General features: G+C 37.6%; 5 protein-coding genes across 5 annotated transcripts; 3 read left to right on the forward strand and 2 right to left on the reverse strand.

Moving 5' to 3' along the window:
* Nucleotides 1-25,217: 25,217 nt before the first annotated feature.
* On the reverse strand, nt 25,218-29,864 carry LOC104238379 (cytochrome P450 71A3-like). Its single transcript, XM_070168630.1, has 2 exons — nt 28,903-29,864; nt 25,218-25,922 (listed from the first exon to the last, which is right to left on the reverse strand). Exon 1 carries the CDS (start codon nt 29,797-29,799, stop codon nt 29,170-29,172), a length of 630 nt encoding a protein of 209 aa, XP_070024731.1. The 5' UTR covers nt 29,800-29,864; the 3' UTR covers nt 25,218-25,922; nt 28,903-29,169.
* LOC138888354 (cytochrome P450 71A2-like) lies at nt 25,311-27,287 on the reverse strand. The gene is made up of 3 exons (XM_070170205.1): nt 27,216-27,287; nt 26,431-26,505; nt 25,311-25,922 (listed from the first exon to the last, which is right to left on the reverse strand). Exons 1-3 carry the CDS (start codon nt 27,285-27,287, stop codon nt 25,311-25,313), a joined length of 759 nt encoding a protein of 252 aa, XP_070026306.1.
* Nucleotides 29,865-37,017: 7,153 nt separating the features above from the next.
* On the forward strand, nt 37,018-37,566 carry LOC138888355 (uncharacterized). Its single transcript, XM_070170206.1, has one exon. It carries the CDS (start codon nt 37,018-37,020, stop codon nt 37,564-37,566), a length of 549 nt encoding a protein of 182 aa, XP_070026307.1.
* A 2,234-nt stretch (nt 37,567-39,800) lies between these two features.
* Nucleotides 39,801-40,190, forward strand: LOC138888356 (uncharacterized). The gene has a single exon (XM_070170207.1). The coding sequence runs from the start codon at nt 39,801-39,803 to the stop codon at nt 40,188-40,190; it is 390 nt and encodes a 129-aa protein (XP_070026308.1).
* A 73-nt stretch (nt 40,191-40,263) lies between these two features.
* Nucleotides 40,264-40,569, forward strand: LOC138888357 (uncharacterized). The gene has a single exon (XM_070170208.1). It carries the CDS (start codon nt 40,264-40,266, stop codon nt 40,567-40,569), a length of 306 nt encoding a protein of 101 aa, XP_070026309.1.
* Nucleotides 40,570-72,089: the final 31,520 nt, after the last annotated feature.

Genomic DNA, 72,089 nt, shown 5'->3' on the forward strand with positions numbered 1-72,089 from the left:
GTATGGATTCTTGTGTTAGTTATTGTCATTGGTTATTATTGATGATTGTGGTCCTACGTAGCGTTGAATTATTGAGTTTCTACAGGAATAGTTGATAGTAATATTGTTACAAAGACGACACTGCCAAGGTTATATAGATCCCAGAGAATTAAACATTCGAGGACGGATGTTTCTATAGGGGAGGGATGCTACATCTCGCGTTTTTGTACGTCAAAAGTTTCGTCTTCAGTTAATCGACATAGACTTGGGGATAATATTATCTTAGGGTTAACATATTTATGCTATTTATAACAAACGATAATTAAGTGTCATGAAGTATAAAGGGTACACAAATTAGAGAAAATGAGTTTCGTTGAAGGTTGCCGATTTGGAATAAAATATAGGTCGAGCAATACAACATGATATTTATGGAATAGTACCATACAAGGTACCATATGGCCATGATAGTATGATGTATAAAGTATGTTAAAAAAATGAGTAGTATTTTTAGGTAATTTGAGATAATTCTTAATTATACGGGTAATTGGTTAATTATCGGGTAACGCGACATTATCTAGTTAATTAATAAATCTAGTGGATAAGATTAATCCCTCCCCCTAAAACGTGGCAGAAAGCCACACACTAAGAGAATGACTCTTAGTCATTTTATAACTAGGTGGCTATCTAAGGTTAATTAGAATTTAACAAGTAAGACATATTACAAGTCTTGTTCCATTTTCATTTGGACAAAGAACCAAAACGTCCTTAATCCTAAACTAAGAACCATATATTATTTTTCTAGTTCAAAATACGTCAAGAACAGAAGCTAAATTCAATCCACAAAGGCTTCCAACAAATTTTTTGCGACAACACAATTCCAACAAGAATTGTTAGAATCGTAACAACGTAAAATTTTGCGGTTCTAAAGGAGTATGGTCCTATCTTATCCAAGAATATTATATTGAGTTTTCCCTACTCCAGGTATGTTAAGGCTATCCGTTCTTTCTTTTTGGCATGATCTAAATTATACAAAAGAAAAGAGCAAACACACAGTTTTCACAAACGACTCTATTCATAGAAATACTAGGGGTCTTTGTATTCTTAATTTCCCATGTGACATATTATTATATCTTCTATTCATGGGTATCAGAATAATACACAGTTGAAAAAGTTTATCCGAAAGAAATATTGAGATTATTACATATTTTTCATGCATTTCATTCATTTATACATGTGCATTGACCCATGACCAGATGACGTATTATATATATATATATATATATATATATATATATATATATATATATGGGATATGGGAAAAAGGTTACGGCATTATATATGCACCACCACCTGATCAGTTGGTATATGTTGATGATGTTGCCCACAATGCCCGAGATGATATGATGGGATGCCCTCATAGATTTGATGATATTATGTACACCTATACCTATGCATGACATTTATATGCACGTGCATGATATTATAAATATTTCAGAATTTCCAAAGTTATTCAGATTGATTGATGTATTTCTTTATTCCATGTTTCATCTATGTCTTTTTTTTTCTTTTTCGATAACTGTCATTTTATTCATTAGAAAAATTTGAACCATCACAAAATAGGATTCTACTGACCAGATCCTTGTCTCTCCTTGACACTACTCTCATCTCCACACCTTCAAGGTATATCAACTAATCATCTATATATACCTTAGCCTATACACTTTGCTAATCTATAAAACAGAAAACAGAAAGAAAAATGAGTTACTAGCTAAGGATAACTATTCAAAGCCCCCCAAGTGCTTCTGCTAGCTGCTGTGAAAGTTGCCTTTTAAGTGTATATACCCTGCAATCCCTCTACATATCTTCTATGATGAAGTTCTCCCATTTTGAAATCTGATCATATTCCTATCTCTCCATAAGAGATATATTAGCATGCCAAAAACAGCTACAATGATGTTCCCAATTCCTTGTTTCCTCCTAGCATAGGTTGACACCTAGTGAAGTTCCTCCTTCCAAGTTTTAATCTTCCTTTGAACCCCCAATAAGTTCAGTAGTCTTTGCCATATAGTCTTCTTTTATGAGCATTAGAATAATAGGTGTTCAAATAGTTCATCTTCCTGATCACAGAAAACACACAGTTGAGGTGCTTGTATGCCCATCTTCTGCAATCTGTCAACTGTAGGTAATCTCCCTTGTATTGCTAGCCATAAGTTGAACTTATGTCGAGGATGTATATAAGGATGCAGAATCAAACATTTTCAATATACCTTCTGACCTTGAGGAATTTGCAATTTATATAACTTCTTGATGCTGAAACTACCATATGTGTTTTGTAGTGCTATCATTCTTGCATGTAAGTCACCTTGAAAGGTAGGTAATTCCAGTATTAATTTCCTAAGCTCAATAGTTTTTCTTACTACCCAATCCGCAGTCCAAGATATATGCATAGTATTAATGTTTCTGTTCTTTATAATAGGAATGGATCCATCTTTTATGTACTGATTTTCATGCCTTACATACTCAATATATATCTTTCGTAATGACTTCATGGGACCTGCGTTTCATGCCCACAGGTGCAGGTAGGCAAGCTGACGATCCCCCTTCTTAGGATCCTCGATCAGCGAGAGTTGGTGTGCTCCACTTGATCTGGAGCTGCTTTTGATTTTGGAACGATATGCTTGCATATATATATATGGGTATGACGTAGCTCAGTCCCGTATTTGTACAGTTGTATTTCTATTAGAGGTCCATAAACAGTTATGTACAGTTGAATAGTATGTGGCCTTGTTGGCTTTCAGTTTTGGGTATATAGTTGTCTGTCGCGGCCTTGTCGGCTCGCCCACTGTAATCCACACGTATATGTATATATGTATTTTGGACAGGGATTTCTCGTACATGTTACTCTTGTAATTTAGCAGATATTATTCATGTTTATATCTTAGTCGTATGCTTTAGGGTGTTCGACAGGTAGGACTTGAGCACTCGTCGCAACCCATCGGTTTGGGTCGTGACAGAACCAACCAATGAACATGACCAAAATCCATTCCAAGTTGAATTAGTTTCATGAATGAAGGTGCCATAATTTGCATATCATATAGACGTATGAATAAATAGCATACAAATGCTTGAAAATGGCAGAATGATTGCGAAATGTGTTATATATTAAAAGGTTGCGGCCACAACTGATGCCAATCATTCCAGTTGTTGTTATAATATACTATTACTACATTAAGTGTAGTTAGTAATCTGATATGCAATCGAAAGTCGAGACATATTAGTCTACGACATAAGAAAGTTAGCACTGTAATTTCATGACAATGAAACGAGTTTTGAAGTATTTGAAATATACTCCAAATTATGCTTTGCACTACAATAAGTATCTTGAGATACTAGAGGGGTATATTGATGCAAATTAGATCTTCGATTCAACCGATTCTAAATAGTCGATGGAGGAGCGATGTCTTGGAAATCATCCAAACAAATATGCATTGACCGCTCTACAGTGGAGGCTGAGTTTATAGACTTAGACAAGGCCGGTGAAGAAGTTGAATGGCTCCTAAATTTTCTTGAAGAAATTCCATCTTAGCCCAAAATATTAGCACCTATATGCATACATTGCGATGGTCAAATGACAATAGGAAGGGCTGGGAGCACTATGAATAATGAAAAATCTTATTAAAAATGACGAAGATATAAAACCGTTAGGCAACTACTCTCTAGAAAAATTATCATAATTGACTATGTGAAGTCAAGCGATAATGTGTCATATCCATTTATAAAAGGCCTAACTAGAGAGGTAGTTGAAAGATCATAGAGGGGAATGAGACTATGGCCAAGGAAAAGTCATTGTGGCGGTAGCTCTACCTAGAAGACTGGAGATCCCAAGATCTAGGTTCAAGGAGCTCAAACAAAGTCAATAATGACGGTTCAACATTGTGAAATAAATTTTCTTTTTGGACCATTCTCGTGATGAGACAATGTTCAGTACCAAGGATTAAACATTAAAGCTTTTTAATGGTTTCTAAGTTTGATATGGGTATATCAAATAGTGTATCTATGGGATAACACATTTAGGAATAACCTATGTAAGTGTGAAGTGTTTCCCACTTCAAGGAGATTTCTGTAAGGCCTATTATCTATGCACTTATGAAACGAGGCGATGTTCATTGCTAAAACGAATGCAAAAATAAAAACCAAACATGGTTAAGGATTGATTGTGTGACTTATGGTTGTCTAGGTATACACCAAAGTTCGACAGTTCAAAGATATCAAATCTATCGATTGACCGAGTATATCCGACATAAGTTCACTACGGGTAGTTCAAAGGGAAACCTACTTATCTAGATGCGATTAATCCTTACTTGTGAATTACACAGTATTTCCATGTATATTTTTTCACATATGTCCATTCCCCATTCATGTGGGGGATTGTTGCGTTTTTTCTTTAAAGGGTGTGAACGAAAAAAAGGAAGAGACACTTTTTGGATTGCACCTCTCTATATCACCCTTCCTTTGTCTATAAATTTAGAGGCTTGGCCTCATTTTTCAGATATGGAAAATCTGAAAACTTCTCCTCTCTTTTCTGCATTGTTGCATTATTTTCCAAATAAATATAAGTGTCAAGTATGATTTTCTCCATTTGTTGTGTTTGCTGATGTTCTGTGATTTGTAGCGCCGCTATCACAAAATAGTTATTCCATTCTATCCTTGGAGGAATTAATTAAAACCTTGGGCAACAGTGAGGGGATTAAATTCCTTAAGAACACACCGTGAATTCAGTGAGCTCGGAATTATTTTTCGATTTGTTTATTGAACTAAGATTTGTTTGCTTCTCCGATTTTCTGATTTTGAACACAGTAATACTAACACCAATGTCCTTGGATCCATAAAATAGTAGATCAGTGATGCTGGATTAAGGTCTGCTTGACCAGACGAGGTCGTGGCGTCTCATGATATCACGAGCAACATCAACAGAGGAAGCAACAACCACTGGCTTACTGCCAAAGTAAAGTAGCATCACTGGACCATATTTTTATTATATTTTACAGAGAGAACGGTGAGGATTCCACCCAAGTTCATGCAAATTTCCAATGATTTGTAGCCCTTCTAGAGATGATGGTAACATATTTTGTGTGTTTGAAGTAGTAAAGAACCACTAATGTTTCACGACCCCAATTTTTCTTTGTAGGATATCGTGATGGCACCTAGTCTCTACGACTAGGTAAGCTTAATAAATAATAATGACTTAGCAGCAACAATCTATCAAAATACTAAAACAAAATTGAATACTGATATACCCTCTCGATTCAAAACATACTCTTAGCAGTATGCTCCCCAAAACAGGTGAAACTAAGTCATAAGCTCTACAGAGTAAATCTAGTATGACTACTACATCACTGTCTGAATGAACTAAAACAGTAACTGAATAAAAGGGAAGGTGACTTTGAGGCCAGCGGATGTGGAGCAGGGATACCTTGAAGTCTCCCAAGCAGGAACTACAAATAATTTATAACGACCGGCATGAACAGGCGTACCTGGATCTGCACAAAAATGTGCAGAAGCGTATTATAAGTACACCACAAGGTACCTATTAAGTATCGAGCCTAACCTTAGTAGAGTAGTAATGGAAAGTAAATAGACAACTGATATAAAATAATGGAAATAGCATAATAGAAGCAACTAAAGGGGCTACAATAATCATGTACGGACAACAACTGCAAGAACAGTAAAGAATGAAACAACAATAAATATTCCCACTAGAACACTATGCAACGTGAAATAAACAACAAGAGTCACAACGATGTACCTTCTCGTGTATAATGAAACCAAAACTGAGGTATAGCCTCGTATAATCAAGAATCACAACCGATGCAACGCCTCGTATTTACATTTCTCATCACAATATTTCGTTATACCGTCGCATGAGCCTTACATTTGAAATAGGTTTGGAAAATAGACTTTCGGAAATAGATACATGCATTTAGCCCACCTTATGATGCCATGTGGCTTCACGTAGTTCCCCTACAAGCAACACACATATAAGTCCAACCTTATATCGCTAGATGCACATTAACCACAAGCCTTATACTACCGCATGCGCGCCAATATCATATCACAATAACAATTCGTACCACAAGTGTCCATATATCACAACTTGCCAAAAACAACAACAATACCAATGTTTCCACAACAATAGCCCATGGATCCACCACATCGTATACAAGAATATAAACAACAACAATGAATGTAAAATGCTCAATAAGATAGATGTCTCAACAATAAGTAACTTCACCTTATAGTGTTAACGATTTTCATAACTTCAATACCAATTAATCCAACAATGAGATAAATAATGTATAACCAAGATATTTAGATAAGACTAACTCATAATAAAAGAGATATCATTTAGCAATGAGTTTCAATAATGAAAATCAACAAGGAAAGGGATAACATGAATAATTACTTCAAATAATGACAATTAGCAATGAAGAGATAGCATGTAACGATAAAAGAGGAAACAAGTTAAACTAAAGCATGAGAGCAAATGATCAATTACGAGGTAGAATAAGTATTAACGAAATTATTTAAGGCATATACGGATAGACTAACACAAGTAAGAATAGACTGACTAAAATAATTAGAACATGATATGTCATTCAATTAAAGCATGGGAATAGTCTATGAGCCTAAACTGGTCAAATACCATGTACAACCCGTGTAGCCACTCATCACCTTGCGCACATGGATTTCACTTAGCACAATTGAATCAAACAATACCAATCCGAAGGGGTAGTTCCTCTACACAAAGTTAGGTAAGACACTTACCTTAACTATGCCAATTCAACACTCAAAAATAGCTTTTCCCTTAAAATCCACCTCCACACGGCTCAAATATAACAAAATCGACTCAATATCATCAAACAATGCTAGGGAATTCAATGGCAATAGATAAAGTTAAGATCTTTACATTTTTCTCAAAAAGTCAACCCGAGGTCCACCCGGGTCCAATGGTAGATTCCATCTACCCATGAACCCACGGGTTCATATCTGTGATTAGTTTCAAAATCCGAGTCCAAATCGACTCTCAAAACTCAATTTCTTATTTTTTAAAAACTTGACAAAGTTTCGCAAATTTTCACTTTGTTTCACATGATTTTGATGTTAAAATCTATGATATGTTGATGGAATATAATTAAAAATGGATTAGAATCACTTACTCAAGGTTGGTAGATGAAAATCCCCTCTCCAAATCGCCTCCTACAGAGTCTAAGGTTCAAAAATGGGAGAATAAGTTCAAAAATCCCGTCTCACAACCTTTTAACCAGCACCAGATGTTGCGTTTGTGAACCCTCACAATTGCCAACCAGGGCTCGTATTTGCGAACCTTGACAACCTAAGTTAACATCGCAATTGTGATGAAAGCTTCGCAATTGCAAACCGGAGGACCCTCGCAAAAGCGAACAATTGTTCGCAAATGTGAACTGTGCTGGAATCCTGTGGACTTTGCAAATGCAAAAGGGAGGTTGCATATGTGACGACTACCCCTCCTTTGTCACCTTCACAAATGCGAACCTAGTGTTTGCATTTGCGACACTAGGGCACCAGACACCAAATGTTTGCCAACTTCAGTCTGAAACACTTCGGAACATGTGCGAAACTCATCCGAGCCCTCGGGGCTCCAAACCAAACATCCACACTAGTCTAAAAATATCATACAAACTTGCTCGCACAATCAAAACACTAAAATAATATCTAAAACCACGAATTGTACTCTAAAATGCATGAAATTCAAGAAAATTTTCAAGAACTTTTAAAATTACAACTAAGCGTCTGAATCCTATCAAATCAACTTCAAATGACACCAAAATTTTCAAACAAGTCCTAAATATTGTAACGAACCTATCCAATACCCAAAATTAAATTCCGAGCTGGATTGCTAAATGTTAACCTACGGCCAAACCTTTCAACTTCAAATTGCCGAATTTTGGCAAATAAACATAAATCAATCTAAGAACTTCCAAAACCAATTCCAGGCATACGCCCAATTCCGAAATCACGATACAAAGCTATCGGAACCACAAAAATATAGTTCCGGAGTCATTTTCACAAAAGTCAAAGTTTGGTCAATATTTTCTAAGTTAAACTTCTAAGTCAAGAATCAAGGGCCCAAATCAATCCGAAAGCTTCCTGGAATGAAACTAACCCACCCCGCAAGTCATAAAATCATAAACACATGTGTGTGAAGCAGTAAAAGGGGTAAGGAGGCACAATTACACAAAATGACCAATTAGGTCGTATATTCTCCCTCTCTTAAAACAAACGTTCATCCTCGAAGTGCATAATGACGTACCTGAAGTGGTGAATAGATGAGGATAACGACTCCGCATGTCATGCTCAGTCTCCCAAGTCACCTCGTCAATCAGATGAAATTTCCACTGAACCTTCACTGAAGGAATATCCTTTGATCTCAACTTCGGGACCTGTCGGTCCAAATAGCCACATGCTCCTAAATATAAGTCAAATCCTCGTTCAATTGGACTGTGTTGAAGTCTAGAACATGAGACAAATCACCATAATACTTTCAAAGCATAGAGGCATGGAATATCAGATGAACCTCAGATAAACTAGGCGTCAAGGCAAGCTTATAGGCCACCTCTCCAATCCGTTCAAGGGTCAGAAAAGGTTCGATATACCTAGGGCTCAAATTTCCCTTTTTCCCGAACCCTATCACACCCTTCATGGTGAAACCCAAAGCAAGACTCGCTCTCCAACCATGAATGCAACATCTCGGATTCCAACCCGCATAACTCTTCTGTCTAAATTGGGTTGTACGAAGCTGATATTGGATCATTTTGACCTTCTCCAAAGCATCTTGAACCAAATCTGTGCCTAATAACTTAGCCTTTCCCGGCTCAAACCACCAAACTAGAGAACGCCACCATCTTTCATATAGAGCCTCATACGGAGCCATCTGGATACTCGACTGGTAGTTGTTATTGTGGGAAAACTCCGTTAGTGAGAAGAACTGATCCCAAGCACCCCCGTAATCCATAACACAGGTGCAAAACGTTTCATCCAATATCTGAATAGTTCGCTCAGACTATCCGTCAGTCTAAGGTTGAAATGTTGTACTTAACTCAATCCATGTGCCTAGTTCATACTGTACTACTTTCCAAAAAAGCGATGTGAACTGCGTACCCTGGTCAGAGATGATAGATATTGGTATGCCATGAAGTCGAACAATCTTGCGGATATATATCCGAGTCAGCTGCTCTGAAGAATAGGTAGTCACTACTGGAATGAAATGAGACGAGTTGGTCAACCTATCCATAATCACCCATACCGCATCAAACTTCTTCTGAGTCTGTAGGAGCCCAACAATGAAGTCCATGGTGAAATGTTCCCATTTCTACTTGGGAATATCAAGCCACTGAAGCAAACCACCCAGCCGCTGATGCTCATACTTCACCTACTGACAATTTAGACACCGAGCTACATACTCCACTATGTCTTTCTTCATCCTCCTCCACCAATAGTGCTTCCTCAAATCCTGATACATCTTTGCATCACTCGGATGAATGGAGTACCGTGAACTGTAGGCCTCCGGAAGAATCAACTCATACAAACCATCCATATTGGGCAAACTTACCAGACACTACATTCGTAACATACCATCATCCCCAATAGTAACCTCTTTGGCATCGACGTGTTGAACCGTGTCATTGAGGAAAAGTAAATGGGGGTCATCATACTGACGCTCTCTGATTTGGTCATGTAGAGAAAACTAAGAAACCACACACGCAAGAACTTGACTAGGCTCCGAAACATCCAATCTAACAAACTGGTTTGCTAATTCCTAAACATCCAATTCTAATGGCCTCTCTGTTGTCGGTACATATGACCCAAACTCTCCGCCTTTTGACTCAAGGCATCGGCCACCACATTGGCCTTCCCACGATGATATAGAATGGTGATATTGTAGTCCTTCAGTAAATCTAACCACCTACACTGATGCAAGTTAAGATCTTTAAGTTTGAACAAATGTTGTAGACTCCAGTGGTCGGTAAAGACCTTGTAAGGAACACCATAGAAATAATGCCGCTAGATTTTCAATGCATGGACAATGGCTGCCAACTCTAAGTCGTGGATTGGATATTCTTCTCATGGGTCTTTAGCTGTCGAGACGCATAGACAATAACCCTACTGTCTTGTATCAAAATTGTGCCAAGACCAATATGTGATGCATCACGGTACACAATATAAGACCCTGAGTCTGTAGGGAACACCAACACTGGGGTTGTAGTCAAAGCAGTCTTGAGCTTTTAAAAGCTCACCTCACACTCCTTGGTCCATCTGAAAGGAATATCCTTCTGAGTCAATCTAGTCATAGGAACAACAATAGATGAGAAACACTCTACGAAACGACGATAACACCCGGCCAAACCAAGGAAACTCCAGATCTCAATGGTTAAAAACGGTCTGGTCCAACTCTGCACTACTTTAATATTCTTCGGATCTACCTTGATCCTCTCTCTCGTCACCACCTGACCCAAAAACACCATCGAATCAAGCCAGAATTCACACTTTGAGAATTTTGCATACAACTTCTTCTCTCTCAAGGTCTGGAGCACGATCCTCAAGTGCCGCTCCTGCTCTTCCCGATTATGGGAGTATACCAAGATTTCGTCAATAAACAAAATGACAAATGAAGTAAGATAAGGCTGGAGTACATTGTTCATTAGGTGCATAAATGTTGTTGGAGCATTGATCAGCCCAAATGACATCACAAGAAACTTGTAATGATTGTACCGGGTCCTAAAGACAGTCTTCGAAATATCCAAATCTCGAATCTTCAGCTGATGATAACCCGACCGTATATCAATCTTTGAGAACACTCTGGCACTCTGTATCTGATCAAATAAGTCATCAATGTGTGTAAATAGCTATGTATTCTTCATTGTAACCTTGTTCAACTGACGATAGTCAATACACATGCGCACAGAACCATCATTCTTCTATACAAACAAGACTGGATCACCTTGCAGCGATACACTAGGCCGAATAAAACCCTTATCAACCAAATCTTGCAAATGCTCCTTTAACACCTTCAGCTCCGCTGGGGCCATACAATATGGTGAAATAGAAATGGGCTGAGTGCCGGTAATAAGTTAATACCAAAATCAATATCCCTATCGGGCAGCATGCCCAAAAGATCCACTGGAAATACATATAGGAAGTCTCTCACTACCGAAACTGACTCAATGGCAGGAGTATCAACACTGGTGTCCCTCACGAAGGCTAGACAAATATCACACCCCTTCTCAACCATCCGCTAAGACTTTAGAAATGACATAACCCTGCTAGGATAATAATCTAATGCACCCCTCCACTCTAACCATGGTAAACCTGGAATAGCCAGTGTCACAGTCTTGGCGTGACAATCTATAATAGCATGATAGGGCAATAATCAGTCTATGCCCAAGATAACATCAAATTCTACCATACTAAGTAACGATAGATCAACTCTGGTCTCAAAACCACCAATAACAACTAAACATGACCGATACACATGGTCCACGATAATATAATTCCTACAGGTATGGACACATAAATAGGAGAACTCAAAAAATCACGAGATATATCAGAATATGGAGCAAAGTACGATGATACATATGAATAAGTGGATCCCATATCAAATAATACTGATGCATCTCTACGGCAAACTAGAACTATACTTGTAATGAATGAGTCTGAAGCAACTGTCTGTCCTACCTGAAAAATCATAAAATCCGGCCTGGTCTCCCCCTCTAGAACACCTTCTACCCGCAAATTACCTACCCCTAGATGGTTGTGCAGGTGGAGTAACAACTGGGGCAGCAATCATGGCCTGAAAAGTCTGTGGACCTGACTAAATCCGTGGAGCCTGAGTAGCCTGTGGAGGTGCACTCGTCCTGAGTCTAGGGAAGTATCTAACCATGTGGCGGGTATCAGCACACTCAAAGCAAACTCTCGGTGGGAGTGGCGGCTGGAACTGGCTTGGGCCTGATCGGCTGGACTGATCGCTGAAGGTATCTCGTGCTAGAGGTGCACTAGAAACTGGCTGAGCAAAGTGTGCAATCAGAGACCTTGGAACAACTGGAGGACCACTAGAAGCTGGAAATGCTAAATGGGTTGGACGACTTACATAGCCCCTACCATAACGGGTTGTAGCTGCAGTGTGACCATCACTAAATCCTTATGTATCATGAGGCCTCTTGGCCTCCTTATCATCTCTCTCACGACCCCGAATAACTTCCAACCTCCGTGAAATCTCAACTACCTATTGATATGGAGTATATATCTCCAACTTTCTAGCCATGCTGAATCTAATACCAAAGTTTAGCCCCTCGATAAATCAACGAACTCGCTCTCTGACTGTAGAAACCAAGGCAGGTGCATGCTTGGACAAATCACTGAATCAGATAACATACTCCAACATAGTCATATTACCTTGGCGCAGCTATTTAAACTCCACGCGCCAAGCATCCCGAAGGGTCTGAGGAACAAACTCTCTCAAGAAAAACTCTTTAAACCAATCCCATGTAAGTAAAGTTGCCTCATCTGGGCTACCTACCTCGTACGCTCGCCACCAATGATATACCGCTCTCTTTAGCTGGAACACAGTAAATGCAACCCCACTCATCTCTACAATAACCATAGTGCAGATACTACGGTGACACTCCTCAAGAAAATAATGTGCATCCTTTGAAGCCAAACCACTGAAAGTAGGAGCGTGGTACTTCTTGAATCTTTCGAGCCTAAGCTCCTCATCCTCAGATGTTTCTTCCCCAACCATGAGCTGAATCGGAGCAACAGAATGTATCGGTATAAAATTTGGGTCCTGATCAACTTGGACCTACTGCTCTGGGGTACAGAGCGTGGGTGTCTGTGCTCCTCCCCCAGTTTGAGATGTGGCAGGCGTAAGTGGGATCAACCTGGCATAAGCTAAGGTACCGAACATGCTCAGGAACTGTGCGAGGGACTCCTGAAGTGCTAGGGTGGAAATAGGCACCTCAGGCATCTGTCCCTTGACTAGAGCTACTGGTGGATCCTCTACCGTAGCTCGCGCATGTGCTATGTCTGCACCACATGCCCCAACCTCTCGTGTCTCTAGTAGGGGGCGTATGTGTCTGATTGTTAGATCCAGCGATGCGTGTCCTCACCATCTGTAAGACAATAGAAAGTCAAAGATTTAGTTTTCGAAATCAGCCAATTCGCACGATAAGGAATGAAAGAAGTGAAGTTTTTCTAACAGTTTTGTGGCCTCTCGAAGATAAGTACAAATGTCTCCGTACTAATTCGCAAGACTCTATGAAACCTGCTTATGACTCGTAATAACTATGAACCTAGAGCTCTGATACCAACTTGTCACGAGCCCAATTTTCCTCTATAAGATGTCGTGATAGCACTTAGTCTCCACGACTAGGTATACCTAATAAATAATAATAACTTGGCAGAAACAATCTATCAAAATACTAAAACAAAATTGAATACTGATATAACATTTCGATACAAAACATAATCTGAACAGTTTCTCCCTAAAACCAGTGGAATTGAGTCATAAGCTCTATAGAGTTAATGTAGTATAACTACTACATCAATGTCTGAAAGAACTACAACAGTAACAGAATAAATGGGAAGAAGACTTCGAGGCATGCAGACATGGAGTAGGTATACCTTGAAGTCTCCTAAAAAGTAACTACAAATAATCTCTAATGACTGGTACGAGCAAACGTACCTGGATCTGCACAGAAATATGCAGAAACATAATATAAGTACACCACAAAGCACCTAGTAAGTATCGAGCCTAGCCTTAGTATAGTAGTGATGGGGCCAGGTCAAGACACCTACTAGGATATAAATAAATAGTATGAAAATGTAATATGGATATGTATTGGAAAGTGAAGAAACAACTGATACGAAATAAGATGATAGCATGAACTAGTACCGGAAATAAACAAGGAAATAGCATAAAAGAAGCAATTAAAGGGGATACAAGATCATGTACTAACAATAACTTCTAGAACAATAAAGAATGAAACAACAAGAAATATTTTCACCAGAACACTTTGCAACTTGAAATAATCAGCAGGAATCATAACGAGGTACCACCTCGTGTATAATGAAACCAAAACCAAGGTACTGCCTCATATAATCAAGAATCACAACTGAGGTACCGCCTCATATTCACATTTCTCAATTTCAATCGCAATATTTTCTTATACTGCTGCGTGAGCCTTACATTTGAAATACGTTTTGAAAACAATTTTCCCGAAATAGCTACACACACTTTATCCCACCTTATGAAACCACGTGGATTCACGTAGTTCCCCTACCAGCAACACGTACATAAGTCCCACCTAATACCGCTGCATGCACATTAACCCCAAGCCTTACACCGCCTCATGTGCATCAATATCATATCATAATAATAATTCGCCCCACAAGTGCCCATATATCACAACTTGCCAACAACAACAACAATATCAATATTTTCACAGCAATAACCCATGGCTCCACCACAATATATACAAGAATATCAACAATAATAATGAATGTAAAATTCTCATTAAGATAGATGTCTCAATAATAAGTAACTTTGCCTCAACGTGTTAATGACTTTCACAATATCAGCACCAATTAACTCAATAATGAGAGAAATAAGGTATAACCACGATATTAGATAAGACTAACTCACAATAAAAGATATAACATTTAGCAATGAGTTTTAAATAATGGAAATCAACAAGGAAAGGGATAACCTGAACAATTACTTCAAATAATGATAATTAACAATGAAGAGATAATATGTAACAATAAAAGAGGCAACAAGTTCAACTAAAGCATGAGAGCAAATGATCAATTAGGAGGTAGAATAAGTATTAACGAAATTATTTAAGGCATGGAAGGATAGACTAACACTAGTACGAATAGATTGACTAAAAGAATTATAATATGATATAACATCCATTTAAAGCATGAAAATAGTCTAAGTAGCCTAAACCGGTATAATAACACGTACAACCCGTATACCCACTCGTCACCTTATGTACACGGATTTCACTTAGCATAATTGAATCAAACGATACCAATCCTAAGGGGTAGTTCTCCCACACGAAATTAGGCAAGACACTTACCTCAACTAGGCCAATTCAACACTCGAAAATAGTTTTTTTTTTTAAATTCACCTCACACGGCTCAAATCTAACAAAAATCGACTAAATATCATCAAACAATGCTAGGGAATTGAATTGCAATAGATAAAGTTAAGATCTTTACATTTTTTTTAAAATGTCAACAAAAGTCAACACGGAGCTCGCCCAGTCGAAACCCAGGTCCAATGGTAGGTTCCGCCTACCTATGACCCCACGAGTTCATATATGTGATTAGTTTCAAAATCCGAGTGCAAATCAACTCTCAAAACTCAATTTCTTATTTTTCAAAAACTTGACAAAGTTTCACAAATTTTCTTATCCTTTTCCTCATTTTCTTATAATTTCGGTATTCATCCAATTTGCATGCATCAATACCTATTATCTCCTATCAGTACAAGTATAAATTTTATAGGATTGAATTGGTTTATAATGTGACACATGGAAGCGAAGAAAAAGATAAAGTAAATCAAGTAAACAACCAGTACCAGGATCAACAACTGCAATTGGCATCAGTTAGACCCCAAAGAGAGCATGGTCAACGTGAGCAGATCGAGTGATTACCATCAGATAGCATTCGATGAAGAACATTCCCAGATATTAAATGGACAGCCGTTGCAGAGAATATTTGAATTCATGGCGTGCCGTTACATATTCATCAATGACCCCTTTATTGTCATTTAAAAGGGGTTTGATCCTCGAATCTTGTTTCCTTAGGTGTAACTATAAATAGTAGGCTCAACAGCCATTGTAAAAAATGAAATTCTTGGCAAAACTTATGCTATATTCCATTCTCAAGCTCAATGAAATAACTTTATTTTCTCTTGGCCAAATACATAGTCTTGGACATTGTAAGAAATAAAATTCTTGCCAAAACTTATGCTATATTCCATTCTCAAGCTCAATGAAATAACTTTATTTTCTCTTGGCCAAATACATAGGCAGCCCCTTAAACTTGACACTATTTTTCATTTAGGCACTTTAACTAAAGCATATACCTATTGAACACACTAACACCAATAAAAGTGCGTCAATTAAAAACTTCACACAATATACATAAATAAGTTCAGGCGCATGACAACAATTGCTTCTGACATGGCAAATCAGACAAATAAATGAGAGCCACGTGAAAATATAAAAAAAAGCTATTCTTCCTAACAACTTTGGATCCCCTGACCGGTCCCATCCCCTCTATTGATCATCGTTTTCGTTCTTTGTTCAGTCTTCTGCTTTTCGTTTTATTCTTTTTCCTCTTCTACAATTTAATTTTTCTTTTCGTTCTTTTGAATTTACGTCCAAAATTCGAAGCTTTACATTTTCTTTTCTTTTTCTTCTAAAATATATTTCACACTATAGAATGTGGGGTCCATCCCATAAATTAAGGAAGACTTTCTTCCTTTGTTGGTTTTTTAAATTGGAAGCAACTCTTTTCTTCTGTATTGTCAAAAAGGGTAGACTGCAGAAAAAAAAAATCAAATGTAGTAGGCGTGAGAGAGAAAGCTCCGCCTATAAAAGGAGAGTTTCGGCTCACATTTCTACACACCGACAAAGAGGGAAAGAAAGAGTGAGGTTTCACTGACAAGGTATAAGAAAATAGTCTGTGAGAAAAATAGAGAGTGAGCGATATTATAGTGAGGTGAGAATATCAAAAAAGGGTTATTTCGTTTGAGTGTTGTAGTGGTCTTTGGAGTATTTTACTCGAACCTACAAAGTGTAAAATTCCTTGCTATAGTGATATTAGTTGCTCGTTTCGGGGTCGTGGTTTTTCCCTTATTCAAAAGGGGTTTCCACTTAAAAAATCTTGGTGTTGTTGTCACTCTTTCATTCTTGTTAATTACCGTATCTCGGTGCTACATTATTATTTCACTTTTAGTATCGTGAATATTATTTCTGTGGGAGATTTATTTCCAACAACTGGTATTAGAGCACAAGTTCTGCTCATTCACTGAAATACTATTCATTGTTGGTAGTACTATACTCGGTGAAAAATAAAAATATCCGGAATAAAGTATGAGGTAGCAAAATTCAACAGAGATAACGGTTTCTCAACATGGCAAAGAAGGATGAGGGATCTTCTCATCCAACAAGGATTACACAAGGTACTAGATGTTGATGCTAAAAAGCATGATACCATGAAAGCTGAGGATTGGGTTGATTTGGATGAGAGAGCTGCTAGTTCAATCAGGTTTCACTTATCAGATGATGTGGTAAATAACATTATTGATGAAGACACTGCACGTGGGATTTGAACAAGGTTGGAAGCCTATACATGTCCACAACACTGACAAATAAATTGTACCTGAAGAAGCAGTTATACGTCCTACACATGGGTGAAGGTACGAATTTTTTGTCATATTAAATATGTTTAATGGACTAATTATACAGCTTTCCAACTTCAGAATGAAAATCGAGGAAGAAGATAAAGACATCTTGCTATTGAACTTGTTGCCATCTTTGTATGATAATTTGGAAACAACCATCTTGCACGGTAAGACTACCATTGAGTTGAAATATGTGACATTGACTCTTCTACTTAATGAGAAGAAGAGAAAGAAACCTAAAAATCAAGGACAGACTCTCATCATAGAAGGTAGAGACAGGAGTTATCAAAAGAGTTTAAGCAACTGTGGTAGATTCAGAGCTCGTGGGAAATCAAAGAACCGATCTAAATCAAGAGCCAGAAATTGCTCAACTGTGATCAACCTGGTCACTTCAAAAGAGATTGCCCAAATCCAAGGAAGGGCAAAGGTGAAACCAGTGGCCAGAATAATGACAAAAACACAACTGCTATGGTGCAAAACAATAATAATGTTGTCCTCTTTATAAATGAGAAAGAGGAATGCATGCACCTGTCAGGTCCAGAGTCAGAATGGGTGGTTGACACAGCGGTATCTTACCATGCCACACTGGTAAGAGATCTTTTTTGCAGATATGTAGAAGGCAATTTTGGCACAGTGAGAATGAGTAACACAAGTTACTCAAAGACTGCAGGAATTGGTGATATTTTTATTAAGACAAATGTCGGATGCACATTGGTTCTAAAGGACGTGCGACATGTACCTGATTTGCGGATGACATGATCTCGGGAATTGCGTTAGACCGAGATGGATATGATAAATATTTTGCAAATCAAAAGTGGATACTCATCAAGGGATCATTAGTGATTGCAATGGGAGTTTCTCGTGGCACGTTGTACAGGACAAATGAAAAAATATGCCAAGGTGAATTGAACGCGACACAAGATGAGATTTTTGCATATTTGTAGCACAAAAGAATGGGTCATATGAGCGAGAAGGAATTCCAGAGTCTTGCCAAGAAATCACTCATTTCTTATGCCAAAGGTACAATGGTTAAACCTTGTGACTACTATTTATTTGTTAAGCATCATAGAGTCTCATTTCAGACATTGTCTGAAAGAAATTTAAATATACTTGATTTGGTATATTCTGATATTTGTGGTCCGATAGAAATTGAATCGATGGGAGGTAATAAATATTTTGCCACTTTTATTGATGATGCTTTACGAAAATTATGGATATATATTTTGAAAACCAAAGATCAGGTGTTTAAAGTTTCCAGAAGTTTCAGGCTCTGGTGGAAAGGGAGACGGGTCGAAAGCTAAAGCGTCTTCGAAGTGAAAATGGAGGTGAGTACACTTTACGAGAATTTTAAGAGTATTGTTTGAGCCATAGAATCAGACATGAAAAGACAGTTCTTGTAACTCCATAACACAATGGCGTAGCCAAAAGGATGATCTGCACCATTGTGGAGAAGGTGAGAAGCATGCTCAGAATGGCTAAACTGCCTAAGTCATTATGGGGTGAAGCGGTTCAGATAGCCTATTACTTGATCAATAGGAGTCCATCAGTTCTGTTGGCGTTTGACATCCCAGAGAGAGTTTGGACCAACAAGGAGGTGTCTTACTCACATCTAAAGGTGTTCGGTTGCAGAGATTTTGCATATGTACCAAAAGAGCATAGAACAAAGCTGGATGATAAATCTGTTCCCTGCATATTTATCGAATATGGAGATGAAGAGTTTGGGTACAGATTATGGGATGTTGTAAAGAAGAAGGTCATCAGAAGCATAGATGTAGTCTTCCGAGAAAGTGAAGTTGGAACTGCTGATGATAGGTTAGGGAAACCCAAGCATGGTACAATTCCTAATCTTATTACAATTCCTTCTTCTTCTAACTATCCCATAATTGCAGAAAGTACGACCGACGAGGTTGTCGAGCAGGGAGATCTACGTGGTGAGGTTATTGAGTAGGGGTAGCAACTTGATGATGATGTTGAGCAAGTGGAGTACCCTACTAAGGAAGAAGAACAACCTCAACCTCTGAGGAGATCAGAGAGGCCAAAGGTAGAGTCATGCAGGTACCCTTCCACAGAGTATGTGATCATCAGTGAGGAGGGGGAGCTAGAAAGTATCAAGGAGGTACTGTCCCATCCAGAAAAGAACCAGTGAATGAAAGCCATGCAAGAAAAAATGGAATCTCTACAGAAAAATGGCACGTACAAGCTGGTTGAATTTCCAAAGGGTAAAAGACCACTCAAATGCATATGAGTCTTTAAACTAAAGAAAGATGGAAATGGCAAGCTGGTCAGATACAAAGCTCGATTAGTGGTTAAAGGCTTCGAACAAAAGAAAGGTATTGATTTTGATGAAATTTTCTCACCTGTTATCAAAATGACTTCTATTCGAACAATTTTGAGCTTAGCAGCTAGCCTAGATATTGAAGTAGAGCAGTTGGATGTGAAAACTGCATTTCTTCATGAAGATTTGGAAGAGGAGATTTATATGGAGCAGCCAGAAGGATTTGAAGTCGCTGGAAAAAAACACATGGTGTGCAAGTTGAACAAGAGTCTTTATGGATTGAAGCATACACCAAGGCAGTGGTACATTAAGTTTGAATCATTCATGAAAAGTCAAACATACACAAAGATCTATTCTGATCCATGTGTATACTTCAAAAGCTTTTCTGATAATAACTTTATTATATTGTTGTTGTAGGTGGAAGACATGTTGATTGCAGGACAAGATAATAAGATGATTGCAAAGTTAAAGAGATATTTGTCCAAGTCATTAGATATGAAGGACTTGGGCCCAACATAACAAATTCTAGGGATGAAGATAGTTCAAGAGCAAATAAGCAAAAGGTTGTGGCTATCTCAGAAGAGGTACATTGAACGTGTACTGAAATGTTTCAACATGAAAAATGCTAAGCCACTCAGCATACCTCTTGCTAGTCATCTAAAGTTGAGCAAGAAGATGTGTTTTACAACAGTGGAGGAGAAAGGAAACATGGCTAGAGTTCCTTATTCTTCAGCAATCGGAAGTTGGATGTATGCAATGGTATGCACCAGACCTGATAGTACTCACACAATTAGTGTTGTGAGCAGGTTTCTTGAAAATCCTGGAAAGGAACATTGGGAAACAGTCAAGTGGATACTCAGGTACCTAAGAGGTACTGTAGGAGATGGATTGTGCTTTGGAGGATCTGATCCAATCTTGATGGGATATATAGATGATGATATGGCAGGTGACATTGATAACAGAAAATCCACTATTGGATGCTTGTTTACATTTTCAGGGGGATATATATCATGGCAGTCTAATTGCACAAGTGTGTTGCACTTACAACAACTAAAACAGAGTACATTGCCACTAGAGAAGCTGGCAAGGAGATGACATGGCTCAAGCGGTTTCTTCAAGAGCTGGAATTGCATGAAAAGGAGTATGTCGTCTATTGTGAAAGTCAAAGTGCAATAGACTTGAGCAAGAACTCCATGTACCATGCAAGAACAAAGAATATAGATGTGAGATATCATTGCATTCATGAGCAGGTGGAGAACGAATCTTTACAGGTCAAAAAGATTCACACGAGTGAAAATCATGCGGATATGCTAACCAAGGTAGTACTAAGAGACAAGTTCGAGCTTTGCAAAAAACTTGTCGGCATGCGCTCAAACTAGAATCTCCGGTGTTACCTCCTTCAGGTGAATGAGACTGGAAGGGAAGATTTGCGGGGTCCATCCCATAAATTAAGGAAGACTTTCTTCCTTTGTTTGTTTTCTAAATTGGCAGCTATTCTTTTCTTCTTTATTGTCAAAAAGGGCAGGTTGAAGAAGGAACATGTCAAATATAGTAGGCGTGAGAGAGAGAGAGGCTCCTCCTATAAAATGAGAGCTTCGGCTCTCATTTCTACACACCAACAAAGAGAGAAAGAAAGAGTGAGATTTCACATACAAGGTATAAGAAAATAGTCTGTGAAAAAAATAAAGAGTGAGTGATATTGTAGTGAGGTGAGAATATCAAAAGAGGGTTATTTCTTTTGAGTGTTATAGTGGCCTTTGGAGTATTTTACTCGGACTTACAAAGTGTAAAATTCCTTGCTATAGTGGTATCAGTTGCTCGTCTCGAGACCGTGATTTTTTTCCTTATTCAAAAGGGTTTTTCACATAAAAAATCTTGGTGTTATTGTCACTCTTTATTCTTGTTAATTAGCGTATATCAGTGCTATATTATTATTTAGCTTTTAGTACCGTGAATATTATTTCTGTGGGGGATTTATTCTCAACACAGAATACCCATTTCCCTTTTTCTTGATCACATTCATCACCCTAACACTTATTTTCCATTTTTGTTTGGTAAAAAATTAAGCTCAATTGCTATTTTAGTCTTCTACTGATTTTAATTTAATTCTTTTAAAATATTGGCGGTGATATGATAACTATACAAAATAACACTTGTCACTATCATGACCAGGAATTACACAGTAACATTAAGACCACTCAAAACTGTAAATATTTGATACGTAAAGAATCAAAGTTTTTATAAGATAGGAAATAAGTGATGTGGTTTCACTTGACTGAGTTGACTAGGGCGCCAATGTAAAAATCTGGTTGAAGGTGGCTTTTTTGGGTTGAAAAGGAGTGGTCTTTAGTTTGTGTAAGGTTGTTAGAGCTAAACAATACAAGTTGAGATCGAGATGAACGTTAAGCTTGTCGGCAATAATTGTCCGCAATGGCTCGAAGTGAGATGATTTGTGATTTCTTTGGCGATGGTAAAAGGTGGCTCCTCTACGGAAAAATGACACGTACAAGCTGGTTGAACTTCCAAAGGGTATAAGATCACTCAAATACACATGAGTCTTTATACTAAAGAAAGATAGAAATGGCAAGCTGGTGAGATACAAAGCTTGATTAGTGGTTAAAGGCTTCGAACAAAAGAAAGGTATTGATTTTGATGAAATTTTCTCGCTTGTTGTCAAAATGACTTCTGTTCGAACAATTTTGAGTTTGGCAGCTAGCCTAGATCTTGAAGTAGAGAAGTTGAATGTGAAACTGCATTTCTTCATGGAGATTTAGAAGAGGTGATTTATATGGAGCAGCCAGAAGGATTTGAAGTAGTTGAAAAAAAACGCATGGTGTGCAAATTGAACAATAGTCTTTATGGATTGAAGGAGGCACCAAGGCAGTGGTACATTAAGTTTGACTAATTCATGAAAAGTCAAACATACATAAAAACCTATTCTGTTCCATGTGTATACTTCAAAAGATTTTTCGATAATAACTTTATTATATTGTTGTTGTATGTGGAAGACATGTTGATTGCAGGACAAGACAAGGAGATGATTGCAAAGTTAAAGAGAGATTTGTCCAAGTAATTTGATATGAAAGACTTGGGCCCAACATAACAAATTTTGGGAAATAGTTCGAGAGCAAATAAGCAGAAAATTGTGGCTATCTCAGAAGAGGTACATTGAACGTCTACTGAAACGCTTCAACATGAAAAATGCTAATCCAGTCACCGCACCTCTTGCTAGTTATCTAAAGTTGAGCAAGAAGATGTGTCCTACAAAAGTGGAGGAGAAAGGGAAGGGAACATGGCTAGAGTTCCTTATTCTTCAGCAACCGGAAGCTTGATGTATGCAATGGTATGCACCAGACCTGATATTGCTCACACAATTGGTGTTGTGAGTAGGTTTCTTGAAAATCCTGGAAAGGAACATTGGGAAGCAGTCAAGTGGATACTCAGGTACCTAATAGGTACTGTAGAAGATTGTTTGTGCTTTGGAGGATTTGATCCAATCTTGAAGGGATATATAGATGATGATATGGCAGGTGACATTGATAACAGAAAATCCACTATTGGATATTTGTTTACATTTTCAGGGGATATATATCATGGCAGTCTAATTTGTAGAAGTGTGTTGCACTTTCAACAACTGAAGCAGAGTATATTGCCGCTACAGAAGCTAGCAAGGAGATGGTATGGCTCAAGCGGTTCCTTCAAGAGCTGGAATTGCATCAAAAGGAGTATGTCGTCTATTGTGAAAGTCAAAGTGCAATAGACTTGAGCAAGAACTCCATGTACCATGCAAGAACAAAGAATATATATGTGAGTTATCATTGCATTTGTGAGCAGGTGGAGAACGAATCTTTACAGGTCAAAAAGATTCACCCGAGTGAAAATCATGCAGATATGCTAACCAAGGTAGTACCAAGAGACAAGTTCGAGCTTTGCAAAGAACTTGTCGGCATGCGCTCAAACTAGAATCTCCGGTGTTACCTCCTTCAGGTGAATGGGACTGGAGGGGGAGATTTACGGGGTCTATCCCATAAATTAAGGAAGACATTCTTCCTTTGATGGTTTTCTAAATTGGCAGCTACTCTTTTCTTCTGCATTGTCAAAAAGGGTATGCTGCAGAAGGAAAATGTCAAATGTAGTAGACGTGAGAGAGAGAGAGGCTCCGCCTATAAAAGGAGAGCTTCGGCTCTTATTTCTACATACCAACAAAGAGAGAAAGAAAGAGTGAGGTTTCACATACAAGGTATAAGAAAATAGTCTGTGAGAAAAATAAGAGAGTGAGTGATATTGTAGTGAGGTGAGAATATCAAAAGAGGGTTATTTCTTTTGAGTGTTGTAGTGGCCTTTGGAGTATTTTACTCGGACCTACAAAGTGTAAAATTCCTTGTTATAGTGGTATCAGTTGCTCGTCTCGGGGCCGTGGTTTTTTTCTTATTTAGAATGGTTTTCCACGTAAAAAATCTTTGTGTTGTTATCACTCTTTTATTCTTGTTAATTAGCGTATTTCGGTGCTATATTATTATTTAGCTTTTAGTACCGTGAATATTATTTCTGTGGGGGATTTATTCTCCACACAGAATACCCATTTCCCTTTTTCTTGATCACATTCATCACCCTAACACTTATTTTCCATTTTTGTTTGGTAAAAAATTAAGCTCAATTGCTATTTTAGTCTTCTACTGATTTTAATTTAGTTCTTTTAAAATATTGGCAGTGATATGATAACAATACAAAATAACACCTGTCACTATCACGACCAGGAATTACACAGTAACATTAAGGCCACTCAAAACTGTAAATATTTGATATGTAAAGAATCAAAGTTTTCATAAGATAGGAAATAAGTGATGTGATTTCACTTGACTGAGTTGACTAGGGCGCCAATGTAAAAATCTGGTTGAAGGTGGCATTTTTGGGTTGAAAAAGAGTGGTCTTTAGTTCGTGTAAGGTTGTTAGAGCTAAACAATAGAAGTTGAGATCAATATGAACGTTAAGCTTGTCGGCAATAATTGCCCGCAATGGCTCCAAGTGAGATGATCCGTGATTTCTTTGGCGATGGTTAAAGGTGGCTTAGAGATTAAAGTTGGTGAAGTGATTTTCAGGATAAAATGATCTTTAAAAAAAAAATAAAAAACTTCTGTGTTTGGATCAACTCGTGCGCTCAGGAGATGTGAAAAATACTTTTCTTGCCATATCATCCTATTGTGTTTTATTGGCTCACTTTTATTGAGGTTAGAGTGTTCAATAGGTACATACCTTAGTTAAAGTGCCTAAATGAAAAATAGTGTCAAGTTTAAGGGGCTCCCTATGTATTTGGCCTTTTCTCTTTTACATTGTTCTCGGAAGCATTGCTCTCGGAGCCAAGCAGCTTATCATTTCTTTTGATTTTAACCGCTAAGTTTTTTTTTCCAATCTTGTACAGTTTTACAGGTAAACATAAATATCACACAGTTTTATTATCATATTTTTATTACAACATTATTTTAGAGCTCTTATTCTTCGTATCTCTGGAGTATTCAATATGGGCGAATATTTCAGAAACTGCTCCTAAGTAGAGCAAGGAGTAACCACTGCTAGCAGAGGTGATTGCCTACGAATAGTGATGCCAGTGCCTTCAGTCATATCCAAATCCTCCCCTTTCATCCTTTCTGGTAATGCAAAATTGAACTTGTGCACAAGCCTTGCTAATGCTAGCTCATTTACAATAATAGCAAAAGTAATTCCTGGGCAACCCCTTCTGCCTGCTCCAAAGGGAATCAGCTCAAAATTTAGTCCTTTGACATCAATATTACTATTCAAGAACCTCTCTGGTCGGTACTCCTCTGGATTTTCCCATGACAATGGATCTCTTCCAATTGTCCAAGCATTGATAATGACTTGAGTTTTAGCAGGTATGTGGTAACCTAGCAATTTTACGTCTTCCATTGATTCTCGAGGGAGTAGTAGTGGAATCGGCGGATGGAATCTGAGAGTCTCTTTGATCACTGCTTTTAGATACTGCATATTTCCTAAGTCATCCTCTGTTATCTCCGATTTCCCTTGGGCTAATTGTCGCACTTCATTCTGTAATTTTTCCATGGCTCTTGGATGCCTCAAAAGCTCTGTCATTATCCACTCCAGAGTTGTATAAGTTGTATCCGTACCGGCAGTAAATGTATCCTATGCATTAAAAAGAAAGATTAAAAAAAAAACTAAGCTTGTAAGCTCCATTTTTACATCTAGAGTTTCCAATATTTGAATTGCAGTTGCTAACCATGGGTGGATGAAGCATTAGAACAGTTGGTGCAGTTTCACATTCACTGATTTAAAAAAATTTGAAGAAAATACTAATACAAATATTTTAAGACACCAAATCTTTAATTATGGAGCAATACTAATACAATTCAAAATTTCAATCATCATATCATACTACATTAAAAGCGGGAACAAACGAAGTAAAAAGTTAAAAGACTCAAAATACCCATAAATAATTAAATGCCCATTTTACCCTTCACTTAAATATTACTTCGACAAAATTAGCCTTGAAAAGTGATGGACTTTAACGTCTTTAAGAAAACTATGAAATGGGTATGTGTCTTCGTAACTCCCCAAAACTGAATAGTTTGAATAGTTGCAATTCATAAAACGATGAAAACTAAATCATTTCTTCCTAAACGGGTATATTTACCAATGTTAATTCTCTAATCATAAATAGAAGAATCTGAAGAGTTGCAATTGATAAAACAACCTTATTCAGATTCATCTACAAAAATAAGATATGGGATTCATCTACATGCTTTTGATATACTAGCTAATAGTTGCGTTTTTGGAGATTTCATTCTGTACAACAAGCTGGTTGGCCCGTAATGACTGAAAAGCTGGAAGCAATCATATTCAAATATATCATTCCTTTTCAGAAGAGCATGGTATATATATACTCTACAAGAGGCGGAGTTAGAATTTAAATTTTATGAGGTCATGATTCTAATCCTTTTAAGTTACTGATTTCTATATTAATAATTAGTGCATATTTAATATATTTTTTTTAATAAATACAAGATTGAACCAAAGCTACTAGGTTCAATCGAACCCTTTAGCTAATGGGCTAGGTTCGTCGTACTCCATGCGCTCACTGCTTTGCTCTCTCCTAGAGTACCTCTAGCCTCTAGGTATGTACACATGTTGGAGAAGGTTCATCCACTGTCAGTTTGTTTTTCACTTAATATGTGCTCTTATTATCCTTAATTTTTGTATTTTATAAACAGTCTCCTCCTTTTATGAAAATCAAATCATGACAACAACAATAACAATAACAACAACCCAATATAATCTCATTTAGTGGGGTCTAGGGAGGGTAATGTGTACACAAACTTTATCCCTACCCTGAGATAGAGAGGCTATTTCCAAATAGACCCCCGACATCCCTCCCTCCAAGAACCATGTCAAATCATGACATGGTTTGTAAATAAGTACCCTCATAAAGGAGGATAACGAGGAAGCAGTGATGAAGAAAGAAGAAGAAGCAAAAGAATGGAAAAGACCCATCACCAACATTAAGTATTTTTGTTTCCAGATTAATTTTAGAGATCACTTATAATTAACTTCAAATTTCATCATATTGTTTTTATTTCATCAGTATCTTTTCTCCTTTCTCAAAAAAGGTATTAACGTACCTATTAGAGATCACGAGTAAAAAGATATAGTAAAAAATGTAATGACAAAAAATAATACTAATTAATACAAAATACAATTGCAACATGCGTACAAAGAAACTAGTTCTTAAAAAAAAAACAACAGACATAAGAAGGGAAAAAAGGCATAAAATATGCATGTCATGTTCTTAAGGCCTATGGGTCAACTATCCGAGTTCGGGATTTGGACTTGATGGTTGAATATACAGATAATTTTATCCATGGTTATTGAACTTTTGTGTTTGTAATCCAAAAGTCACTTTTTCTTTGTTACGTAAAAGTCATTCAACTTTGTGTTCATTACACAAAAGTCACTTTTCTTTCTTTTGTTACACAAAAATTATTTTACTTTGCTCTAGTTATCATAGAAATCACATTTTTACTTGAAAAGTCTATTATGCCCTTGATATTATATAAATCTTCATATTTATGTAATACCTTCTATATTATATACTATATAATATATTTTTAACTATGCATTTTATTTAAAAATAAAATAACTTAATATTAATTTATTTATTATTTTTATAATATATTTGTTAATTTGATTTTTTTCTTAATGTTAATTTTCAAAATATATTAGTAGCGTTATTAAGTTTGTCAGTAACTTTAATATATATTAGTAGAGAAATAGCAAGTATATTTCCTTGAGAAAATTCGCAGGTAAACAAACAAAGAAAATGAGGAAAAAATCATATGTTAATCTGAAGGAAAATCCCTAGGTACTATATGTGAATTTACCTGAGGATATTTTTTGGGGATTTACCTGGGCAATTGTTATTTGAAAAATTACATTACTAGAAATTCGGGAAAAACTGTCAAAAGAATTGACCAAAGTTGGTCGGTAATGGCCGATAATCATCCAAAATGCGACCATTAACGTGTGGTCGGTATTTTGAAGGTCGTAAGAGAATACCGATCAAAGTTGGTCAGAAATTACCGACCAACTTTGGTTGGTCAATTAAATTAAAAAAAGTTATTTTATAACGCTACTAATATATCTTGAAAATTAAAGTTAAAAAAGAAAATTAAATATACGAATATTTTATAAAAATAATATTAAGTTATTTTATTTATAAATAAAATATATAATTAAAAATATATTATATAGTGTTAATATAGAAGGTATTACATAAATATGAAGGTTTATATAATATCAAGGACATAATAGACTTTTCAAGTAAAAATGCTACTTTTGTGATAACTAGAGCAAAGTAAAATAATTTTTGTGTAACAAAAGAAAGAGTAGTGACTTTTTTATAATGAACATAAAGTTGAATGATTTTTACGTAAAAAAAATGACTTTTGGATAATAAATACAAAAGTTCAATGACCATGGATAAAATTATCTCTTGAATATATTATACTTTTGAAATTATGAGTTTAGAATTAATGCTAGTAAGATTTTAATGTTTTCATGCGCGCATACAAAAAAAGAAATATTCCATGTGGAAGTACGAGAGGCTTACCAAGAGAATAGCTTTCAATGAATCCCTTTGAAGAGGATAGCCTGTTTTATCTCCATTCTGAATTTCCAACAAAATGTCCACGAAGTCTTTAGCTTCCCCCGCACTGTACTCTCCTTTTCTGACATGTTCTTCAATCACACTCTCCAAAAATGTGTCCAACTCTTTTGCTGCTTTCTCCACTTTGGTGTCAAGACCACTAATTTTATTGAACCATTCAAGCCACGGAATATATTCCCCGACGTTGGACGTATCTACAAGTTTCACAATTTAATCTAGGGTGGTCTTGGCATTTATTCCACTTTCCCCTTCATTATATTTCTTCCCTAAGGCCACTCTGCTAATTATGTTGTTAGTCATAGAACAGAAAAGATCTCTCAAATCTATCACTGAATTCGAAGACGATTCACACACTTGCCTGATTTTGGCAATCATGCTCTGTGTTTCTTCGTCTCTGACATTACGGTAAGATTGTACTCTTCTGTTGCTGAGAAGGTGAAGCACAGTTACACTTCTAACTTGCCTCCAATATTCACCATAAGGACTGAAGGCTATATCTTTGGAGCCATAAAATAGTCTATCAGCAATGCTGGATTTAGGTCTGCTTGACCAGACGAGATCGTGGGTTTTCATGATATCACGAGCAGCATCAACAGAGGAAGCAACAACCACTGGCCTACTGCCCAAGTGAAGTAGCATTACTGGACCATGTTTTTCTGATAGTTTATGCAGAGAATGATGAGGATGCGACCCAAGTTGATGCAAATTTCCAATGATTGGCAGCCCTTTTGGAGATGGTGGTAACTTATTTTGGGTGTTTGTAGTAGTAAAGAACCACTGATGAAGGAAGAAAATGGAAACAAGCAGAGGAATTAGAAGCGAATACCAGGAGAGATCCATTTTTTGTTGTAGCGACGAAATATAATGAAATTAAGATTTTGGTACTTAGAATTGCAGCTTATATATATATATAACACCATTAGCTAACGATAGTCTGTGTCATGTATTCTGTCATGTGTTTTTCTTGATTTATGTGGTGAATTTGTTTACTATTTCTTGCTTGTTTTTCTTTTCTTTTCGTGCTTGTGATAACTTTTCAAATGTTGATGTTTTTTGGCTCTTGGTAGAGGGCTGGGATGTATTCTCACAAAGTATAAAGGATGAAAAGGAAACATCAAAATTTCTAGTTGATGGAGATACTTTCCAACTACAGTCCTACGCCGCGATTACCATCTCTCGGTGCAGTTGTGCTCTATCCTTTTGAAAGTTTCGTCTGCAATAAATAGACGTACTTTTCAAATTCTAATTCAATGAAATAACACAGTTTTAGGGTGTATGCAGCATTAATTTCTGATTCTCAATTAGCTTAAAAAACAAATAAGAAAATTCTTCCAACTTAGTTTAAACACTTGAATATCCAACATTGAGATTGTGTCTGCTAGGGATACAATAGATATGCCTAGATCATATTTGATGATTTGAACTTATTTTTATGAACGTTATTTGATACTTCCTCCGTTCAAGTTTATGTGAACCTATTTACTTTTTGGTCTGTTTCTAAAAGAAGACCCTTTTTAAATTTCAAAACAATTTAGCTTAAACTTACATTTTTACCCTTAACGAGAATCTTTTATAACCACACAAAAATACTCTGGGCCCCTTATTGACTTGTTTAAGACTACAAATTTCAAAAGTCTTCATTTTTTCTCAAACTCCGTGCCCAGTCAAACATGTTCACATAAATTGGAACTGAGGGGGTATAAAAATATATGGCATATGATATTCTTTTATCATAGTTATCATTAATTATCTGATTGACTTGATAAGGTCCTTGATTAAATTTTGAGACTTGACATTATGATGTAGATCATGATAATAGGAGTGAAGTTTCTTATATATGATACAAAAGTCTGCTTTCTCTCACTAGCTCCCATGCCCTCAGCGCACGTTAGTTAAACGTATGTCCATCGTGGTTATGGCTAGTGGAAGAGGTGGAGCTTGTGGACGACCTAGGTTGCAACCATTAGCTACTATAGGTCAATCAGCTTAAGCTCACATGCAACCGAAAAAACCAAAGTTGACACAACCGGTGACTACTCCTGTTTTATTGATTGAGTTAAATTTAAAGCAGAAACAAGTGGAATCAACTGTGCAGCAGACCGCTAAGAGACTGGACTTGAGCACCAACCTATCTCTAAGCGTGTGAAAGGAGATTACACCAGTGAAGGCAACAGATCAGGCGAGTACAAGTAAGGGCATCCCAGATCTGGAACCAACAATTGAGAACAAGGAGAAGCCAATTGCACGGACATCCCTCTTTGCGGGTAATCGTAGTTCTGAAAATGGTTTAAAATTATATTACATTCCTCCTGCAATTGATGAGGGGAAAGTTGTAGTTCAACTGGAAAAGGATGATGTTGATAGAGAAATCCAAAAATGGAAGAGTGCACTGATTGTGTATGTAATTGGAGAGACACCGGGATATAACTATATGCATAGGTTTGTGAAATAGAGTTGGAATCGAGTAGCTGAACCAAAGGTATTTTACCACGAGGAAGGATATTATGTTATCAAATTTCAGTCTACAAGTGACATGCATAAAATCTTATATTTTGGGCCTTATACAATCAATAACAATCAATGATATTGAAGCCAAGGACTGTTAATTTTGATTTCACAAAGGAGTTCCTGCAGGAAATTCCCCTGTGGATGGTATTGCCAAACCTACCCATGAGTTGTTGGGGAGGATAATCACTGAATAGGATTGCCAGTGCAATAGGAACTATTGTATACTGATGAGTGTACCTCAAAACAGAAAAGGATTTCCTATGCTCGCATGCTCATTGAAATAAATGTTACAAGGCCACTTCATACTAGTGTCGTAGTATGGGAACCAGATGGGAGACAATTTGAATAATCGATTGAATACGATTGGAAACCAGAATTTTGTGAGGTTTGCTTCATAATAGATCACCACTGCAAGCAAAAAGAAGTTGAGGATCAGACCTTTATGCATCCAAGGAGAAGGAGAAGACCAAGAGAAAATGCCAACTAACCAGCACATACAGATGTTGGACCTCCAAAGGTGATACATGAGTGGAGAACAAAAGTGGTTATTGACAAGACTGATAAGGCAACTAGGGTTATGGTGACTGCCAAAGCCACATCTGATGAGCATTATCAACAGGAAATTGGATAGTGGAAGATGAAATTGCTTGTCAGGGAGGACCAGATGAGCATTATAGGACCTGCTAAGGAAAGCATCTGAGGGGAGGAGCAAGAGCATAAAAGTTCCAAACTTAGTTGTCCCAGAGAATTTCCAACTCTGGCAGCTAGTATACATAGGAACAATAGAACTTCAGAGATAACAAATGGATTAAGGAGTAATAATAACCTGCCTACTTTAGAGAGTTGGCCTCCCTCCCTATCTCAATGACTTGGTTGGTGTGGAACATTAGGGATGTAAACAAGAGATACAAGTAGAAAGAGCTATTAACATACATAAAGAATAAACATATTAAACTAGCTGGATTGCTTGAGACAAGAGTCAAAGAACCAAATGTGATGAGAGTTATTAAAAACATATTACCAGGATGTGCATTATAGTGTAACTACCAGAAAGTTGTGAATAGCAGAATATGGCTCACGTGGGATCCAAATGCGTATAGTGTTGATGTTGAAAAAGTAGAGGCTCAGATTATACACTGCCTAGTTAAAGGAAATTTAGATGGATTTGAATCATATATAACATTGGTATATGGATTTAATACACTTGATCAGAGAAAGGAGCTATGGACAAGTCTGGCTGATATCTTTGCACAAACAAACAAATTGTGGCTGATAGGTGGTGATTTTAATGCTATGTTATATACACAAGACAAGATGTATGGCAACCCTGTGATACTGAATGAAATAACTGACTTTTCTAATTACATACACAATTTGATACTAAATGAAGTACCATGGAAAGGAGACTACTATACCTGGTCCAATAATCAACAATGGGCTAAAAGGATTGTGAGCAAAATTGATAGGATCTTTGGCAATGATAATTAGATGATGAACTTGGGTCATGTGCACACAGAATATGATATACATTTAATCTATAATCACTCACCAATGCTTGTCAATATAAAAAATGTGAAACTCAACATTAGAACTCCCTTTAGGTTTTTTAATGTATGGGCTTCCTATGATGAGTTTAATACAATTATTTTGCAATCTATGGAGAAGAAAGGAAGCTAATGATCAAATGGAGAACATTTGGAAGAAACTGAAAGCTTTGAAACCTCAATTCAAAAGACTTAATACTACTGAGTATAAGGGCATTGTTGAGAGAATTGAAAATACCAGGGCTGACCGTATTCAAGTTCAGGAGGAAACGAGGCTACAATATTCAGACAATCTGCTACTACGAGAGAAGACTATCCTACAGAACTTGGAGAAATAGTCACTTATTAAGGAAAGTATCCTCAAACAAAAGGCTAGAGCGAAATGGATCAAGCTAGGAGATTCCAACACTAAGTACTTCTCTGTTGTCATGAAAGAGAGAAGTCAAAGAAAGTAGATACTATCGATCTACACTGATGATGGAAAGAAACAGACTACTCCTACTAGTGTTAAGGAGGAGATAATTAAATTTTATAAGAGCTTGATGGGAACTGCTGCTGCATCTTTGCCTGTTATCAACAAGGAAATTATGAAAAATGGATCTAAGCTTACTCATGAACAACAATTGAGCTTATGTAAGGAAGTAACAGAGGAAGAGATATATGCAGCACTGTGTGCATTACATGAAGATAAAGCCCCTGGAGTAGATGGATATAACTCTTGCTTCTTCAAAAGAGCATGGTGATAAGTGGGGATTTTGACTACTTATTAGCGCCTTTTAACTTTCATTTTAGTCCAAAAGCATTTAATTGTATTCCCGAAAACTGATAAAATATGCTTAATTGTAGGAGTATTGGAAAATGACCCACTAGATGAAATACAACTCAAGAAGGAATGATCTGAACTTAAGGACAAAATCAGGCACATAAACTCAAGTGTGGACCGCATATTACATTTGCAGTCACAGATTACCATCTGCAGGCACAGATTGTAAAGGCATTCATGTCAGAGGACTAGTGCAAAGTGCGGTCCGCACATGAAATATGCAGTCGCAGAAGCAAACAAAGGACAGAAGTTTAGAGATTTCTCAATTCAAGATTAAAGGAAGTGTGGACCGCATAATTATTTTATGGCTGTAGAAGCCAGCTACGCAGCCACACTCATAAATGTGCGGTCTGCAGAAGAGCCCTACGTGGCTGCACCCAGAAATGTGCGGACCCACTATGAGTGGCTAGATTCTCACTAGGGTTGTGGCCCAACACTTGAGTGTAAACCTAATGGGTATTTGATTTATGGCTTGTTTATGGTTGGGTGTTTATTATTTAGCCTTATTCTTACTTTTAATTGTAGAATTAATGGTTGCAAACATTAGTTCATGCCTATTTGACTTAGTCTCTACTTGAGAAAAAGAGATTTAGTCTAGGAAAACTTGGCTAACAAGAAATTGGGACAAACTCAAGAGATTGATAGTCCCAATTAAAGGGTTGAACCTAGAGATAGTAAAATCCGACTTGAGCATTTTATCAACTGTTTTGTTCAATACCCATTTGGACTTGAGAAAGTTAAATTGGGCAAAATAACTCTCTTACCGAGAGATATTGAGTGGGTACTTGAGTGTTGATAGCCATAATACACCCCGACCAACAAAACAAACTTTAAAGTTTACAAGCCGTTAGGCAAACACCTAGGTGAAAGTCATAGCCCTAGGCCTTTTACATTATTTGGAAACAACAACTAAAATAATTTCTTAGTTTCAATTATTTATCTTGCAATCTTAGTTTAAACTAGACCTAGAATCAACCAATTTTGTGGAAGTGTAATTTAAGATAGGTCAAGCTCATTCACCATAATATATAGCTCTAAATCCCATTCGTATAGCTCCCTGTAGAATTCAACCTCGACTCTCTATTGGGTATTACTATTGCATCGACCATTTCATAACCTCAAATAGAGGTGCGACTTGGATAAGATCAATTTTTGGCACTGTTGTCGGGGAGCTACAAAAATGGATTTAGCTATATATTTGTTTTTGTGTGTGAATTGTCTTTTTTTCCTTCCGTGTTACTAATCTTTTTTGTGAAACAATTGTGGGTGAAACAATGACTCTCAACAGTGATCCACTCGGAAACATGCCTATGAGGGATGTGGAAGTTGAGGACAACTAAGTTGAAAAGGATCCTCTTGAACCTCAAGCAAATAGAAGAGGCCGACAGCCTCAAGACAATGTCCCAAATCCACACCTCACCTCCACCAAGAGCGGCTCCATACTGGATGTTGCCAAATGAAGGATATGAAAGTGCCATAGTCCCTCCCCGCATTAGGGCGGGAAACTTTCATATCACACATGTCATGCTCGCATTGCTAGAGCAACGTGGATTCTTCAACGGGGCTCTGAGTCAAAATGCAGACAAACACTTGAAGGGGTATGTGGACACTTGTTGGGGGAGTAAATAGACAAACGTCTCCGAGGATGCTTTAAGGTTGAGGCTATTTCCTTTCTCTCTACAGGGGAAAGCCTTGGATTGGTTAAAGAGATTGCCAAACCATTCCATCCATACATGGGATGAATTGGAGGAGAGACTTATTTCCAAGTTTTTTTCTCCTGGGCATATGGCTACTCTTAGAGAAGAGATTCTAGAATTCAAAAAAGAACCCAATGATCGTTGCATGAAATATGGGAGATATATCGAACTATAGTGAGAGAGTACCCAAATAATGACATGACAGAGGCTATGATTCAATAAACTTTCTATAAGGGGATCAATACTACCAATCAATGTGTGATCAACCAACTTGCCGGTGGAAATTTCTTGACAACGCGGTATGCGGAAGCTTGTGAGATTTTAGATGAAATGGTGGATACTTCATCGGCATGGAAAAGTAGAGCAAATATTCCTCAAGGTGATCCAAATGTGATCCACCTACATAAAGAATTACATAATCATGAGCAAGCCATTACCGAGTTGACCACCACAATGAATCAACTAGCAAATACTCAACTTCAACAAGTGCAAAGTCCTAATAAAGTCAATGCAATTGAGGGAGTTAGTATGATGGTAAACAAGAGAAGGCAAAAGGGTCCACAAATGCAAAACCGTTTTGGAGAAATATGTGCAAGAAGATAGTGGATTTGATCAAGATAAATCTTACAATGAACAAGAGGAGGAAGTACAATATTTGAACAACTTTTAAGGGAAAAAAAACAACTCTCAAGGCTCGAATCATCAACAATGGAGACCTCTAAGTAATCAAGGTAATTTGAATTTGAACAATCAAGGAAATTGGAATGGTGGTAACAATCAAGGGAATTGGAATGGTCAAAATAACAAAGGCAATTGGGATAGCAATAATCAAGGATATTGGGGAGGCAACAACCAAGGGGGATGGAACAATAATGAAGGTAATCGGGGGTCGGGTTTTCAAAGGCCCCCGATGTATCAACAACCGAGCAACCCACATCCTTATCCTTTCCATGGTCCAAGTTCTTCCAACAATGACATGGGAAGAATTGAGAACATGTTCAAACAAATGATGGAGAAGAATGCCGACTTCGATGCCCAACTAGCCTCATGCAATACTTCAATTCGCAACTTGGAAGTTCAATTGGGGCAAATCTCTCAAGCTTTAAACACTCATCCTAAGGCGGCACTACCAAGTGACACGGTGGTGAACCCAAAAGGTAGAAACAACACGGGACATGCCATGCCCGTTACTAAAAGGAGTAGAAAAGGTGAGGATGTACCCACATAAAGTCAAAGAAAATTTGTGGATGATGAGCAAGTGGTACAAGAAGATGAGATCCCGAATAATGTGGTGCAAGAAAATGATGAAGTGCAGATTGATATTGTTGAAAATGTGGAGGAGACTCAAGAGGAAGTGAATCTATCTAGGGAGCACATTATTGACATATCAGAACCGGTAGTGCAAAAGGCTAAGGCACCAATGCCTAGGCCTCCTCATCCATATTCTCAAAGGCTTGCCAAGTAAAATGGTGAGAATCAATTCAAAATGTTCATTGACATGATAAAGAGTCTATCCATCAATGTACCATTGGTTGAAGTTTTAGAGCAAATTCCCGGTTATGCAAAGTTTATGAAGGATTTGGTGACAAATAAGCGGTCAATGTATTATGAAACTATAAAGATGACTCATCAAGTTAGAGCAATTGTGCACTCAATGGCTCCTAAATTGGAAGATCCCGGTGCTTTCACAATCCCTTGTACCATTGGAAGTGCCGAGTTTGATAAAGCTCTTTGTGATCTTGGGTTCAAGACTTTGGAAATTGGGCAACCAAGACCTACATCTATGAGATTACAAATGGCTGATCGTACCATGAAGAGACCATTGGGAGTGATTGATGACGTGTTGGTCCATGTTGATAAATTCATTCTTCCGGCAGACATTGTTATTCTTGATTATGAGGTTGACTGTGAGGTATTGATTATTCTTGGGAGACCTTTCCTTGCTACGGGGAAGGCTCTAGTTGATGTTGAAGCCAGAGAACTTACTTTCCGGATTGGTGATAAAAAGTGGTTTTCCATGTGTGTAAGTCTATGAGCCAACTTAGTAGCAATGATGTGTGTTCTTTCGTGGACTTGGTGACCGATGTGATTGTGGATGAAACAAGTGTTTTGATGAATATTTATGATACATTGGAGGTCGTCTTCCTCAATTGTGATAATGAAGAAATTGAGGGTTACGTGAAATATGTGAACTCTTTGCAAAGAATGGGGTCGTACACTTATGAGCCCCGCAAATTATCCTTGGATCTTGAGAATAGAACCATTCCTCCAACAAAGCCTTCAATTGAGGAGCCTCCCATCTTGGAGTTGAAGCCATTGCCTCCACATCTTCGGTATGAATTTCTTGGCTCTTCTTCTACTTTATTGGTTATTCTTTCCTCTTGTTTGACTAACATGTAGGTAGATTTTATATTGGTGGTTCTATAAAAGAGGAAGAAGGATATTGGATGGACATTGGGAGATATTCGAGTAATAACCCTGCATTTTACAGCATAAGATTAACTTGGAGGAAGGTGCCAAACCATCTATTGATTATCAAAAAGGACTCAACGAAGCCATGCAAGAGGTTATCAAAAATGAGATCATCAAGTGATTGGATGTCGGGGTTGTTTACTCCATTTTTGATAGTTCGTGGACTTCTCTGATTCAATGTTCCCAAAGAAAGGGGGCATGATGGTGGTCACCAATGATAAGAATGAGTTGATTCCTACAAGAACGGTGATCGGGTGGAGAGTGTGTATGGACTATCGAAAGCTCAACAAAGTCATAAGGAAGGATCATTTTCCACTTCCCTTCCTAGGTCAAATGCTTGATAGATTGGCGGTCGTGCTTTCTATTGTTTCCTTGATGGATATTTCGGCTATAATCAAATTCTTATTGCTCCGAAAGATCAAGAGAAAACTACTTTTACATGTCCTTATGGTACTTTTGCATTCTCATGGATGCCATTTAGGTTGTGCAATGCACCGACGACTTTTCAAAGTTGTATGATGGCGATCTTCACGGACATGGTGGAGGATTATTTTTGAAGTCTTCATGTATGACTTTTTGGTGGTCGGGAATTCTTTTGATGATTGTCTATAAAACTTGGATAAAGTGTTGGCAAGATGTGAAGAAACAAACTTAGTGCTCAATTGGGAGAAATGTCATTTCATGGTTGAGGAAGGAATTGTCCTTGGCCACAAGATCTTAAAGAATGGAATTGAAGTCGAAAAGTCAAAGATTGAGGTGATTTCTAAGCTTCCACCTCCAACTTCAGTGAAAGGCGTGTGGAGTTTCTTAGGCCATGCGGGATTTACCGGCGTTTCATCAAGGATTTCTCTAAAGTGGTAAACCTGTTGTGCAAGCTTTTGGAGAAAGATGTCAAGTTTCATTTCAATGATGATTGCATGAGAGCCTTTGAGTTGCTAAAGCTCAAGTTGACAACTACTCCCATTATCACCGCTCCAAATTGGAGTGTTCCTTTTGAACTTATGTGCAATGCAAGTGATGTAGTGGTAGGAGTTGTTTTGGGGAAACACATCAACAAAATCTTTCATCCGGTCTATTATGCAAGCAAGACCATGAACAATGCCCAAGTCAACTACACCGTTACAGAGAAAGAGCTTCTTGTCATTGTGTTTACTATTGAGAAGTTTCGCCCATACTTGATAGGTGCAAAAGTGATTGTTCATATGGATCATGCAGCACTTTGCTATCTTATGAGCAAGAAAGGTTCCAAAGCCCGACTGATGAGATGTGTACTTCTGTTGCAAGAATTTGATATTGAAATCCAAGATCGAAAAGGAAGTAAAAACCAAGTGGCGTACCACTTCTCTTGCTTAGAGGAGGAGGGAAGGCCGCATGATGACCTTGAAATCAATGACTCATTCCCTGATGAGAAACTCTTGGCTATTTCTATGAAAGAGGTGCCTTGGTTCGCGGATCTAGAAAATTATATTGTGAGTGGTATCATTCCGATTGAGTTCTCTTTAAACTAAAGAAAGAAGATCAAACGGGATTGTAAAGACTATTATTGGGATGAACCGTACCTTTTCCGAATTTGTACAGATGGAGTGATTAGAAGATGTGTACCAGAGGAGGAACAAGTTGAAATTCTTGGGGCTTACCCTTCTTAGCCATATGGTGATCACCGTGGTGGAGCAAGAACGATGGCCAAAGTGTTGAGTTGCGGTTTCTATTGGCCCACTCTTTACAAGGATGAAAGTGATCTCGTCAAGCGTTGTAATGAATGTCAAAGGGCCGGTAGAATCCTAAAGAAAAAATGAAATGCCCCTCACCACTATTCTGGAGATTGATAATTTTGATGTGTGGGGTATTGACTTCATGAGTCCTTTTGCGAGTTCTTGTGGAAACACCTACATCTTGGTCGCAGTTGATTATGTGTCCAAATGGGTTGAGGCAGTTGCTTTTCCCAACAATAAAGCGAGAAGTGTGGTGGCGTTTTTGAAGAAGAACATTTTTACAAGATTTGGTAATCCAAGGGCTATCATAAGTGATGGGGGATCACATTTTTGCAACAAAGGTTTTGACACCTTACTCACCAAGTATGGTGTCATTCATAAAGCCAGGACTCCCTATCATCCACAAGCAAGCGGTCAAGTGGATGTCTCCAACCGGGAGATAAAGAATTTTTTTGTCCAAAATAGTGAATGCTAATCGGACGGATTGGTTCAAGAAACTTGATGATGCTTTATGGTCTTATATGACTCCTTACAAAACACCTATCGAAATGTCTCCAAACCGGTTGGTGTTCGGGAAAGCTTTTCATCTTTCGATAGAACTTGAGCACAAAGCCATGTGGGCTTTAAAGAAGTTGAATCTTGAGTGGGATGTCGCCGCCAACTTAAGGATGGCACAATTGAATGAGTTAGATGAGCTCTGGTACCATGCATACACAAGTTTGTCATTATACAAGGAGAATACGAAGTACCTCCATGACAAGTACATTCAGAACAAGGAGTTTAAAGAAAGTGATCTTGTGTTATTATTCAATTCACGGTTACAAATGTTTCTGGGAAAGTTAAAGTCTAAGTAGAGTGGCCCGTTTGAAGTTGTGGGTGTGACACCCTTTGGTGCATTGGACTTGAAGAATAAAAATGATGAGGTGTTTAGAGTCAATGGTCACCGGGTGAAGCCCTATCTGGGAAAAGTTTATGATGGCCACGTCGTAGTAGTAATTAATATCAAGTGATTATGGTAATCTGCGTCATGCCACGATGTTAAATCAGGAGCTTCTTGGGAGACAACCCATGTTTTGTTTTCTTTTTCTTTTTCTTCTTCTTTAAATAGGTCTTGATTGTGCTAATTGATTTTGAAGTGTGTTGAAGGAATGAGTGTACTTTTTAAGGACTGTGCTCAGAAAAATTGGCTAAGTATGAAAAAAGTGCGGACTGCACATTTATTGTGTGGACCACACAATTTGGAATGCCATAGCAGAAGAGGATCTGTGGCCACACAACTGGAAATCAAAAATTGCACACTTTCTGAAGTTTGCCTGTTAGATAAATGGCCAAAGTGTGGCCGCACTAATATCTGCGGTCGCACACATAATTCTGCAGACTACAGATCATCAAAAGGAAAATGTACATCAGGTAAGAGAGGGCAAACTATAGAAGGAATTCTGCGGTCACACTTATCTCTTGAACCTTTGGCCATCCCGTTAAGTATAAATAGTGCTCTTCACCCTAATGTTCAAATTTTACGAACTCTGAGAAACTAAAACAAAGGAAAAAAAAATTGCACTCAACTGATTCACTCATCTGTCAAGTAATTCATCATCTTTGATCACTCCATAACACCTTCATCGCTGGTATGTTCACATCACCTTTAGAATTTTTTAATTATCTTAATTTAGTTTCTAATTTGTTTAGTCATTTTAGACTAATTGTCAAATTCATAATCATGTGGGCCATAATTTGTGTAGGTAATCTCTCACTTTTTAGTTGGGGAATGGGTATATTGTTTATCATGTTTAATTGCTATTACCATGTCAAATGTATGCTTAAAATTGAAACCCTAAGTTTTTCTGCCCGATTTGATTTTGAATTATGCGGCCGCACAAGGAATTTTACGGTCCACAAATCAGTAGGCTAGGTCATTTGGTGTAGCATGATTGTATGGACCGCATTTGAAATTGTGTGGTCCGCAGAAATTCAACCGCGACTGCAGAAAAGTGTGTGCGGCCGCAGATCATGCAATTTTCTGTCTTTAGAGACTTGACATTTTTGAGATTCCAATGTGCAGCAACATTAAAAAATGTGTGGAGCGCATAATCATCACTGCGGCCGTACTCACAAATTGTGCGGTCCGCACAACCCCCACTCTATGGCGACAATAAAAAATGCGTGGACCGCACTTACCTACCCTACATAATATTCTGTTCTACAATTGTTTGCTATAGTGAAATTGAACTATAACTGACTCCTATTGTTGTTTATTGCATAAAATGGTTAGGTCTCGTGGATGTGGTGATAGTTCAAAGGGGAGGGGTGAACCCTCCCGAGGCTGAGGAAAGAGTACCCTACCACTCTATGTGCAAGAGTTATAGCCAAAAAGGCGACAGTCGGGAGAGCTCCAGAGCCTGCTAAGTCTAGTTCATATGTCCCATCTAGGGAAGCATCGAAGGGCAACTATGTGCAAGAGCAGCCTGATGCTTAGTCTCAGCCACAACAACTTCAGGGTAGATTTCAGCTCCGAGATGAGCCTTCCACTTTAGCAAGCACTTCCGAGGCTTCGAAAGATGATAGTCAGGGTTCAGAGCCCTCATCTACACATGCCTCTGACACACCAGCTACTATAGTTGATGATGATGATATTCCGGATGATGGTCGAGGGATGATACCAGATTTGCCGGCCTTGAGAGGTCGAAGAAGAAAGAAGTTGGGAAAATAGATTTGTGAGCATGACTACATTCAATAGGTTCCGAGAGTGGTGGCTTTAGATATTGATCACTCTTGAGTCCGGGAGAGAAAAGGGTCGACATGGTTCACTCAAAGTGTGGTAGATGCCAAGGAGCACTTGGTTCGGGAATTCTACGACAATGTGGCAAACATCAAGAAGGGGACCAAGGTGACGAAGGTGAGGAACCTAAAAGTGAGATTTGATCAGAGCACCCTGAACATATATTTGGGGCTGGAGGATGTAGAGCCGGTGCAATATCTGGAGAGGTTTGCACTGGTGATGCAGCTCGCCCATGGCTAGTTGAGATTTTGGTAGCTCGAGGATCACCATAACCATGGATCACAGCAGGGGTTCCTCTTCATCAAAACACCCTCAACTTTGAAGCAAAAAGATGGAAGACCTTTGTATGATGTCAACTAGACCTATGCTAGAATGAAACCAATCTCCCAATCTCGAGGACAGTTCTAGTTACTTCCTTCAGGGTCGGGTACCCAATCAATGCGGGTTCCAACATGTCGTCCAACATGTCTCTGGTTGGTAGGCAAGGTGACAACTTGCGCCCCCTTTTTCTCGTGAAATCGGGTTTATGACATTTGGAGGGCAACTCATTCCGTTTGGGAACTGGGTTTTGGCATTTGAAAAGTCGCCACCTAATGAGTTAAGATGCATTAGGACACCAATAGAGATTCAATTCTAAGTTTGTTTGGGTAACCAGAGATTGTGTAAGGGCTTGAAATTATTCCAAGGGGAAGGTGTTAGGCACCCCTCAGGATCCACTAGTGTGGTTCCCAGCCAGATAGTTGTTATGAATTTGGGGTGCAATGGACATATAAGCAGATAAGGCTCAAATAAGAGGGGATTTCAATACACAATAGTTTGAAAGTAAACAAAGTTTGAAAGAGCAATTAAAAAAGCTGATTTTAAATAAGAAGTTACAATGCTAAAAAAAGAGAAGGGGAAGTAAAGAAATGAGGTCCTAGGTTTATAAAAAATATGGATCACATCAATGCAATACTCGGTAATCATTCCTCAAAAGAGGGGTTACACGTGGCATTAGTGCATCGGTCATCATATCCATATGTACCTTTTCCAACCCCATTTAAGGTACTAAAGTGCGGATTGGTCTCGAACACTATTGCATGCTATTACCCGTCCCGTTCCTATCAGTCACGGAGGCACTTAGGACTACTAATACTAAAAGGGAGGGTATTAGGGTGAGTTGAAGTTTCTAAGGTAAAAATCTAAGGCGACATACAAAACATATAAAAAACTGCACATTAAAGGGGAAACACATAAATACATAAGGCTCAAGTACACCTCCTTAGACAAAGCACATAACTAGCACGACTTGCACATACTTTTTGGGTCTGATTAAAACACATAAAGACGAGGGAAGTTAATTATTGAGGCAGATTAGTTTATTCCATAACTCATGTAAGAAGTTCGAATCAGCCCTGTCTGCTGGTTGTAGCATTTAACAAAAAGCGGATTCAGTTTTACAGTTATTATTGTAAGGTTCTCCTAAGTGTTTAGACGGGGTCCTATAGACATGATATCTACTTAATTTAGAAGGCGGTGAGACAGTGATAACTCAAAACGTACTGCTTGAAATCCTGTAGGCATGCTTGCTAAACCTTGTTGAAAATAAGGGAATTATTAAACAAAGGTTTAGAATAGACGAATTTAAATTAGACCATTTCTAGATTTTGCAGGTGATGGTATCTACTATTATTGATCTTAATTCATATGAGCAGGATATTTGAATGTGGACGGAATGACTCAGATTTATTTAAGAATCTCTATAGGCATGATTTCTATGCGTTACTGATTTTAGACCCTTATAGACATGATACCTAACATTGCATGTGAGTCGAAACGAACAGAATTTTACTTAAGAACCCCTATAGGCATGATTTCTATATGTTACTGATTTTAGCATGCTACTGGGTTATAACCAATTGGACCCTAAAAAATATGATATATAAACGGTGACAAATGTGCAGAATTTCAGATAATCCCTATGTGCATGTTATCTAGATGTGAATCAAACAAGTGAGTCCTATAGACATGGTTTCTAAATGTAGTATGAATATGTAGAATTAGAGTAGTCCTATAGGCATGTTTTCTAAATGCGAATTGAACAAGTAGAGAATGCAATCCTATATTCATGTTTTCTACCCTTGAGCATGCATAATTTCCCAATCCTTTTTTCACTAGCCAGCCCCAAATGTTCATTACAAATTATTACAAACCAGGAATAATAAATTACATCAGAAAAAGTACAAAGAAAAGTTACAACTAGAGGAAGCCTGATTCTTGACTTCCTATTTGAGTTATGAGATAAACCAACTCAAAATACCTTTGATCCAAAGCCTTTCTCAGACTTGAGTGTGTCAGAGTTCCCTAAGGGCCTCAATAGGACCCCGGGCAGTGCTCACACCCAAGTTTCATAACCAGAATACGGACAAGTGCAGTGTAGAAATGCCAACCTTCATGTGTCAAAGTTCAGAGGGAGCTTATGGGTCCCAAGGCAAGGCTCACATGAGGGGGCAGAACTTAAGTCTAAGAAGAGAGTGAAAAGTGCAAAAATTGAGTTTTAAGAGATGAGGGAATAAAGGAGAAGGAAAGGGTGATGGGAGACAGTCATTAACACTTTAAAGAGTTAATAACTTCACACAAAGGGGCAGGGGATTGGGAATCCATTGCAAAGAGCCTATATACTTAGGCATGGGTTAAGTTTGTGCATGTACAACAATAAGAAGTGCTTTCATTCTTGTAAATCTAACAGAGCACACAACATATAAGGGAAACATGGGGGTTATGATCCTAGGAGGATCAAGTTTGGGTCATGCTCAGCAATGTTCAATGCTGTCATGCCCCAAACTAACCACAAGTATTAATCACATTAGGGTAGGGATTTGGGATTTATAATACATTGATTCAGAACAGGAGAAAGGAAATTACAGCATGCTAAATAATGGTACTGAATTAAATACAAGCAGTAGGCAGACAAGAATGCAAGAACATTAAGTAAGCATGTTGTTGCTGATGCTGAAAACTTAATTAGAACATACCAGTCAAAGAAGCAAAGTGTAGTAAAGAAAAGTAGCGGGACTTCGAAATATAGCCTTGGCTTTCAGCCGGCTAAACAGGTAGTAGCACAAGTAGTAGTAAAGAAAGAGAGAGTGTTTGAGTGTAAGTGTGAGTTCAGAACTAAAAGTTTTCGTGTTTTTAAAGAGAAGAAGTACCGAGTATTTATAGTTTTTGAAAACGAGTAAGAAAGAGGTAATAAGCTACAAACATGGAAACAATTATGATTCAGAATCAATTATACAAGTGACTGCCCTTAATTAAGGAGTCACTTGCTTAAGGGCAGTGACAGGTTCGAAATAAGGAAAGCAATCAATTAAAAAGCAGGCTGACAGTTGCCATAAAAGAGGTAGTAAAATAACAAGTAAGCAATTCGAGTCTAGGTACAGAGATACTCTAATTTTGGAAAGGATTCAGTAAGGCAAAACAAGAATGAAATCAATTAACCTTAATAGGCGAGTGAAATCAAAATCTCACAAAGGAAAAGTTTAAACTTAGTCACGAGTTTGAAAATTAGTCAGAAAAGGAGACTCAACATATAAATAGGGTGCACAAAACTCTATACATGCGAGGCTAGGCCTGTTGGCAAGAGGAAATAGCACACAACAGTAGCACAAAGATTCAGTAGATAGCAACATTCGAAGCATGACAGTCTAGTAGGTCAAGTAGTGAAGAAAACATAGAATATCAAAAGCATGTGAAAGTCTCACAGTAGCAGGTGAGGAAAACCCCTTTAGAAAAATTAGGGTTTCAAGCATATTTAAGTTTTAGAGAAGATAGAAACCCAATAATCAGAAGAATAACACAAAGGAAAGCAAGATTTCGAAATAAAGAACTTCAAATTGAGTCATGCACTTAAACGAACAGTCTCAGACCCAAAACCCTGGGATTTTCAACAATAGAAGAGTTTTAAAAAGAGAATAAGCAAACAAATCGGACAAAACTCAGGCAAACAAACATTCGTTTAATAAACAGTTAAAAGAAATTAGGGGTTTTAACATGCAAACTCAGGTAGAAGAACGATATAAGCAAACATAGCCAAACATGTCAAAGAATTAGAGAAACATTTTGAAATAACTTAACAGAAACCCTAATCGAAAATATAAGGGGTTTTGAAGGCAGAGTTTTAAAAGAAAATTTGAGAGAAATGCTTAGAAGTTCAAAGCAAACATAGATCGAAAGCAGATCTAAAAAGAAATAGAAAGAACCTTAAAGGCTAGGGTTTCAGAAGAACCCCAAGTGGTGAGAAAAGCTTTGAAAACAAACGATCTAAGTAGGAGAGTCAAGATTCTGACTCGAATAGCCATGGTTGGTCGGAGAAAAAGTCAGAGACGACCGGAGAATAGCCATGAACTGCAATCGAACAAGGCATGGACTAAACTTTTTCGAGATCTAGCCTTGAGACCATAAGAATCGAACACATATAAGCCATGAGAGGTGGATATAGGTCTCCGATGACTTTGGGAACCATAAATTTGGGGAGGTATTAGGGTTGTAGTTGATGGCGGCGGCTAGAGTTTGAGAGGATTGCAGAGAGAGTTGAGAGGGAAGGGGATTCATAGGCGGCGGAATTTGGAAATGAGGCTAGGGTTAGGGGTCGTTTGAATTAAAAAAAGGCAAGGATGGTTGTTGGCCGTTGATCTGAATGATCAACGGCCTGGATCAAAATGGGCGAGTGGGCGGGTTATGAAGATGGGTTTGGGTCGGATTAAATTGAAATTGTGTTGGGGGGGGGGGGTTCAAATGGTTTCAATTGAGTTCAATTGAGGTCAGAATTGGGCTATAATCGAAACGAAATTGGGCTAACATTTAAATAGCCAATTTTCCCTATTTAATTTAAAAAAATAAAAATTAATTTCTAGAAATAAATTAAAGGTACCAAAATGATTTATAGCACATAATTAACTATTTAAAAATACCAGACCTAATTTTTATGAATATAAACGTAATTAATCTTAAAAGAGGCTAATGTTGTAATTATATACAATTTAACTTTACAAATACTAAATGACTTTGTAAAAATATGCAAAAATTATATTACCTCTATTTTAGCATAAATATGAAAATGCAATGAATGAATCACCAAAAAATAATAATTTTGGGAATAATTATTGGGTTTTTCTGGATAAAATAGGGCAATAAATTGATTTAAAATATTTAAAAAACTAAGAAAAAATAATAAAACATTTGGACATATTTATATATGCATATATATGTTATTTTGAAAGTATTATGCATATTAAAAATATACAGGAAAAAATTGGGTATCAACACCCGTATCCCAACATTATAACGGAGTATCTTACAGATGATGGGGTGGAGTCAAAGAGCTTTGACACGAAGGTTCGGGCAAAGAAGTCCTTCACTTCCCCACCAACGGCACCAAAAACTTGTTGCGGCCAAACGCACACGCAAGTATACGCGGTCGTCAAGTAATAAACTGACTAAAAGTCGGATGTCGAACCCACGAGGAATTGTGATTAACTATTAACTAAATTAGTCTATCCTAATTATCTAAACAAGAATTAAACCTAGAAGTATTTGATTCTAAACTAATTAAAATAAATAAAAACAAATAATGAACGTCGAATAAAGGAAGAGCAGATTTTTATGTTATCAATGTGATGAAAACGATCTAGGGTTATGGGCTATCTAACATTCCTATTGTATTCTTAAGTTGAATTGACCAACTAATTTCTCTAGTTTATTGGTTAGCAGGGTTAATATTGCTCATAAGAATCTTTTGAGTTCTTACTCGCCTATTCAAGCTAACATAACTCCTATATGTCTATGGAATTAGAACTAACAAGAACGCATTTATAATTCCTATAAATCAACCAAGCAAGGCAATTAAATATATGTCTATCCTAACCGCGAATCCGTTCCCCGATGCCCAAGTTCAAGAACTTGCTCTACTCAATCCTATATGCAATCTAGAATTCCCACTTTCGAGTTCAACTCTAGATTCGTAGATAGTATTCAATTGGTGATCAAACAATCAAATAATTAAGCGCGTGATTGAATAAATAAACCAATATGATAAATCAAGAAATCAAAATCAATATTCGAATAACAATAGTCATGAAAGAACCACAACCCTAGAACGTGAAGTTTAGCTCCACATAGACATGATAGCCGAACAACAAATCATACAAAGAAACATAAAAATTACTAAGTTTGGTGGAAGAAAAGAGGAAACCCGACCTCCACGGCGGCTCTGTGCTCTCCCTAAGTCTAAGATGTGTCAAAAGTCCTCAAAATAATACTTTATATGTATTTATACCAAGTAGGGTCAGGCCCAGACGAAAACACCTTCTCCCGCACGAAATAGGACTCTGGCTCTATAAATTTTGTACAGTCGCGCCGCACCATGCGGCGTGCTAATGGAGTTTATCAGCAGGCTTCACTTTTCTTGTCAGGCCAATTTTTACACTACTACACCGCACCCTGCGACATCCCATGCAGCGTGATAGTGAGAATTTGCGAAAATGCAAAACATGAAAGTTGTAGCCCTTTCGAATAACTTTCCAACGATTTATTGTGGAACCCAAACGGAGTTTTGAGAAAAACATTATGTGCATTTTACTAGACAATGCACTGTATGCCCGCTCGATTCTTCGTTTCGTTCTTAACTATCATTTGTTGATCCCCGAACACAATCTTGGCTTGATTCCTTGGACTTTTACTTAGACTTCAGCTCCAAATCACTTGAATTTATTCCATAACGCCTACATAGATCGAAATCACTCCTACAAGGAGTAAAACTCATATTTAGTGCAAAACACAAGCGATTAAAGCTCAAACTCAATTAAAGTGCAGTAAATTAGAGTGTAATAAGAGACTAAAATACACAATTATAGCCTATCATCACACGGTGACAACTTCTACCCGTATCCCAACACTATCATGGAGTATCTTACAGATGTGGGGGTGGAGTCAAAGAGCTTTGACATGAAGGTTCGGGCAAAGAAGCCCTTCACTTGGTACTCTGTGAAGGACCCAAGGAACCCTAAGAACAAGGGTAAGTCGACTACTACTGTAGGCCAGTCTGATGAGCCGTCGGTGGTAGTTGTAGATTCAGCAGCCATGCCTTCCACAGTAGCCGGACCTTCCACCGATACAGCTATCACGCCTCCACCTCCATCTTCAGGGTCGTCAGCATCAGTTCCCTGCACTTCTACTCTAAGTTCGGTGCCTATAACTGCTCATCCCCTTTCTATGCTACGAGTCTCCCAAACACTGGCGAGCCTCAACAATTGGATGCAGACAACTAATGCAAAGATGTTTGACCTATCCAGTGTCCGGTGCCCAAATTTCTCCGACAATGGAGGACACTTTGAAGAAGATTATAGAGAACTAGAAAACCATCATGGATACTTCGGTGGCATATGGGGGAAAGATTGAGTGGCATGGTAAGCAAGTAACGAAGATGAGGAAGTCTCAGGCATCAAAAAAGTCAGTTGACAGGTTGAGAGAAGATGTCACCAAGATAGAAGCCGTTGGAGACATTCCATTTTACTTGCTGATGGAGACAACTCGAACAACACCAGTAGACCCAACAGCACCATCAGCACCAGTGGAACCACCTAGCCACTCTGAGGAGCCATACATGGTTGCCGACACTATTGAGGTGGTGCGATAGATGTTCGCCAACCCAGCTACTCCCCGAGAAGAGGATGGTGACATCTAGTTGGAGGAGCCTGAGGGCGGCGATGATACTATGGACACAGAGATGTACAAGGCCATATAGGGATTCCTCTTTAATCTTTCCCTTCCTTGTTCTTATTTTGTTTAGCACTAGGGACAATGCTTGTTTTTATTTGGGGGTGGGGGTGGGGTGGAGTTTATTTGATATTATATTTGATGATTTGACATTGGTCTGTAATAACTGATAACATTTTCTTTTTCTTTTCATTATGTACATATTATTCTCTCTCTATTGATGTATATATTCTCTTTCTTTCTCTCTCAATTCGTATATTCATTTACGCTTTTAGTAGCTTACTTTGTATCTTCTTTATTTTATTTTCTTAGTCGTCAATGTTTAATCTAATTGCTTTTTGTATACTTTAATAACTTCTTTTTAATCTAGTAGTTTCTTTTAATGTTTAAGTGAACAATAAGTCTTTGGTTTTCTTAATGACACGGTTCTTTCCAAAGGTAGTTTTTGTGTGAATCGGGTGACTCATCCCAGCGATGTATGGCGTGACAACCTTCTTAAGGGATTGAGTCCGTTTTTGGTATTTAGGTAAGAATAGTAGTAATAATGAATAAAAATACCTAATTGAGTCAGGCTCGAAGTGTCAAGCATGCTTCACTTGGTACCAGCACACTTAACTATGTGCTTATGATTAAAAACAAGTTCTTGGAAACAAATAGCTCTAGTTAGTTATCACAATCCGGATTTTCCACCCTCGGGAGTCGTGATGGCGCCTACTCGTGAAAGCTAGGCAAGCTGAGTATTATCGATTCACTAACTCTTTTATTTAGCCCTTTTTAACAGTTTAAAACAAAATACGATCAATGGTGAAATATTAACAATAATTAAAGACATGCGGAAGACGTAATCTGATAACTTAGCCAAAAACAAGTACGACAATACCAAGTACATCTCTACCCGAAACTAGTGTCACAATATCACGGACAATCTACAAATACTACAAACAATTGTCTAGAAAGAAAGGTACAATCTGTCTCTGAAGTAAATGAAAATAGAATATAAAGATAGAGGAGAACGTCGGGGCCTGCGGATATCTGCAGGACTACCTCAGAATCTCCGACTAGACTGAAGGCAGCCACCCAAAGCTATGGTCCAAAAGCTGCCGCTCCCAGATCTGCACACAATGTAGAATGTAGTATAAGCAGAACCGACCCCATGTGCTGGTAAGTGCTTGGCCTAACCCCGGCGAATTGGTGACGAGGCTAGGACCAAACTACCAAATAAACATGTGCAGTTATATCATATACAACGGAAAATAAAATAGAAATAAACAATTAAAGATGGGAGGGGTACATGATGCGGGGAAATATCATTTACCGAAAGTAATTTAGGAGAAAAGCATAAAGAACAATCTAAAATCTACAACAAAAGAATAAGGAAGTCATAACCAATCAATAACCACTTCTACTATTCATTGTTGCGGCACACAACCCTCTCCAAATCATAAAAACACTGTTGTGGCATGCAACCCGATCGATGTCATAAAACACTGCTGCGGCGTGCAACCCGATCCAATTATAATACCATTGCGGCGTGCAACCCGATCCAAATATAATATTGTTGCAGCGTGCAGTCCAATCCACATATAATATTATCGTGGTGTGCAATCCGATCCACATATACAGTTTAACACCAATCATAAAGAGAGTCCCGACAAGGGAACAATACAGAAATAACACTATCTCGGCAAGGGAATTGACACTATAAGTATATACGTCCCAACAAGGGAGATCAGCTATAACAAACTTGTTCCAACATCTAACTTCACAAAAAGAAACCTCAACTAGTACCAATACCCAGCCATAAGAAATTTCCACGAGAATAATTATAATCCTTGCTCAACACAGAGAATCAACAACTTAGGCATTCGTAGTACTTATTAAGAATACAATAATTTCAATTTAAGACTCACGGCCATGCTTGACACCAACGTATAGATACTCGTCACCATGCATGTACGTCGTATTCAATAAGTAACACGTAGCAAATAGGACACAACTCTTAATCCCTCAAGCTAATGTTAGACCAAATACTTACCTCGAATTTTCACGGCCAACGCAAGCCTCAAACACTGCTTTTCCTTTAGAATTCGCCTCCAAACAACTCATATCTAGTCCAAATTGATTTAACAACATCAATGAATACGAAGAATTCATACTCAATGCTTAATTATAGGTTTTCTATCATTTTTCCCAAAAGTCAAAAATCGACCGCGGGCCCGCTTGGTCAAAACATGATGTTCAGACCAAAGCCCGATCACCCATTCACCCACGAGCCCAAATATACAATTAGTTTCAAAATCCGACCCCAAAACAAGGTCTAAATCCCAATTAATCAAAAGCCCTAACTCTACCCAAATTCCTAATTTCTACCATAAAAACCCTGGATTTTAGGATGAAAATTGATGAAATGCAATGGAAAATCAAAAGAAAAAGATTTAGAATCATTTACCAATGTTTTGGGGAAGAAATTGTTCTTTGAAAATCGCCTCAATGCTCCCAAATTTTGAAAATGTGAAGTAAAATGGGTTCTACCCGTTTTTGCTTCTGCTTTAAAATCACTGGGCAGACCTTCATCGCGTTCGCGATGGGTCTGTCGCATTTGCAATGGGACAGGACCAATTGGTTATCGCGTTCGCGATCACAGGCTCGCGTTTACATAGCTTCAACCCCCAGAGCCTTCGCGTTCGTGGTAGGGTGGCCGCGTCCGCGTAGAGTAAAATCTCTCTCCCCCTGCCCAAGCCCAAAGCCCTTCGCGTTCGCGATAGCAGGTCCGCGTTCGCGAAGGTAAACACCCCCAAAGCTTCGCGTTCGCATTCTGTTTCTCGTGTTCGCGTAGAAGGAAAATTCCTTCAGCCTAACTTATCCTTCGCGTTCACGAGAGTCCTTCCGCGAACGCGAAGAACAACACACCAGAACACCAGAAACTGAAAACCTTCAACTTTTTCTAAGTTTAAAACCTTTTGAAACTCACCCCAACCCTCAGGGATCCAAACCAAACATGCATACTAACGTAAAAACATCATATGAACTTACTCGTGCAATCAAATCGCCAAAATAACATCAACAACTATGAATTTAGCATCAAAATGATGAAATCACTTAAGAACCTCAAATTCTCCAATTTTCGCAAATACGATCCGATTCCGTCATTTCAAGTTCGTTTCTTATCAAATTTCACAGACTCAACTTAAATCACATATAAGACCTATACCAGTCTCCGGAACCAGAATACGGACAAGATATCTCAAATTTAAACACATGTCATTTCCAAAAACTCATAAATATTCCAGAAAATAATTTTCTTTAAAAATTTATTTCTCGGGCTTGGGACCTCGAAATTCGATTCCGGGCATACGCCCAAGTCCCATATTTTCCTACGGACCCTCCGGGATCGTCAAATCACGGGTCCGGGTTCGTTTACCCAAAATGTTGATTGAAGTCAACTTAAATTCATTTTAAAGGCAAAAATTCATCTTTTTCACAGATTTTAACATAATGGCTTTCCGACTATGAACACAAATTGAGGTGATACTGAAAGAGGTTTTTAAAGCCTCGAAACACAGATTTTTTTTCTAAAACAAGTGATGACCTTTCGGGTCATCACATTAGTGACCTTCTGACTTTTGTGTTGACTTAAGCAATCATCTAGTGGTTTAATCGAAACTGCAGTTATTTTCAATCTTGAATATGGTTGTTATGGGCCCTCGATTCTATCCTCTTTAAGAATCCAACTTTGTGAGAGGTCTAGAACTTGCCCTGAGTGTGTTTCTTGGCAAAATTTACCTTTCTCAATTGATAACCATGTTACAAGCCTTTATCCATTTTGTAGTGACTCTCTCTTGGCATCCGAGCTTTTCTTGACACTCTTGAGAAACAATTGGCTAAAACATAAGTTTGGGGGAGATACGAGGAGTTTGAAAGTGGTATCAAAGAACAAAAAGAGGAGAGAAATGAAGAAAAAGAAAGGCAAAAAAGAAACAAAAAAGAAAAATGCAAAAAGAAAGTGAATAAGTTGAAGAGTTGAAGGGATTCAAAGAAAAACAACGATGCAAAGGATGGAGAAAAGAAAAGAAGGAGAAAATGAATATCATGACCAAGAAAGAGTGATGTTATGTATCTCTAGTTCCCCTAAGGAAAAAGAAAATGCCTCAAAGAGTCGGCAAAACATGAGCCAAAAAGAGAAAATGGAGTGCTTAAGGAAAGATGAACCCGTTTTATTCCAATATATCCAACCTTAGTCCAAAATACTTCATTACATTCCGAAAAATTCCTACGTGATTTTCAAGCTGAGTGAACTTACATTAGTGGTGATTTACATGAGGGACAAGCATATAGTACTTAGAGTTGTACTTGTGACAGTCTTTTGAGAGAGATGAGTGAACTTTTCACAAAACTTTGAATTGAGTGCTACATTCTTAAGTGAGATATGGTAACTGAGAGTAGAGGAGGAGGAGTTTGGGATCTACAGTGACCTACATGAAAGGGAGAGCTTCCTTGATGAACAAAGTCAACTCGTGATGCTCAAGTGTCATATTAGAACTATTTATGTTTAAAAATTCAAATCATTGTCTTGTTGATAATTCATAAGTGTTGTGGGTAATTGTTGGTCCCAATTGATGTGTGATTGATGCACCTTAGATTGGCTGGAATAGCTCTTAACTTGTGGAGGTGAGAATTATCTTATTTTCTTGAGGACAACCAAAAGCTTAAGTTTGGGGGAGTTGATAAGTGAGGATTTTGACTACTTATTAGCGCCTTTTAGCTTTCGTTTTAGTCCAAAAACGTTTAATTGTATTCCCAAAAAATGATTAAATATGCTCAATTGCTGGAGTATTGGAAAATGAGTCACTAAGACGAAATCCAACTGAAGAAGGAGTGACCTGAACTCAAGGACAAAATCAGGAACAAAAGCTCAAGAGCGGACCATAGATTATTAAGGCATTCATGTTAGAGGACTAGTGCAATGTGCGACCATAGAAGCTAACAAAGAGCAGAGGTTCAGAGAGTTCTCAGTTCAAGATTAATGGATGGGCGGCCGCAGAAGTCGGCTACGCGGCCGCATTCAGAAATGTTCGGTCCACAGAAGAGCCCTACGCGGCCGCACCCAGAAATGTGCGGATCACAGAAACTAAGAAATGTAGCCGTGGTCCAGAATTGTGCGGATGAAAAGGTCCAATCCTATGAAGCTGAAGCAAAGTGCGGACCACACATGGAATTGTTCGGCCGCAGAACCTTAGAAAGGTCATTTTTGTACGAAAATTCCAGCTTTGTATAAATAGAATAGTTTCATGAAATTAGGTCAAGTTTTGAATATTCAAAGTGCTATAGCCGTTTCTTCTTGATTCTTTAGGAATTTAGCTTTTTTTGATGATTTAACATTGGATGTTTATATTTTGATCTTTCATTATGAGTTTTATTATCTTTTCTTCCTTGTTTTCTTCTATACCCACTATGAGTAGCTAGATTCTCATTTACATCCCTAGAGTGTAAACCTAATGGGTGTTTGATTTATGGCCTGCTTATGCTTGGGTGTTTATTATTTACCCTTGTTCTTACTTTTAATTGTTGAATTAATGGTTGCAAACATTAGTTCATGCCTATTTGACTTAGTCTCCACTTGAGAAAAAGAGACTTAGTCTAGGAAAACTTGGCTAACATGGAATTGGGACAAACTCAAGAGATTGATAGTCCCAATTAAAGGGTTGAACCTAGAGATAGTAAAACCTGACTTGAGCATTTTATCAATTGTTTTGCTCAATACCCATTTTGACTTGAGAAAGCAAAATTGGGCAAAATCACTCTCTTACCGAGAGGTATTGAGTGGGTACTTGAGTATTGATAGCTATAATACACTCCAACCAACAAAACAAGCTTTAAAGTTTGCAAACCCGTTAGGCAAACACCTAAGTGAAGGTCATAGCCCTAGGCCTTTTATATTATTTGAAAACAACAACAAAAATAATTTCTTAGTTTCAATTATTTATCTTGCAATCTTAGTTTAAACTAGACCTAGAATCAACCAATTTTGTGAAAGTGTAATTTAAGATAGTTCAAGCTTATTCACCATAATATATACCTCTAAATCCCATTCATATAGCTCCCTATGGAATTCAACTCCGACTCTTTGTTAGGTATTACTATTGCATCAATCGTTTAATAACCTCAAATAGAGGTGTGACTTGGACGAGATCACATGGTCAATGATTAAAGTTGATGTAGTGAGAGCAATTACGAATTTCTTCACTACCGGTAAGCTATATAAAGCCATAAATTGCACTGTAATTACATTGGTATCTGATAAGTTGAGATTTTGACTACTTATTAGCACCTTTTTACTTTAGTTTTAGTCCAAAAATGCTTAATTGTATTTCCGAAAACTGATGAAATGTGCTTAAATGCAAAAGTATTGGAAAATGAATTACAAATATAAAATCCAACTCAAAAAGGAGTAAAGTGAACTCAAGAACAAAAAGCAGGCAAAAGGCATAATGTGCGGACAATGGAATTCTCTATGCGGCCACAGAAGGTGAAGTGAAGCCTGTCAGAGGTCTAGTGTAATGTGCGGACCGCACAATTATTGTGCATCCACAGAAGCCACTAAAGAGTTAAAGTTCAGAGAAGTCCCAGTTCGAGTTTCAAGGATATGCGGACCACATAATTATTGTGCGGCTGCAAAATTTAGTCATGCAGCCGCACACATATTTATGTGGTCCGCAGAAAGGCATGTGCGCTCGCACTCCATTTTGTATGGACTGCAGAACAAGTGACATGTGGCCACAATCCAGAATTATGCAGTTGCAGACCAAGCTCCTGCCAAGACTGAAGACAGAACCTCCGAAAGGGCATTTTTGTCCGAAATTTCCAGCTGTATATAAATAGATTTCTTTCACAAAATTAGCTCAAGTTTTAAATATCTAAACATCTGTAGCCATCTCTTCTTACTCTTTTAGGCAACTTTAGCTTATTTTAGTGATTTAAACATTAGATTTTTGTCTTTTAATCTTTGAATATGAGTTTTATCATCTTTTCTTCTCTATTTTTTTCATTACCCATTATGAGTAGCTAGATTTTTAGCTAGGATTGTGACCCAAACCTACTGTGTAAACCTTATGGGTGATTAATTCTATGCTTGTTTATGACTGATTGTTTGTTATTTAGCTATGTTTATGCTTTATTTGTGAATTAATGGTTGAAAATATTGATTTATGCCTTTTTTGACTTATTTTATTCTTGAGAAAGAGAGACCTAGTCTAGGTCAACCTAGCTAACAAGAAATTGGGTCAATTGAGAAATTGATCAACCCAATTAAAGGGTTCAACCTAGATATAGTAACAACCCGACTTGTGCTCTTATCAACCGTTTCGGTAGATACCCATTTGGTTTTGAGAAAGTCAAATTGGGAAAAACCATTCTCTAACCGAGAGGTATTGAGTGAGCAACGTAGTGTTGTGAGCTATAATACACCCCGTTCAACTAAACAACATAAAGATCTTTATCCCATTAGGCGAACACCAAGGTCATGGTCACAACCCTAGTCCTTTTACAACATTTGAAAAACAAACAAAAACATCATTTCTTAGTTTCAATCACTTAGTTGCAATCTTAGTTTAATTTAGTTATAAAACCAATCAAGTTTGTGGAAGTGAAATTTAGGATAGTTCAAGCTCATATACCGTAATATATACTCCTAAATCCCAATCTCATAGCTTCATGTGGAATTCGATCCCGACTTAAAGTTGGGTATTACTATTGCATCAAGCATTTTATTATCTCAAATTGAGGGTGTGACTTGGACGATATCAGTACCTAAGGTAAACAATCCTACAACAACAAGAGATTTTAGATCTATTGCCTGTTGCTTAGTACTATATAAGGTCATCTTAAAGGTGTTGTCAAATAGACTACAGAAAGTTATAACAAACATCATTACTAAAGCACAAGCTGGTTTCATTCCTAGGAGGAAGATTGCAGACAACATCATCTTGGCTCACGAGTTTATCAAAGTTTACACAAGGAAGAACACTTCTCCTAGATGCATGATCAAAATAGACCTGACCAAGGCCTATGATTCTGTGGAGTGGATCTTTCTGGAGCAAGTCATGGTTGAGCTTGGATTCCCTAGAAGATATCAAGACTGGGGTCATAACCTGTGTTAAGACTGTGAGCTACTCAATCGTGGTGAATGGAGAGCCTTTATTTCCTTTCCCATCAGCTAAAGGACTGAGACAAGTGATCCCATTTCACCTTTACTATTTGCAATTGTAATGCAGTACTTGAGTAGAGGCCTCAAAGGATTGCAAAAGGAGAAAGAGTATAAATTTCACCTAAGATGTTCAAAGCTAGGTTTTACACATCTCAGTTTTGCTGATGATTTGCTCTTATTTGCAAGAGGTGATATACCTTATGTTACTCAGCTTCAATAATGCCTTAACAAATTTTATAGAGCCTTAGGCCTACAAGCTAATCAGACTAAGAGTTTTATCTACTATGGAGGTGTTACACAAGCAGTGCAAGATGAAATGCAACAAAGATTTGGTTACCCAGAGGTGAACCATAATGACTCGACCGGTCGTTTTGAGAGTATTAGCCCCAATCCTCTATTTACTGCTTTTCCCGTATCTATTTCAGCTTATGTGACTTTCCGGGGGGGGTTGTTTTGATTATTGGATTATTTTGGAACACTTAGCCCCTAAACGGAGGCTTAAGCTTTAGGATTTTGACTGTAGTCAGAACTATGTGAAGACGACTTCGTAAAAGAGTTTTGTCGATTCCATTAGCTCTGTTGGGTGATTTTGGACTTAGGGGCGTGTCCTGATTTTGTTTTGGGGGTCTGTAGTTTATTTAGGATTGAAATGACGAAAGTCGAATTTTTTGAGATTTTGGCCGACAGTGGACTTTTTGATATCGGGGTCAGATTCCGATTCTGGAAGTTGGAATAGGTCTGCCATTATGAATATGACATGTGTGCAAAATTTGAGGTCAATCAGATGTGGTTTGGTAGGTTTCAGCATCTGTTGTAGAAATTTGAAGTTTCAAGTTCATTAAGTTTGGAATGGAGGGTGATTCATGTTTTTAGCGTTGTTTGGTGCGATTTGAGGGCTCGACTAAGTTTGTATGGTGTTTTAGTACTTGTTGGTATGTTTGGTTGAGGTCCTAGGTGCCTCAGGTTGATTTTGAATGGTTAACATATCAAATTTGGTTTTGGAAGAATGGCTGAAGTTGTTGCACCTATTGTAATCGCACTTGTGCAAGATTGACCGCAGGTGCGAGCCCGCATAAGCGAGCCTAGGGACATAGGTGAGGCTTGGAATGAAGAGGACAGAGTTCACAGGTGCGAAGGTATAGCCGCATCTATGAAAGGGCCAAGAGCATGAGGGATCGCACAAGCGGAAGATATCCGCAGGAGCGGGCGCAGGTGCGGCCCATTGCTCGCAGATGCGGACCCATCCCTTTAAGTCATTTCTGCACCTGAGAGGGAAATTTTGCAGATGCAGCATTGCAGGTGTGACTGCTGGTCCGCTGATGCGGAATCGCTGGGCAGAAAAGATCAAGTTTGAGGGTTTGATTACCATTTTCAATTTTGGGACTTGAGAGCTCGGTGTGAGGTGATTTTTCGAGGTTTCTTCAAGGAAATTGTTGAGGTAAGTGATTCTAACCCAGATTAGACTATATTCCATGAATCTATTACTATTTTCATCATCTAACTAGAGATTTGAGTTGGAAATATGGGGGACAATGGTAGAAACTTCCTAGACTAAAATTGTAAGTTTTGAAAGGCGATTTGAGGTTGGATTCGATTAATTCTTTTATGGTTGGACTCGTGAGTGAATGGGTAGTCATATTTTATGACTTTTACCCGATTTAGAGATGTGGGCCTGGGAAGGTGTTTTAGGACGATTTTTGAATTTCTTATTGAAGTCTTAATTTCATTAATTAGATTAGTCTATAAAAGTTGTATTTATGATATGTAATTATATTTGGCTAGATTTGGGCCATTCGAAGTCGGATAATCGAGGAAAGAGCATTCTTACGGATTGATTTGAGCTTGGTTCGAGGTAAGTGGCTTGCCTAACCTTGTATAGGGGAATTCCCCTTAGGATTTGGTACCGTTGTGTTATGTGAGCGTCGTGTACGTGAAGTGACGAGTGTGTACACAGGCAATTTGTTGTAAAACTCCATTTTCTCACTGAGTAATAAGCTGTTTCAATTTAATTGAGTTATACTAGCATGCATAATTATCCTATTTAGCCTAGAATAGCATGTCTACTTGGACTTTTTGCTTCTTCCTTGACTTGTACTTAGTCTAAATTGTATGTTTTCGTGTTATAGCTATTATCTCCACTATTTGAGCTGCGTATTTATTTTGGGACTTCGGAACGGTATTCCAGGAGATCCCCCTGCATATTTACTTTGGGACTACGGGATGGTATCCCAGAAGATCCCTCTGCATATTTACTTTTGGGATTGGGGATGGTATCCCGGGAGATCCCCCTGCACATTTACTTTTGGGACTATGGAATGTTATTCCGGGAGATCCTCCTGAATATTTACTTTGGTACTACGGGATAGTATCCCAAGAGATCCCCCTGCACATTTACTTTGGGACTATGAGACGGTATCTTAGGAGATCTCCTGTTGTTATTTCTGTTCACCGTGTTGCTATGTTATGTTTATGTAATTTCTTTCTTTTTTAAATTTCAGTCTTTATTATATTGCAATATTTTGTTCTATCTTATTTTATATGTACATACCAGTAGGGCCCTAACCTGACCTCGTCACTACTCGATCGAGGTTAGGATTGACACTTACTGGGTACCAATTGTGGTGTACTCATGCTACTTTTCTGCACATGTTTGCGTGTACAGATTCAGGTACATCATTCCAGCCTCGCTATTAGTTGTGCACCTGCTGCTGTTACGGAGACTTCAAGGTACATTTGTTGCGTTCGCAGACCTAGGAGTTGTGAGCACGTGATTTTTGTTTTCGCGACAATCACTCCAAAAAGAAACAAAAATAATAGCAATTGGTCTTGCTGTACAATTTCTGGATTTTTACGTGGCACTTAGTCAATTATTTATGATTTTGGCCCATTTTTATTTTTATTAAAACAAAGTACAAAAAATGTGTGTCATGAGTAGTTTGAATCGTAATCCGGTTATTAAATGGAAAATCATAAATATGCATCTTTGTCCGTGATTGTTGTTTTGTTTGATTTTACCTACTTTAAATATTTTAATATATGTGTGTAAATAATTGTATTAAGTGTTTAATTAATGAATTTTAATTTGGTTTAATTAGGTTTTTGTTTTAAATAAATAAAAAAATATATATAGAAGAAAAGAGTGCAAGAATTGGCTTGAAATCGAGTTGGGCCTGCTCCAATTTCAAAATCTGAGGCCCAAATCAAGCCCAGAACGTGAGCTTGCCCCGGTCCAGACCAGCCGACCTCAGGAACGTCCAAACGACGTAGTTTCGATTTGGTTTGATCTGGGCCGTTGATCTCAGAATGATCAACGGCCAAGATCACATTCCTCATACCCACTAACGAACCCGACCCGTTCAACCTCGGACCGACCCCAACCCTTTGCACTTGAAACGACACCGTTTCCCATTAGCTGAAGGATCCTAGCCCTTCATCGTGTCTCATCCGACGGCCAGGATCCATTCATCCACTAACTATATAAGCTTACACTCATACCCCACCCCCCTATCCAAATACCTCTCCTTCGTCCTCAACCCTTTCCCAGACCCAAACCCACGGAACCCTAGCCGCCCCCTTATTCCTCACCATTAATCCCGACGGCATGAACGCCAGTGACCTTCATCTTAACACCCTAGGACCACCTTGACGCCCTGAACATGAATCCACCAACCGTTTAGCTCGAATCCCATCCCATCTCCTCGAATCCTCATTTGAAGATTCGAGTCAAAACTCGATCTACACCGATCTGCCCTAGATTCATACAAGACAGTCCCCGGACCTCCCTCGTGACCAAACCATGCTTGGTTTGGTCCGAATCTAACCAAGGAAACCCAAAACCCAAATCTGCCCTCTAAGAACCCTAGGTTTCCTCGTGACTGATCCGTGTCTATTTGAGCCAAGTGATTAGGGTCTAATGGACCCTAATCGAAGTGTTTCTCATTTGAGAAACACTTCGATTAAAGTCCGTTCAACCCCAAGAAAGATCTGTTTGAATCCAAGACAAGGTTTTCTGATTTTTTCAAGTTTCGAGGTAATTTTTGTTTTTCTTTATCAGTTCGTTTTGTCTATTGTATTTGAATGTCTGTTTGTGTGTCCAGTTGTTTGTTTAATTTGTGTCCTTAAAATTTTTATCAACTGTTTTTGTCCATCTCTGTTTTGATTGAATCTTTCTTTCATTTACTGGTAATGTGTGTATGGGTAAACTGTATAGTCAATGGAATTTGAAACTGCTCGATTAATCAGTCCCCGAGGTCGTCTGTGTTTTGACATTGCAATCTGAACCCCTTTGTTAATACTGTTAGATTTTTTATCATGGTTTCGATTGTACATGTTATGATTAGTATGGCCGAGTCGACATATGTCGTCAATTAGTTTTAGCTGTCTGAACAATATCAAATTGACCTGCTTCTGTTAAGCATTGCCTGAATCAATTAGGAACTGAGTTTAGTTACTTATAGTTGTTAATTTGAATCAGAAATGTAAAAGGAATGTTTTTGTTTAGTTACAGTCTGAATTGGAGGGCATGTGCACTTGTGCACAACATGTGCACTTGTTCCCAACATGTGTTCTGCATAAAGGCCTTTGTGGAGTTTAAAATAGTGTGACAGCATATGCTGTCAGATTATATTCCTGCTGCCCATGTCTGCTTTTAGTTAATAAAATGGGAAAGAGGACTGCCGGGGAATGTCATGGGAAGGGTTTTATTTTAAGTAATTGAGTGGAAAGAAAACAGATCACATGGGAGGGTGTTTGATTGGTCTAACAGGCTGTTAAAGGGCTGATGTTAGGCTTATAAAAGGGAGGAAATTTTTTGAAAGAAGGGGGGATACACATTGAGAGATACACACACACAGACACACATAGGGAACTCAGATTGAACATTGAGAGCTGAGTTTCTGAAAAACAGAAAGCTGGAAAAGAATTCTTCTTGATAACTCAAGTAGATTTCAAAACTGAAAATTAGCACTGGATTTTGAAAAGAAAAGAGATAGTGAGAGGAAAAATAGAGAGGCTTATACAGACACACTTACGAGAGAGAAAAACATACAGAAAATCAGAAACTGTTTCTTCCTATTGTTTGTTTGATTCTCAGTTTGTTCAACCTGTTAAATCAACTCTGTTTTCTTTCGAGTATCAGCTAAGTTTATTGGTTGATTCGCATTGTTTGTTTCTCCTGTATTTGGCCTGTCTTGGAGCTTTGTTTCTACTGCGTTGTTTGCTGCTGTCATTTTTGCCAATTTTTCCATCGGCTATAGTTATATCTCGCACTGGGATTTGTCCTTGGTTGTTACCTGCTGTTACTGCTGCTGTTTGGTATTGCTCCCATTGCTACTGACTTCCTTGCTTCTTCCATTACATTCAACTCCCAGGTACACATTTCGAATCCCCACATTGGTATAACTGATGGTAACAATGGAAAGCATGAATTGAAAGACCATGGAGAAGTTATAATCATCTGTTTATTTTATTCACAGCCCTTTAAATATTGTTAAGTTATGTGGGTTTTAGTCTGCAGTTCAATAGAGAATGTATCATTGATTGTAACAATGGAAAGCATGAATTGAAAAACCATGGAGAAGTTGTAATTATCTGTTTTTTTACTTACAGCCTTTCATAAATATTGTCAAGTTTGTGTAAATTCTAGTTTATAGTTCAATAGGGAAGTACATTAGTAAGTTTGTAGTTGATTGAAGCTTGTGCTGATCTAAACCACAATATACGATTCCTTTAACGGTATACAGGATATAATCATAATTCATGGAATCTGCAACCATTAGTATAGTTGTTAATTCAAACTCGTTCTTCAGCCTGTTTCGAATATATAGGTTGGACGATTCCTTTAATCTCCCCAAAATGCAATACAGTTTTTTAAACTCTCGAGTTGCAATTTCATTAGGCATGTTTAAGTTGAGTTCGAGTACCTTAGGTAGCATCCTTTAATAAGGAATTCTATTGATCATGTTTAAATGAGTTAATTTAGATTTGGCTTAAAGAGTGTTCGGAGTAAGCATAGCATTTCATCAATCTCGTATGTAATTCTTTTTTTTAATTAAAATCATGTTCCAAGAGATTCAACATTCTTCACCTTGTAAGCGGATAATTAATAAGAGGTCAGGATTAGCGAAGCAGGCCATTTAATCAACATACGTTGTTCTTTCTTTTATTGTTAGAAACCTACGTTTTCTTCCTTTTATTGTTAGAGACGAACATAATAGAAATGTAATCACTTTAGGATATCCCTTCTAAAATAATGAGATAAGCCTCGCCAAATAAAAGTGCAAATTGCGGGGCCCTCAACAATTAATCATAATAAATGCTCAGAATTTGGGATGGACCGTTCAGTAAAGTTCACTGCCTTCCCCAAAGATAACAACGCGTTAGACTCTTTAGGCGCGACTCAATTAAAATTACATCCTTAAACTCGGGTGCACATTGATGTGGCCCAAATCCAAATCTCAACGGAGTCAAAATGTGTCGACGACCACGGGTGCATTGATTGTGACGTGGTTCGAGATGCATTTTCACGACGTTGCAATTCTATAAAAATAAATGATAATAATAAAAGCGGTTTAAACTTAATAAAAGCACGTAAGTCATAACATGTATTTAAATCAGATATTTAGCCATTATAACAATTTAAGCGACCGTGCTAGAACCACGGGATTCGAGGGTGCCTAACACCTTCCCTCGGGTCAACAGAATTCCTTACTTAGAATTTCTGGTTCGCAGACTTCATTTGGAAAGTCGAAAATTTCCTCGATTTGGGATTCAAGATAAACCGGTGACTTGGGACACCAAAAGCCAAACCTTTCCCAAGTGGCGACTCTGAATTAAATAAATAATCCCATTTCGAATATTGTCACTTAAATTGGAAAAACTCCGTCGCGCATTTTAACCCTTCGGGGCGGGCGCGCAAAAAGGAGGTGTGACAGGAGTCCCCCTCTGTCTTTTGTGTAGTTCTTCCTATACTACTTATAAATATTGATGTATAGAAAAGATAGTAAATTCTAAGAAACTTGTATATGTCGAGCGATTGTGATGTTTAAGGTCTTGGGAAGATTTTTGTATGTATTCTTTTTGGGAGTTGTTATTGTATATGACAAGCGACATTTCTATCAATTACTTCATTATTGTTGATGTTATTGGTTTAGATTTATGTTTTCGTTTTAATTATTTTTTTGCAATATTAGGCTTACCTAGTCGTAGAGACTAGGTGCCGTTACGACGCCTTACGGAGGGTAAATTGGATCCTGACATGAACTCCCATTAAAATATTTAGGAGTGCCTTTATCAAATAAGAAGATGTTATTAGCTCAATGGCAACTTCTGATTGAGAAAATGGTAGCTAGAATGACAACAAAAAAACTGTCATATGCAGGAAGGATTCAGCTAGTACAATCAGTCCTATTTGGTGTACAAGCTTATTAGTCACAACTGTTCTTAATCCCAAGAAAAGTTCTCAAAACAATAGAGGCTCACTATAGGAGTTATGTATGGTCTAGTTCTAATGTTATCACAAGAAGATTGATGGTGGCTTGGGAGAAAATGTGTACACCTAAGAGTGTAGGAAGGCTAAACCTCATCAACCTAAAACTATGGAATAAGGCCCCTGCTACTAAAAATCAGTGGATCTTGAACATAAGGTGGAGAAGTTGTGGGTTAGGTGGATCCACTCCTATTATATAAAAAAACTAGTAGCCAGATGACATGTAAATTCCTCAACAGGCTTCTTGGCTGGTTAGGAAGCTGATTGGAGCAAGGGAGATAATGGACCTAAGGCAGACAATGGCTCGAGGAAAATGTAGCATGATCAGACAAATCTACCACCAGATGTTGGGGCAATTATGTGGAGTAATTACCTAGAGTGGAATGGAAGACCTTCATGTTCAGAAGTGAAGCAAGAGCCAAAGCTAAGTTTACTATGTGGATGTTCCTTCAAAACAAATTACTTACAAGTGATAGACTCGTGCAATGGGGTATGCCAGTGGACACAGTATATAGCATATGTCAATTGCATAGTGAGAGCAGAAACCATCTTTTTGTGGAATATGTCTTTGCTCAAATGATATGGAACAGGGTCCTAATGTGGCTTCAGATGCAACCACATGGTCTGAAATCATGGAACCAACATTAGAGATGTGCAATGGAGAATGCTAAAGGAAAATCTCAAGCAGCTGCTTCATTAAAGATGATATACACTAAGATAATCCACATGATATGGTGTGAAGAAACAATCAAGTGTTTGAGAAGGCCAGAAGAGATATAGATGAAATAGCAAGAACTATAGAATGTGTATGCAATGTTAGAGCTAATGCTAGAACTAGGAGACTACTGTTGCAATTAAAATTTTGAATAGTTATTAGTGTTATTTGACTTAATACTTAAAAGGCGAGGTGAGAGGTTAACTGATGTATATGGAGAGATAGATACTATATAGAGACATCTAACTGAGTTTAAAGTCAGGTATGGTTTTGTAATGATTCACGTGGTGATTAATAAAAATCTCTTATTTACCACAATTAAAAAGAAGTTTCTTATAATTTAATCTGAATTTATTCTTGATCATAGGATTATTAATTTGGATATTAGTAATTCGGTTAGATCAATATTTATGTGATCTTCTTTAAGTGATAAAGATTAATTGATCTCATTAACTAAATCACATAGATAGATGATGCATATGTTGATATGATCATTGAACCGACTCATTGGATAATCCCTAATGGTTAGAATTTCCATAAATCGTCAATAGGATATTTTCTTGAAGAATATGATGTAAGAGTTTCCTTTGACCTGAGATCATCATAATAAATTAACAAGTTATTTATTGTACTTTAATACTAGACACATATGACCCTAGAGCAATAGTTGAAAGGATATTGGGTATGATTAAATGCTTGTAGAATTAGTGATTGATCAAGATGGAATCTTTTTGAACTCTTAGTAATAAGTTTAAGCTTCATGTTGTCATGAATTATAAACCACTAAACTAAGACCTTGGCCAGAGCAATTGAATGAAAGAAGAAGGAGTTTCTTGGGTCATTCAATTGTCGATTATATTTTACATGAACGCATAGTTGGTCGCCTATTAGGATTTGACAGTTGAACCATATCTTAGGGTGACTCAGAGCTATAAGGACAGAAGAAAATACTACATTATTCTTCTACTGATTCTTGAGAGTAAATTGTATACCTCAATCTAGCTGATCATTAAGAAGTATTCCTAGACGCCACCCTTGATTAGTATATTAATATGATTAATTTATTACCAGTTTAGTATTGAACCTATGGGGTCACACACAACGAGCGTTCTAATCTTTGTTAAAGTATTAATTTATTTATTATTTGACAATTGAATTAAAGAATTTAATTAATCAAATAAATATAGTTATTAGTTCAAATAAAATATTGTTATATTATTTGTTAGCACCGAGGATATAATTAATAGGGAATCTTACACAAATATCTCAAATAAGTCCTAACTTACCAACCTCTAGCCATTAATCAAAGACTTCCAAAACTAGCAAAGCACATATAAAAATTGAAAACCCAAATAAATAATGTTCTTTCTCTCTCAGAATCACATGAAAAGATCTCATTCCATATTTTTAAGCATGATTAGCAACATTAGATGTAAGACATAAAGAAAATTTCATGGATGAGGTAGCAAACAAGGTGATGAAATACAATATATATATATATATATATATATATATATATGGTTGAAATTCATTGAAAACATATAGATAAGTCAATATACAAAATTTGAGAAATATTGGGTGTGATTTGGACTGATTTGGTATCAAAATTCATCGGTAAATCGAGTTCAAAAAATTCTTCTGCGACACATGTATCAAACATATATCACGCATGTATCACACACACAAGTATACATGTGATACACATTTGATACTAATATGATACACATGTGATACACAGTGTGATACACAGTGTGATACACATATGTTTTTAATGTTTATCTTCTACTTCGAATTTTCAATTCAAACTACCTCAAAACTACGCTGAATCATCCCAAAACTGAAATTCGAACTCCTTAAGATGTACCCAATTTATTCTAATAACACTCACTCAAAAGAAAGAGAAAATTTAATATTTTTTTGGCTACAAATAGCTAATTGGCTAATATTGGTAACATTTGGCTAATATTAGTAATATTTTATAAATTGGCCAATTTTTGTAATAAGCTACTTATAAATGGACATAACTGATAGTTTCCCTAGTTAATATTGTGAATAAATTGAAGTTTTCAAGTTGGAATAGGAAATTAATATCTCTTGATTAAAATAATATATAATTAATACTCATTTTATATAAAGAATATTACATAAAATATTAATAAAGGACTTGTTAGCTAAATCCAATTTTGAATTGGATGAGTACCGTAGTCCACGAAGACGTTAAATCCAATTGGCATTGGATTCCAAAAGGAACGTACATATCGGCAATTTCATCCCATTGCAATATTTGATTCATATGAAAGGTTTACGAGCAACAGATTCCAACTTTGAGTCGGAAAATCTGTCCGTCTTCCGCAACCACAAACCCATTTGAATGGGATTCGAATTTTTATGGAAAGATCGTACAAAGTTTATTTTTGAAATAACTTTTTACTCATTACCTCAATCAAATAAGAAAATAGTTTATAGGTGATATTATATAAAGGGCGATAAAGAAAATTTGCGGTACTAAATAAAAGTGCAATAAAACGCGCCAAGAGAGAAAAAACACATTGACAAGAAAATTGTGTTTCTTATTCTTCTACTTTGAAGTTGAGATTTTTGAGAAACATTTCAGCACAATATTTTTCATTCAATTTGTTCGTCGGTTTCATTGATCAAAGAGTTGATTAGGTCTCGGTGTGGATACGCATAGAGTATTCGCAGAAATTTTTGAAATGAGACTCTCTTCACCATGTACGTCTTAGATTCGATATTTGACATGTAAATAAATTTTAAACACGAAAAGATCTGTCTAGGATTGATATTGTCTTCCACTGCGTGTTACAAACATTTATATGCAATCCTTCGGTGTCAACATTTGAGATTGGTTCTATATCATGGAGATTTCATTTTAGTCAAGGATGTGTCAAATCTTTATTAAGTTTATGAGTATTTCTTGCAATCTTTAGAAAAATCTAATCTTTTACGTGAGACATTGGGCGAGGACAGCTTTTCGTCTGTTCTGTTAAAAAAAAAAAAAATAGAGATACAGCTACTTGTTGAATTACTGATCCCATTGTAGACGGTAACTTGCTAATCTGCCCCATGAATACTTAGTTTGTTTTTAAAAATAACTATAACTGGGATCTGTCACGTATTTTTCTTGTTTCATGTGGTGTATTCCTTGACCATCTGTTCAGGCAGTTCATTTAATCTTGAACTTTAGAGGGTTGGCCTCATTTTTTAAACGTAAAAAATTTGAATTTTTTTTCCCTTTTTCTACATTGTTGCTTTATTTTGCAAATAAGCATAAGTGTCTAGTATGATTTGCTCCGTTTGTTGAGTTCGGTGAATTGTTTGATTCGAAATTATTTTATATTTTATTTATTGAACTAACGTTATCTCTCAGGCATGGAACTAAGAAGTATTAAGCTTCTAAATTTAAGATGAAAGATCAAAAAAAGAAGTTGCACCGGGATGTCTTGTAAAATTAGAGGAGTTAATATGAGGGCATAATTACGCAACTCCTTTAGATGAGAAGAGAAAACTTGTGCTCGAAAAGTCATAGTTCTTGAAAACAAGGATTTAATCAGAACACAATTTCCTCGTGGGCTTCTTAGTCTTTGTCTTCAGTTTCCGTGTACGTTCCTTTGCAATGGATTTGATCAAGTCTTCGTGGACTTTCACGTTACTGATCCAATTCATTTAGCTAGCAAGTTCTTTTATTAATATTTTATGCAACACTTTTATGGAAGTTGATGACATCGAGATCTAAACATGACAAAGGCTAAACTACTAATTGTAATGACTTGGCCAGTCGTTTTGAGAGTAATAGTTTTGATCCCCTATTTATTGCTTCCCCGTATCGTTTTCTGCTTATGTGACTTGCCGGGAGGTTTTCTTTGTGGTTTCGGAGTGATTTGAGACACTTAGTCATTAAACCGGAAGCTTAAGTTCTAGGAATTTCGTCAGTTCTGTTAGCTCCGCTGGGTGATTTTGGACTTTGGAGCGTGTCCGGGTTGTGTTTTGGAGGTCTGTAGCTGAATTATGCTTGAAATGGCGGAAGTCAATTTTTTGGGAAGTTTGACCAGAAGTGGACCTTTTGATATCGGGGTTGGATTCCTATTCCGGAAGTTGGAGTAGGTACGTAATGTCGAATATGACTTGTGTGCAAAATTTGAGGTTAATCAGACGTGAATTGATAGGTTTCGGCATCGGTTGTAGAAGTTTGAAGTTTCAAAGTTCATTAAGTTCAAATTGAAGGGTGATTCGTGATTTTAGCGTATTTGATGTGATTTGAGGGCTCAACTAAGTTCGTATGGTGTTTTACGATTTGTTGGTACATTTGGTTGAGGTCCCGGGGGACTCGGGTATGTTTTGGATCATTTTCGGATTCATTTTAGACTTGGGAGGACTCCTGAAGTTTTTCAACTTTGGAGTTTTTGCACCTGCGGCGGGGTGACCGCAGGTGCGGGCACGCACATGCGTGAGGCCAAGCGCAGAAGTGGAATTGGAAGGAGTGGCCAAGGGTCGCAGGTGCGAGAAAAATGTCGCATCTGCGAGCCTGCAGATGCGCTTAAGGGCCCACAGGTGCGGTAGTGAGTTGGAAGGGAAGACCGCAGAAGCGGACAAAAGTTCGCAGGCGTACAGGTGCGACTGGAAGCCTGCAGAAGCGAAATCACAGGGCAGAAAAGGGACAAGTTCATGGGTTTTATCCCATTTTCAATTTTCGGACTTTGAGAGCTCGAATTTAGGCGATTATTTGAAGGATTTTCAGTGAAAGCTTTTGGGTAACGATTCTTAACTCCTTTATGGTTATATTTTACTAATCTATAGTTGATTTCATCATTTAATTAAGGAATTTGGTTGAGAAATTAGGCGGAAAATGGGAGAAATTCTTCAACTAAGTTTTTGAGTTTTGATTCGGATTTTGATATCTTGATTTGGAGAATTTTGGTACAAGTGAACTTGTGAATGAATGAGTGTTCATATTTTTTGACTTTTACCCGTTTCCGAGACGTGAGCCCGGGTTGACTTTTTTGGGAGCTTTTCTAATTTCCTGATTTAATTAATTAGATTAGTTTCTTATAGTTATATTTATGGTATGTAATGCATTTGGCTAGATTAGGGCCATTCGAAATCGGAAAAGGCATTGTTACTGATTGATTGAGCTTGGTTCGAAGCAAGTGGCTTGCCTAACCTTGTGTGGGGGAAATCTCCTTAGAATTTGGTACTGTGTTGATATGTGAGCATAGTGTACGTGAGGTGACTAGTGCGTACGCGGGCTATTTGTTGTAAAATCCGATTTTTACTAAGTAAAAACTTATTTCATCTTAATTGAGATATACTAACATGTGTAGTTATTCTATTTAGTCTAATATCGCATATCTAATTGTCTTAAATGCTTATCTGAACTCTGTGCATCATGCTTAGTGGATTCATGTTTTTCCATGACGTGTA

This window comes from Nicotiana sylvestris, chromosome 3 (assembly GCF_000393655.2).
Source record: "Nicotiana sylvestris chromosome 3, ASM39365v2, whole genome shotgun sequence".
Lineage (NCBI taxonomy): Eukaryota > Viridiplantae > Streptophyta > Magnoliopsida > Solanales > Solanaceae > Nicotiana > Nicotiana sylvestris.

Bases quoted from the DNA above. Each gene is read 5' to 3' on its own strand.
- LOC138888355 (XM_070170206.1), top strand. From the start codon at position 37,018: ATGTTCATTGACATGATAAAGAGTCTATCCATCAATGTACCATTGGTT.
- LOC138888356 (XM_070170207.1), top strand. From the start codon at position 39,801: ATGCCCCTCACCACTATTCTGGAGATTGATAATTTTGATGTGTGGGGT.
- LOC138888354 (XM_070170205.1), bottom strand. From the start codon at position 27,287: ATGGGTCTTTTCCATTCTTTTGCTTCTTCTTCTTTCTTCATCACTGCT. The intron at 26,506-27,215 runs GTACTTATTTAC...TTATTTTTGTAG, and splicing joins CGTTATCCTCCTTTATGAGG to ATGAATCTGAATAAGGTTGT. The intron at 25,923-26,430 runs GTAAATATACCC...TTTAATGCATAG, and splicing joins TGATTAGAGAATTAACATTG to GATACATTTACTGCCGGTAC.
- LOC138888357 (XM_070170208.1), top strand. From the start codon at position 40,264: ATGTCTCCAAACCGGTTGGTGTTCGGGAAAGCTTTTCATCTTTCGATA.
- LOC104238379 (XM_070168630.1), bottom strand. From the start codon at position 29,799: ATGGATCTCTCCTGGTATTCGCTTCTAATTCCTCTGCTTGTTTCCATT.